The sequence below is a fragment of the Varanus komodoensis genome, unplaced genomic scaffold (genome assembly GCF_004798865.1).
Source record: "Varanus komodoensis strain SLA01 unplaced genomic scaffold, ASM479886v1 scaffold3, whole genome shotgun sequence".
Classification (NCBI taxonomy): Eukaryota; Metazoa; Chordata; class Lepidosauria; order Squamata; family Varanidae; genus Varanus; species Varanus komodoensis.
In genome coordinates, this window is record NW_025335761.1 from 10,687,701 (window position 1) to 10,759,456 (window position 71,756).

General features: G+C 42.3%; 3 protein-coding genes across 3 annotated transcripts in view; all 3 read left to right on the forward strand.

Moving 5' to 3' along the window:
• The first annotated feature begins 502 nt into the window (after positions 1-502).
• SLC35C1 (solute carrier family 35 member C1) lies at positions 503-5,732 on the forward strand. The gene is made up of 2 exons (XM_044436981.1): positions 503-1,521; positions 3,978-5,732. The coding sequence occupies exons 1-2, from the start codon at positions 960-962 to the stop codon at positions 4,535-4,537; spliced, it is 1,122 nt and encodes a 373-aa protein (XP_044292916.1). The 5' UTR covers positions 503-959; the 3' UTR covers positions 4,538-5,732.
• Positions 5,733-11,231: 5,499 nt separating this feature from the next.
• On the forward strand, positions 11,232-44,096 carry CRY2 (cryptochrome circadian regulator 2). The gene is made up of 12 exons (XM_044436112.1): positions 11,232-11,472; positions 15,591-15,699; positions 23,909-24,051; positions 28,897-29,081; positions 31,376-31,464; positions 32,285-32,425; positions 34,219-34,530; positions 35,336-35,487; positions 35,918-36,120; positions 37,356-37,445; positions 38,238-38,377; positions 42,022-44,096. Exons 1-12 carry the CDS (start codon positions 11,288-11,290, stop codon positions 42,037-42,039), a joined length of 1,767 nt encoding a protein of 588 aa, XP_044292047.1. The 5' UTR covers positions 11,232-11,287; the 3' UTR covers positions 42,040-44,096.
• Positions 44,097-68,605: 24,509 nt separating this feature from the next.
• Positions 68,606-71,756, forward strand: part of MAPK8IP1 (mitogen-activated protein kinase 8 interacting protein 1) — a 43,173-nt gene continuing 40,022 nt past the window's right edge. Inside the window, exons 1-2 of the mRNA XM_044435674.1 lie at positions 68,606-68,769; positions 69,240-69,345. Of these exons, the coding sequence (XP_044291609.1) occupies positions 68,606-68,769; positions 69,240-69,345 (270 nt within the window). The remainder of the gene's footprint in view (positions 68,770-69,239; positions 69,346-71,756) is intronic.

Sequence of the window (71,756 nt, forward strand, 5' to 3'; positions counted from 1 at the left end):
GCCTGCAGTGCCAGAGCACTGGTCCTGCTGCCTGGGGCTGCTGGGAGCAGCAATCCAAAAGAGCACCCGTCTGGGGATAAAGCTGTCTCCGGAGTGGTAGTGAGCAGCCAGGGGTGGGTCCCCTGGGAGGTAGCCACACTGGGCCCAGTCCCAACTCCCGTATTGCTCAGAGGGAGCGAGAGGAGGGCTGCCATGGCGGCCCTTCATGCAATCACGCGGCTTGTCAGACACCAGGGCAGCGAGGACGGCCCCTGCCAGCGGCCGCGCTTCCCCGGGCAGGGGAGGGGTGCTGGCACCCTCGGGCGCGCGCCCCGGTGTCAAGGTCGTCGCCCGCCCGACTCTCTCGCTCTGGGTGGCCCAGCACCACGCCTGAGAGCGGAGGAGCTTCCCGGAGAGGAATTGGGGGGCTGGGTGGGGTGAACCTCGAGGTTTGCTGCACCGCAAAACCCGGAAGCGGCAAATGAGAATTGCGAAAGGCGCCCACAGACAGCCTCCGGCGCTCAGATAGATCCGGAGCGTCCGGCCCCTTTAAGCCCGTAAGAGCACGCCTCGTCTCCTACGCAGGCGGAACCAAGCCTGGGGACTGGAGGGCTAAAGCAAGGAGGAAGTGAATGGCCGGCCTTCCTTTCCTCCCCTTCCCGAAAGAAGGGAATGGGAGTCAGCGTTGCCTTTCCTGACAAGGCCGGGGTCCTACCCTGGCTTTTCGTGTGCTCCCCGAAGAAACCACGTTTCCTCGGCTGCACGTCCCGACTGCGGAGTCGATGAAACCAACGGGTGCCTCCGCTCTGTCTCCGGCGCCGCTACCACCCGGCCGTAGTTCTGAAATTGCCCAGTGCTTTGCCGCCTGCTTTTAGCGTGGGGTTTTTATCCTGCATGCTGCTGAGCTGCCCCGTCTGGCTGCTTGACCCTCGGCGAGCAGCATTCCCACGTCCGGGAGCACTCCTCCATTCCTTTCCATCATGAACAGGGTGCAGCTGAAACGCTCGGCGATCCTGAAGATGGCCCTCACCGGGTCCTCGGAGCCCCTGCTCCAGCAGGAGAAGGAGGACGGGGAAGTGAACAGCGGCGGCAGGGAGCCGCCGTTCTTGTTCCGGGCTATACGGATCGCCGCGGTGGTCTCCCTCTATTGGTTCATCTCCATCACCATGGTCTTCCTCAACAAGTACCTGTTGGACAGCCCGTCGCTGCGCCTGGACGCGCCGCTCTTCGTCACTTTCTACCAGTGCCTGGTCACCGTCCTCATCTGCAAGCTCCTCAGCTTCCTGGCCTCCTACTGCCCGCCGGGTTACCTGGACTTCCCCTCCCTCCGCATGGACCTGAAGGTGTCCCGCAGCGTCCTTCCTCTCTCGGTGGTCTTCATCGGCATGATCACCTTCAACAACCTGTGCCTCAAGTACGTCGGCGTGGCCTTCTACAACGTGGGGCGCTCGCTCACCACGGTCTTCAACGTTCTGCTCTCGTACCTGCTGCTCAAGCAGACCACTTCCCTGTACGCTCTTTTGGCCTGCGGAGTGATCATCGGTGAGTGGAAGCATTCCAGCGGCCCGAGCAAGGACCCCTGGAGTGCATTGGCAGCTTTCCCCAACGTAGTGCCCTCCGGAGGTTTTGGCCTTCCACTCCCATCAGCCCCAGCCAGCATGGTCAGGAATGTTGGGAGTGGTAGTCCAAGCTGAGGAATGTTGGGAGCGGTACTCCACCAGGTTGAGGAAGGTTGTGTTATGGAAAGCCTATGCATTTTCTATTGATGAGAGTTTTCTGTTGTTTAGCGTTGACAACCCTGGCCAGTGCATTTTGACCCCGTGCTCATTTACTCTGAATGCATACTCCCAAGAAAGCATGTCTAGGTTTGTAGGAATGAGCAGAAGAACTTTAAATGATTTGCTGTAGGGCTTTTTACTTCAGTTGTTTAGCAACAGCCGCAACAGAAGTTCTGTCTTCCCACACCCTGTGCATACTCCCCAGTCCAAATTAGGCTTTTACAAATAGTGATCTGTATTAGTCTTACTATTATTATTATTTCTTCAACACTATTACTTTAATAAGAGACTCAAGGCAGCTTTCAGCAAAATTAAAGTGTGCAAAATTGAAAATTTAGTAGATTTTTATTCAGGTCACAAAGTAAGTTCTTGGTTCCCCTCCCTTCCCTATTTTGCATGACTGACTAGATCTTTCATGCTTGAAGTCAGGCTTTTCCTGCCCTAAGGATGGCTACTTAAGGTTATACATGTAGATTAATTTCCCCTTAATTTCCCCTTTATAACAATCCTGACATACTCATAGTGGCTAAAGATCTATTCACAGTGCAATACTATCCTCGTACATGTCCACTTAGATGGAAGCCCTACTGCATTCAGTGAATATCATTTGCAGGTAAGGGGGTATAGGATTTCAACCTAGAAGGTGGATATGCATGCATACTTCTAATCTGTACTGGCAACTGAGCGCAGAAGGGAGGGGATTGTACTAATTTATGCGGCTGTTTCAAAATGAAAAAACATGATTTCTGCTTCAAGTTTATAAAAGGACCACCTGAGAAACAAGTTGGATTTTTTTAATGTTCTGTCTTATGACAGGAAATAATACATGAGATAGAAGTGTTCTAACACTATATAGATTTTCTTGTTAATTTAGACATCTAGAGAATCTCTGCAGATTGGGGGAAAAACTAGCAGCTGAAAGGCAACTAAAATAATAGCATTGCTTTAGCTCCACCAGAACAGAAGTTGTGCAACTGAGATAAAGGGTTTTTTTCCTGCCTGTTTTTGCAGAATAGGGAAGCAAATCTAGTGGCTGCATGCAAAGAATAGTTAAAACAACCTGCTGCCTTCCAGAGCTGCTGGATTACAGCTTCCATGAGCTCTAAACAGCATGGCCAAACTTCAGGGATGAGGTGGGTTGCTGGCCAAAATGTCTGTAGGATAAATGCTACTGCCCTTCTGTAGAGAAATAGTAAGCTTTGAAAGTTGCTTAAGACTCCAGCTTTGACACTGAAATATTTGCTGATTAATTCCTCTCCCACCTTCCTTTTCAACTTTCCCCAAATAAGCTTAAAACATGTGAGGGGTTTTCCCTTTAGAGGTTTAAGCAAGGGTGGACAACGTGTGTCCCTCTAGGTGTTTTGGTCTACAGTTACCATGATCCCTTACCATAGGTTTTGCTGACTAAGAGTAATGGGAGTCAGAGGCCAGAACATCTGGACTAAGAGTCAAAAACTTACTTAAATTTAAAAGGGCCTCGGTCCTGACCAATCTCAGGTCTCCTTAATTTTAGCAATTTACTGCATCATGTGCCATAATACCATCATGTGGATGTTACTTCCAAGGAAGTGTGCATGGGATCAGAGGTTTGATCCTTGAGGGATTTTTTCAAAAGAAAATTGAGAATATTTATCAGGAACATACAGCTAACTCCTTGTAATCTGTGATCTGTGTTCCATTTCTCTAAGACTCCCAGCACAACAGGAAAGTATATCAGCAAATCTCCAAAGGGAAGCAACACTTAGAGCAGAAGCCTAACCGCCCCTCAGAGGCTGAGAAGGTGGTATCATTCAACTAGTGGTGAGCATGTGTGCCCTGATAGCACTGGAAAGCTCCACGGGCATAGATTTACCTCCAGTGATGGATCCAAGGTCCCTCTGCTATGCCAGCCTGGATCTGTTGGAGCAAATTCCCACCCATTGGTTTCAGTGAGCTGAAGGAATTCTAGAAAACAAAAGTTCACTAGGCTTGAAATCTCTCTGTCCTGCAACTCCTGCCATGGCCAGTGTAAATTAACCAGGTTTTGGAGGCAGCAGGTGATTGCCCACTCCTGCCATGCCAGTTGAAAAATCCTTGCTGTTCCCATTGCTCCTTGTACATACAAGTTTTCAGAGTCTGAAATTTAGGAATTTGTGAATTGTTTAAGTGGCTAATTTTAATGGAGGTCTCCTGCTTTTCCCACTTTTGGCTAGGATCTCAACCAATCCCTTTGCCTTGCAGGTGGCTTCTGGCTTGGTATAGATCAAGAGGAAGCGGAAGGCTCTCTGTCATGGGCCGGCATACTTTTTGGCATCCTGGCCAGCCTCTGTGTCTCACTCAACGCAATTTACACTAAAAAAGTACTGCCTGCCGTGGACAGCAGCATCTGGCGCCTGACGTTTTATAACAACATCAATGCCTGTGTCTTGTTCTTGCCACTGATGCTGCTCTCTCGTGAGTTCTCTGCGCTCTACCATTTTGATAAGTTGGGGAGCATGAACTTCTGGTGCATGATGAACCTGAGTGGGGTGTTTGGCTTTGCCATTGGTTATGTGACAGGGCTTCAAATCAAATTTACCAGCCCACTCACTCACAATGTATCAGGGACTGCAAAGGCATGTGCCCAGACAGTGATAGCTGTCTTTTACAATGAAGAAACCAAGAGCTTCTTGTGGTGGACTAGTAACATGATGGTTCTAGGTGGCTCTTTTGCCTACACGTGGGTGAAAGGGCTGGAGATGAAGCAGGTTCAGGCAGAACCTCTTCCCAGAACTAATGAGAAGAATGAGACTGGTGTCTAAACATTCCCATCCTGCTTCTCAGTGTGGGCATGGACTGCCTCCATGCATGTGTGCGTGGAGTGAAATTCAACTGGGAAGAGAGCCAGGGTTTGGAGCCCGCAAGGCAGGAAAATCTTGTGGCTGCAAATATGTGCAGATGGAAGGAAGAAGATGAACCAAGCTTCCCACATTTAGTGGTAGTTGCAGTATATTTATGGGAAAAGGAGAAATGTTTACAACTTATTTTCAATGAAGAAGGTGGAATGTGTTGGTGGTGGGATCAGATAAGGGTCCTTTTGAGCTCAGATAAGGGTCCTTTTGTTAATTAAGGCACGCTTGATAATGGATAGTGTGCACCCATTTTCCCCTTGATAAAAGATATGCATGCTGCTATGACAACAGCAAATATTATGTTTAATTCAGTCAAAAACAGGTGAATCATGGCTCTACTGACTATTGAGCAGAATACATTCTCTGTAAGTACACCTATTCTCTTGCTCACTATTCTTAGAAAACACACTTAGCAATCCAATATACTTGCTGAGGGGATGGCTAAGAACACTCAGCTGGAACCATCCAAGGTTGGTGTGCTGCCCCAATGGAGCAAATTTGAGCTAAAAAAATAAAATGTTACAAGCTTACAAGCTTTGACAACAAATTGAAATAAATTGGAGACACTGAAGCATACACATTTGTGCATTGTGTAGCATTTTGGCTGATGCCCTTTTTTTATTCACCAAGTTTATTTTTCAGGAGGTTATCATCCCTCTGGGCCACCTCACTAGAAAGGAGTTTAACATGAGAAAATACGAGAGAGATTTTGACAGTGCTGTTGTCTAGTTTCAAAATTTACTGAGAAATTCCAGCTCTTAACTGAACAGTTGTTTCGATACAATGTACCGTCCTTCTCCAATTGCTAATGAAGCAGGAGATGCCAATGGCTGGCTTGACCTACTTTTAGTAAACTCTGAAGACGCTGAAATGGCAGCATGCCCTTTTTTGAGTAAGAGGATTTTCCCCATTTAATACACTCTCTTCTTGAGTCTTCATGGGCTCCAGGAGCCCAAATCCCATTGGAATTTTTAATTCTCTTTTTTGCCTTTAGCTTTTGACTGTACCCCATTTTCCATTTCTTTAATTTTGTACTGAGAAATGAATCTTCCACTATTGATCTTTGATTGTTAAATTTAGTTTAATAAAAGTTTGGTTTGGTATTTCTGAAGTGTTTTTTGTGGGGGGTTTTTTGGATGTAGAAATGGTGGGAGCAGAGGTCCTAGTGGCTAAATTAGGAGGATGCTACAGGAAACTGGGAAAAGTGCTAAGCAGAAGGTTTGTTGTAAACTAACCCATAGTTTTAAAGTTTTTCTCACTGCTATACTTCACTGCTAGACTGCTGCTGTAGTTGCAGCTTGTAGAGGCTGCACGGAACAGGTGGTCCGACTATTTGATCTCTGAGCTCTCTTGAGTCAGCACACTAGATCATTGTTCTCCAAATTTATTTGGGCTGCTGCCCCCTTTTCTCTTGGGCAACAACCCTAGCACCCCCAGGCCTCTTTTTTTGTATTAGTCTATTGCTCTACTGCAAATTTAAAACAGCCAATCACGGCTTGCGGGGGGGGTAGTACCACCCACTTCAGAAATCACTGCACTGGATGTTTGCTTCAAGTTGATGGCATTTTGGAGCACCTACATCATACATGGTCTGAGGCCAGTTCCATCTACATGAAGAGTATATGAGAATTGGTGCACCTGAGGTGAGAATGTTTGCCCTTTCCACAATAGTGAAAGAATTTAGGCTTCCATATTTGTTTCTTCTGCATTAAAATGGCATATATTAGTTCAGAATGGTTGATTTAATGACGACTACAAAAGCAGTTACCCTTGATTTTCTTCAGCTTATGAAATTATGCAGTTTGACCCAGAATAAATGATAAACATAGAAGAACAGAAGGAGTACACAACTCTCACCAGAAAAAGTTAAATAGCTGAAGTACTAGGAAGATGACAAACATTGGAAATCAAAGTCTGCCTTTACTATGAAGAGCCTAGAGTTGCCTTACAGTATGCCAAATGTATGCAGACACCAGTACAACTATAGTTAAAGAACAGACTGCCAGATTTCTGTCACCTTGACTCCAAACCACATGTGGTAAACCAGCGTCACACCTAGTTCATGACTGGCACTTCTAGGCTATTAAAAACCAGGAGACAGGCTCCCTTAAACTATGGCCTACAACTCATGACAATTTGGCCTTTTATAGTGTAATCCATGTATATTCAGAAGTGAGCCTGTGTGTGTGTGTGTGTGTGTGTGTGTGTGTGAGGGAGGGAGGGAGGGAGGGAGCATGCACACATGTAGGGCTAGAGCCATGATAAAACAAAATCAGTATCAGAAACATTCACAGAAGTGTAATAAAGTGGCCAACATAGGCAGTCTCAAAAATGGGACATATGAGACAAAGCATTTTTATTCAGTGTTCAAAAAAATAGATTGACTTTACTTTTAAGCTGAATTGATTTGCCTCTAAACCATATTGTTTGGTTTTGCTGGTTGAAGAGTTATTACACCTTTTTAGCATACAATATTATGGTTTTTGTGTTTGTTTTTAGATGGACAGTTTCTACATTTTTAAAAATTATAGTCTCTACAGGAAAGAATTGTGTAAGCCAAGCTCTTTCATAAACTATGTCTTTGTACTTCTTTTGCATTTTTGGAGCTATGACTACAATAACTACTTTAGTGCGTCTTAGAGAGCCATCGTATGGTCTCTGGACCAGAGGATGGCTTAAGAACTATCCCACCCCTGAGATTAGAGACAGTGTGTGGAGGTTGGAAGAGTGATATGAAGATTTGATCACAAAACTTTCCTCCTCACAGTCAGAATGGAGGAAACCATGCCAAGTGCTTCTTTAAGGATGGAAAAGTGACCTTGGAGGAAGAAGAAGAAGAAAGGTGTTCTGCTGTATGGGAGGAAAGGAGACTGGAAAGGCCCAGATATGAGTTACCCTGGATCCCCTCCAGACTCTTTCCCTTCCCATCTGAAGATCCTTCACTAAACAGGCTGAAAAGTCAGTCTAGCAAAATCAGGAAAGGCAAAGGATGGGGAGGTGAAGATCACCTTTGCTGCTGATCCTGCCTTGCTGGCTTCAATCTAGCAGGTCATAGGAAATTTGGAAGCCTTTAAGTTACATGGTTTCTAAGCAGTGAGGGTGCAATCAATAGGATTGTGCTCTTATTCAACATTTTCCTTTTTAATGCTTACAATTTAATTACATTCATACAAAAACAGTATTTTACATAGGTTGCTTCCTAATAAAGGAACCCACCAAAATCACCTTAAATGTTGCTCTATGTTATCCATTAAATGGTCTATATTTGTGCATATTACTCTTTAATGGGCTAGAGCTGACCAGACAGCATACCTGTGTGCAACCAAGAATATCTTAGCTATATATTCTCCACGACTGAGTATTCAAATTGGCATGAGCAAAAACAGGTTTTGGAGATACCTTCTGTGTGTCCTGTTTACCTGGGGAAAATTGGTCAGCACCTTGGTTCAAAACAGAGTCCCACATGGGTGGAACTTATTGAGTCATTCCTGCTTTAGGGCTGCTGGTACCCTATGTGCTCTCTCTCAGACTGGGGTGATTGCTTTTACAGCATTGGACCCCAGCTTTCTGCTAGTGGTTGTCTACATCAGTTCCATTGGACCAGTTTAATTGCCCTCAATGATATAATAAGATGCTGTAATAGGATTCTACTTGCAAAGTTCAGATAGGCTTTTTTCAGCTCAAGGTATGAATGACACTGTTCTTGGATTCCCCAAAGGTAATGGCAGCAGCTACACTTTGTTACTGGCTCAGAGAGACTATTAAAAGGATGATTGCAGGAAGGGGAACATTATTGCTATTTACCTTGTTAGGAAAGAAATCTTATGTAAGATACTGCCTGGGCAAATGTACCCTTTATAGAAACTAGCAAATAAATAAGTGTGTAGTCCATATAAAGCAGGGGTTGGACCCTCCACATGTTGCTGCTCTATAAGCCTGTGGCTGATTTATTTATTACATGTTTATATCGCCCAGTACCTGAAGCTCTCTGGGCTGTTCACAACAAATTAATGGCTGATAAAGTTGTAGTGTAGCAACATGTGGCCCATGTATTCTTCACTACTGCATACAGCAGAAACCCTTTGAGAGCAGGCAGTGAGCAAGCATTGAGGGAGTATGGGGCCAATCAAAAAGGCAGCAATATGGTCAATGGAGGGTAGGGATGGCCATCTCAGGCACCTGAGCCAAGCAATGCCTGCTTGCCGGTGGCTGGGCAGTTACCCCTAGCGTGTTCTTACCAAGCAACACAGACAGTGTTACTAAGAAAAGCCTTTGACTGAACAAACAGGTACAGCAGGGATCTCCAAGCTGCCTGGGTTGCTGGCCATTTTGAGAGTGCTGTGGGTACTCTCTCAAAAATGGCTGCCATGGTGGGAGGCAACACTTGTCCATTAACAAAATGGTGGCTGTGCACTGCAGCAAGGACAGAGCTGTGTGTGCTCATTCCAGCCTGCTCGCCCAAGGTAGTTTGCTGCTGTACCTCAGGCATCATAGAAGGTGGCTGTCCTGCTGGCAATGTTGATGTGCGAGTCAAGTGCTGGTCCAGTTGGCTGCTTCTGCTTATGGGATGGGGGAGGTTGCCATCTTGTCCTTTGTCCTCAGGAAGCCAAATGCCTTGCTCTGGCCCTGGGTGCAGCCTGCAGTGCTTTGCATGCATCATCACATTTCTTGAGGTCTAGGGTCTAGGATGATAAAGCTGACATTCTTTTTCCTCCCATCTCCAGGAGGGCTCCTGTGCCTTTAAGTTTGCATTAGGACACAGACACTGAAGCTGCTAGATTTCTTTACCTTACAGGAATTAAATGTGCAGAGGCCTTCCCAGAACTGAAATAGACAACCCTAGGTTAGGAAGGGGTTGACAAGAGCAGCTTTCTTCAGCTTAGGTACTAAAGGCTGCCGCTTTGAATGTTGCTGCCTCACTGCACCTGCCAGTTGTAATGCTAAAAGGGAAACCTGTTTTTCCTGTTTTAAATTCACCAGCATTACCATAGGAACAGATTACAGGTTATCAAGCCAAAGGATTAGGTATTCCATAACTCTGCTAGCAACTCACAGAGCTAGAAAAGTGTAGAAAGCCACTGGGCCCAACTTGCTGTTTCCTATGTATCAGTCTTTGCAGAGACTAGTCCACATAACTCAGGGAACTTGTGCCATAAACAAAAAGCACTCCTGTAAACCATCAGGTTTTCAGTTTGGGAATGCTCCTGGATTCAGCAGAATAGCTGGAAATTCAAGTTTCCTCTGTGACCAGTAGAGTTAACACTATTACTAACATTTTTATTGTAATGGCAGCCCAGAGAGCGCGATGCTAACAGGCAGTTTTTATACAAACAAATAACATACTAATAGTGACAAGACTGAATAGATACAATTCACTTATACACAGCATAAATGCAATGATGTTGTAATTTGAAAACTGAAAGCTTCCCATGAAGCAGCTGCACACCCAATAAGTGTGCACAAGAAGGAAGTCCTAGTGTTGTCTTAAAAGTCTTCCATATTAATCTATTCAGAACTATTTTTATTGAGGATTGCTATGTCAGAGACAACTTGACAAGAACAACCACCCCATTGGTTTCAGTGAGTTCATTTCCAACATAGACGTGTGCCTACCTATTTTCTCATGCATGCCTTTCCTAAACATTGTTTTTATTGCACCCTCCTCTGTCTACATAAGGTACTGATGACAAGGAGCGCTACACTGGATGTTATGATGGCTATACCTAGTCTTTAAAAAGATTGCATAAATGTATCGTCGCAAGACCTGCTGTTGGTTATCAACCAGCATAATTTCTGGAACCATAAACTTCGTGCTTATGAACAGCATACCGCCGACAACCAGATGTTGGCGACAAACAACAGGAGAGTGCTTCCTCCACCCTTGCGTGTGCCCTTCTCAGTATCATGTATGCATCCAGGTATATGGGGAAGCGAACCCCTCCGGCTTCCGAGGACAGAAGCACACCTGAGGCTAGGCTTGTACTCGTTTCCACGCAGCACGGCAAACATGCACGCCTCTCAACGTCTGTCGAGGGAGGGAGAAGCTCCGTACAAATTAGCACTGGTTTCTAGACATACACTTCATGAGGCATTAGAGCTGACGGGGACACGTTTCAGCTAGAAGCCCCGCTGAAATAAGATGCCACCCGTTTTATTCTGTGTCAAGCCACATTCCCAGACAAAACGGCTCAAGTTCCAACCGCTGCCTGATGACGTAAATAAAAATACTTGGCGCGGTGCAGGAGCGTGCTATCAAACTGTTTAGTAACACTTTTTTAAAGCATTCCATACATAAGACGCCAGCCTTTGCACCGATTGGCACAAGCTGTGCCCTCGAAGCAGGGCCAGCCAATCACCAGCTCTTGGCAACTCGGCGCTCCACCCCCGCAATGGCGCGGCCTCTGCCCATCCCTCCGCCTCCTACAGATACACGCCACAAAAACGTGCAGCACCTCCTCCGCCCCCTCGGAATCTTGAGCTCGGGCGGGTTACGCCGCTCCGGCGGCCAATGGGCTTCAGAGGGTGGGGTCGCGGGCGGGCGCGCGCGCCGAGTGGAGGCGGGGACGGCGCTGAGAGTGGCGATTACGGACTTGGGAGGAGCAGAAGCGGACGGAGCGCCTGACGACGTGGTGGCGTGTGCGGTGTCTGGCTTGACCGACGATGGCTGCTCCTTCGGCTGGCCGCCCCTCGGGCTCCTGCTCCGTGCACTGGTTCCGGCGGGGTTTGCGGCTGCACGATAACCCTGCGTTGCAGGCGGCCATCCGAGATGGCGGTTCCGTGCGGTGCATCTACATCTTGGACCCCTGGTTCGCGGCATCCTCTGCTGTTGGCATCAACCGCTGGCGGTGAGTCGCGGGGAGGGAGGGAGGAGGCCTGTGTTTCTGCCTTGGTGGTGGAGGACCTCAGGAAGGTCGTATGGCCGCAGTTCCTCTGTGACTCGGGTCTATGCCCGCGGGCACACCCTTGTGACACGTATGATTAAATAGTGTTGCGGACGTGCGCAGTACGCACATTTTTGGGAGTGGGTGAAGTGTCCTCCAAAGGGAAATGTCATTGCACGGATCAGTTAAAATAAGTGGGCGCCAAATGGACCCAGAGGAGTCTGGGTGTTCCGGCCCTGTGGAGATCTGTGGGGGCAATTGATAGCTCAAGGGGAAAAGGGACATGGGGAAATCCAGCCTCTGAAGGCAAGAAGTCGAAACAGGACGGAGTGGAGGAGTCCAGTCCCAGTGGGGACGAGCCGTAAACCGGCGGTATAAGCATGACGGCACAAGTGCGTTGCGTTTTCCAACTAAGTCTGCATCCGCCCTACGTAGATCCTCTGGAATGAATCAGACTTAAGTTTATTGGATGTAACCTGTTTTTCTGGAGGTCATGAATTTTTCACTATCACACCAAGATTAGTATGGGATGCTTTGAACAATATCCAGGCATGATTTGTTTTCAGGGAAGCCATATGTCAGACTTAATAAGCAGGGAGAATTCATTACTGCTCTGGTATGTAGGCAGATATTAAATAAAAGGTCAACAATATGTGGGCAAAAAAACAGAAAATGATGGCACACTAGTTTACATAACAGGAGAGCTGCTGTGTGCCCGTTTCATGTACCTATTTGGGTTTTGTACAGGTGATATGGTAAGCGTCATATTTATTAGAAGTTGGTGCTATTGACTCTATTTTGGAGTCTCACAACAATTTTGGCCTAGGAACTTTGGGGTATGGGGGGTTTGAAGTTTAGTTAGAAGTACATCCAGTGGATTAGAGTGGAATATTTGTGTGTTCTCTGCATATTTAACAATTTGAACTCAGCTCTTAGCTCTGAATTTTTATGGCATTTGGAAAAAAGATAGAGAAGTGATAGAAGGGAGTAACTTTGTTGTTGCTAGCTGCTGGGAGTTGCATAGAGGCTGCACCTTCTCTAATGAGAGAGATTCTTGTCCTGCTAGTTCTGCCACATGCAGTGCACATTTAGCTTGTCTCTGCATATAGAATTCTAGGCAGGATCCTGGGAAAGCCCTTGGTTTAATCACTGGGCAAGAATTAGTCTGTATTTAAAGCCAGAGGCTTTATGTGTCCCTGTATGTCAGCTGGCAAGATTTAAAAGGTTAAGGACTGACTTGGACTGGAAAATATCTGTTGCAGCAGGTACAAGGTGATAATTTTTCAGATATATCATATCAAAAGTAGCTTAATGACGCTTCACACAGCAATTGCTATGAATGGGACTCACTGTTATTGTTTCTGAAAATCTATGGTATAATGCCAATTTAAAATAATTACTAATTCTCAGCTTCTCTAGTTTTTGGTTTACCATAATGTTTACAGGTACTAACATTTATCAGAACTGAATTATCATGGAGACTGCTGCATTCTGCTTTATGTAATATTTTATGATTTCACTTTAGCATGGGATTAGGTAATACAATCTACATTATGAATGTTGACAAGGAGGCTCGCTTCTTTTGTGACTTAATTGTATGGTCCAGGCAGGATGCAGTTCCCCTGAATTCTGTCTGATTTTCAGCCTTTCAAACATATATACATCCCTGTTCTCTGTGGCTTTAGAAAATTCTGCAGTTTTTAGGGAAAGCGAAGATTAAATAGTTTCATTTTTCCCCTGTGAGGCAGCCATGAAGGAATGTGCTCTCATTATGAGCCTGCAGCACTTTCTTGTATAGAGAACTGAAACATGTGTTCTAGCAAGCAGTTTTGGACTGCTACATTACATAATGCCAACATCTCATGAATATGTCAGATTCTATTCTCTGATAATCTGTTTAAGTGAAAACACATCTTCACAGTGATTCGTTGTCTGTGTACGTTCAGAAGAAGCAATTTTTATAAATGCACACTTTTCATATCTGTCTTCAGGATTATGGTACCTAGATACACAAAGTCACATAAGAGATGTCTCTTACCTGCCAAAGCAGCAAAGAACATATGAGAGGAAATTTAGGTAGCTTGAAATAAATTCTTGCATACTGCATTGTAAAGAAGTGAGAGTAATGATTAAGCAAATACACATTCTAACATTAGACTCTGAAGATGAAAAAACAGTTAAAAGGTATCAGCAAGCAATATATTAAGATAGATAAAGAAAGTGCATTTTAGTACTTATATAATTCTTAAATTGAACCCATTGGCAGATTTTAATTGTGTAGTTTGAGCCATAGGCCAGTATTTCTATAAGGCATTTACTTTTGTTTATATAAGACCTGAATCAACTGTAATAAGAAACACTGACTCATTAGCTCAGCTCTGGCCTCCCAATCCAGCATGTGAAGGCCTCTTATGAGGCCCCTCTTTGAAGTGCCCAGGGCAACCAGGGAGAGGGGACTAGAGAACAGCTGGATGGGCTGTGTCTCATTGTGGAGCTAGATGCATGCACATCTTTTCTGGCTAGAAGAAACCAAGGGGCAGTGAAGCCAGTCCAGTCCAAGAAATGCTGCTTGAGGCTGTGGCTCAGTCAGGAGTGAGCACCACTTCTCACCACAACCTTTCTCAACTGGAAGCTTTTGCAGATCTGCTGAGGAGAGGAGGGGTCCCAGTGTTCAACCCCATTGATGTGGACTGGATGTGGAGGTTTAAGCATCTCTTTCCATATACACCTGCTCAAACTAAAACCTTTCACTGAAGTCTTTCTTCAGGAGTTAGAACCTTCTAACCTCTCTGAAGGGGGTTAGAAGCTTGGCTACCCAGGAAAGGGCCTTTTCTGTGGTAGCACCCCAGCTTTGGAATCTGCTTCCCAGAGAGGTGTGCCTGGTGCTGACATGTTGTTCTTTTCGGCACCAGGCCAAAACCTTTTTCATTTACCCATTATTTTAAGGGTTGAAATAAGTTTATTGTATAGTTTATATATTATATTAATATTTTAATGCACTGCAGTGCCCTGGTTGTAAGCGATCTGGAGATCTGCTGGATAAAGACAGGATAGAAATGTTTTAAGTAATAAATAAATACTAATAGGGATGGAAATCATAATTTCCATCCTATTTCCATCATAATAGGGATGGAAATACCCCCTCTCTCTACATGAGCCACAGTGAGCTTACATGCTTACCCCTCTCACTACTTACAGATAGAACAAACTTACAGTTCCCTAGGGCTTGTTTAATGTTTCAACTATTGTTAGTTCAGGATTAAATCAGTATACCTCCTAGCTTATACAACTGTAGAATTTAAAGAAACCATATTTCCTGAGGTTTGATTTTCTTGGAGTGTTATGGTTAGTTTTAAAACTGGGCACAGATGCTTCTAATGTCCCTTTCCTGATATATGAAAGTGGAAGAAGCAGGGAAAAGTCAGCAAGCTTTAGGCAAGCCATGACTTATTCATGCAGCAGGAGACCATGGTTCCTGTTGTAGCTGCACTGCACATAAGTATTGATGTTCTAAATGTATTCAGAGCTCAGTGTAATCCATTGTATATGGCATGTATTGATTGACCAGGTTTTTAAAGATGGACTGAGGACTCACTAGTTTCTACTGAATACTTTGTAATCCTGCAGAATGATAACAACACACATGCACACAGACAAAAACAAATGTTTTACAGAATAGCTCTCAGAGCTTGCCAGTGTGATTCCACTCAAATATCCTGACTTTAAGACCGGAACAGGATGGCACAGCTCACCCAATTAAATCAGCAATTAGGCAGTTAACCATGAGATTATGTGTGTGCCAACCATTCTTTGTGTAATATTTAGATGTTAGCTTTCTAAGTCTACATAGAGTTGTAGTATTCTTTTTTCCCAGCATAACATTCAACTCCTAATGGTTAGAGTAGTCTTGATTATCATACAAGTCACTTTATGTCTTGTAATCTTTCCTTATTTGCTTTATTATCATTAACCCATCATTCCTAAGGAGGTATGCAAATGAGAATGGCTGCTGGCAAAGCACTAATGGTATTTTTAACTATGTCTAGCCCAGCATCTGCTCACTATGTTTCTATCTTGTCTAGGTTTTTGCTGCAGTCCCTGGAGGATTTGGATAACAGTTTAAGAAAGCTAAATTCTCGCTTATTTGTAGTCCGAGGCCAGCCAACAGATGTTTTTCCAAGGCTGTTTAAGGTAAGAATTCTACTGTGTGTGACAATCTTGTAAAGACAATTTGCTTGTAAAGTAAAACTTGATACCAAATTTCCCTGTTGCTGTTTTGCCATAGCTACTTGGTTACACATGAATGCCTTCAAGGATATCTAATAAGAGAATTCCTTTACAGGTGCCAACCTGTTCCATGTTCCACATTTTTATTCAATAACAGCATTATTTGTACCAATGAAATAGTGCATTTCCAAGTAGTGCATTTTGGGATGGATGCAAATAAATGCCTTAAAAAGAATGTATTTATGAAATTTCTTAAATAATATCTTCGTTAATATTAAATTTGAATTCAAACACATTAGTCCTATAGTTAAACATTACATGGTATCAGTGTTTTCTGCTAGGTATGCTGATTTAAGGAGTGTTCTATATAAATAATGAACAGATCAGATCTTCCATTTGCTGGACAGAGGAAAAGAAAAAGAAGGAATTCTAAATAGAAAGACAAAATTATCTAGTTTGTAGTCTCTTAAACTTCCATACTTGTCTTCTCAAATTGCCTTAGCTACTGGTTGAAAAGCCTTATATTTTAAAGACCTTGCCCTAACTTTGCTTCATGAAAATGAACCCATGTTAGCCTTAGGCTTACACACTTCCCTCTTCTCTAATGTGACTGTGAAGAGGTATTCAGAAACTTCCATTTCTGTTTTCCATCAACCACAGTTTGGCCTACCACCCAAGCCCTAGATTATGATATTTATTTATTTATTTATTTATTTATTTATTTATTTATTTAAACATTTCTATGGCGCCCCATTTGCCGAAGCCTCGGGGCGGCTCACAACATAAAATAAAATACAAAAATAAAAAATGGTTTGTTTAACTTCCTAGACCAGTGGGGTTGCTATAGACCCCAGCCGCTCTCTGAAATATTTGTAAAACTTACTTAGTGAGCCTGAACCACTTCATACTCTCAACAGTTGTGGGGTTGACATGCGGTGTTTTAGCTTTTCCCATCACTTTCCAATTAAAAAAAGAAATTTTGATCTATCAGGTCTTATTGAAATGAATGAAACTATTAATACTAAACTATTTTAGGTACGTTGTATCACCAGGAACTTATCAAAACAAGAAAAATAACTTTGTGTTTTGCCTGTATCATTAACTTTTCGGTGAACGTATTACTTCAAGGGTTCTAGTCTTTCAAGGATAGATTTTTTTCCTGTATGTTCCTGAGCATACAAAAATAATAATTACAGAGTTTTTCGGGGATCCATCCAAGTGTATGAATGGGCCATTTTGTGCAGTTCTGGGACCCAACTGCTTGCTGTATTCTCTATGCCAGTGCCTCATGCTGTGAAAACTATGAACAAGCCATAGTTGTCCATTCTAAGCCTCTGTGGTAGTTTAACCACTGAATTTCAGTGGCTAACTACAACTCTCCCCTTAAAAAGTGGGATTAAGGGAGGGGGTCACACAGCAGTGCAAACCACATGTGGGTGGTATGCTGCCTGTCTCTGCTCTCAGGTTTAATTCCACAGTTTATCTTGAGACAGGAGTTCACTCTGTCACTGCTAATTAGCAGTATCCATATCTTATTTTTAATGTCCATTTGAGAACAAAAATAATATATTAGATAAATTGGGTACTCTCCATTGTATGCCGTGAACTCTGTGTTTGCTGGGTATTTGTGGAGTGGTGGGGAGTTCTGTTTTACTTTCTCCATTCTCCTCCAGAGTTCCTTGAGAGTCTGAGGAAGAAATTAAGTTGATATTGTGAGCGTCCAGTGTAGCCCACTAGTTTGTTATTAAAAAAAGATTTTAAAGAAAAAGAGTTATGTAAACATATAGACTGTGTTTCCAAAATGTAATAATATTTTCAGTTTTTTTCTAAATGTTGAACTGGCATCATTTTGAAATCAGTCAACTTTATTTCCAATTAGGACTTTAAAGAAGTTGGCTGGGCCCCAGTAGCAGATTGCTACTTCCCCCCGCAAAGGTATCCAGTACAAAGGATTAGTTAGGCAAGCTTTGTAACTTCTTGTTTGATGTTCCCTTCTTGCCTTCATAAACAGTTGATGACATTAAGTGACTGTAAAACAGAAGCAAAACCTTTTGAACCCTTTGCAGCCATGGCAGAGGATGGGAAATGAAGAGAGCTTATATAAATGGAAGGGTTACCTAGGGTCATACTCTTAAATATTGTTGTATCATAATGTCTATTATAGGTTTAAAAAAAGAAGAGTAAAAGCAGCCAAGCCATGCAGTATATCCCCTGTGTGACAAAGTAATATCCGATTGTAAACATGAAATAGTGAAAATACAGTTGTGTTTAGTTGACATTAATATTGTTTTGTGATTTTACCATTATTTAGTAAATATATGAAGTTTTAGCAAATATATCATTGGAAAAGGTATATAAATTAATTTAGTTCTTTCTTTTTTACTGATTTACATAACCTCAAGAATTGACTATGCATGTTCCTGTATCTGATTTGTATCTGCTGATCTAGACAGATACTGATAACAGTATATCAGAGTGCAGAATACGGTAGAAAATGTGCAGTATTTTAGAATTTAGCAAATAAAGGAAAGATGAAAATAATTAAACTATCACTATTAAAACTGACTTTATTAATTTGATTTCAGCTTTGATCTTTTATTATCCAGAAATGTGTCCAATACTCTGAAATGCGTGTAAGTGATGATAAAGAACAAGCTGCTGTGCCTCGCATTCCTTTCTTGGCCCTATCACCTGAACAGCCCTGATACCTGCTGTAGTTAAGCTGCATTTGCCACATGATAAAGCAGTAGGGGTGAGGGAAACTTTGGAGGAACAGGGCACAGAAACTGCGTCCCCTTTTGTGATCTCAATATGATTAAAGGTATCAGCATCCTTGGGAAGCAGCATCCATCATAACTATTTCTGATCTCTGATTACAGTTGCTTTATTTTGTTTTTTTAAAGCACTTTGCTTTAGGGCTTGTTTGAACATATGTAAAAGTATCTGGGCTGCGTAACCAAGCTTGGACTGCATAATGCATTGTGGAACACAGTGTATCTTGCATGTGTGTTTCTTTTTTTCAAGGTGAGGTACAAAGTGCTTGGTAATTCTTTTATTTCAAGTAATAGGTGAAGCAGCCTTTAAATCTTTTCCTCAGCAAATATCTGTTTGATCTATTCTAAGCAACATCCATCTTTTAATTGTTTATATTGTTGGTACTGCTGTATTCCTCTCCAGCTGATAAGAGAAAATCAGCTCTCTTTGAGCAAGGATTGCATCCCAGTAATTTATTTGGGTTCAAATTTACCACAACCCTCTGTGACTGTATATATTCTTGCCAAAAATTGATTCTTCTTTGTAATCTCCATATATCACTTAATGGGTTCTGAAGCCTAGCTTTGTTTTTCTTTCCTGCTTGCTTGTTTTTTGTTAGTTTGTTTTTTGCTGCTGCTTTTGCATTTTTGTTTGGTTCATAGTCTCCACAATTGTCCTGAGGGTATTTTGCCCTTTGGGCTCCTCTTTCTTAGAGTGTGAACTCCCTCCAACAGATGGATATTTGCTCTTTCTCTTTAATTTAGGAGCGAGTCGTAAAATAAATACAAGTATTTTTGTCCAAGCCTTCACAAAGCAGGCAAGGCAGGCCTCAAGCCGTGTTCTGGAACCATCCATAGGGGAAGGGAGCCTATGGAAGTCAGGATAGCTACTAAACTGTACTAGGTGTCAGTGGACCTCCTCTTTAGGGCATTAGACACCCTTGCCCACTTAACTGTGGCTTCTTCAGTGGCTTCTTGATCAAAGCCCTCTTCATCTCTGCCCTTGCATACCAACCCACCAATAACAGACCAGCCATTGAAGACTGCTGTAGCCAAAAAGTTCTCTAAAAGTTCATAAGGCACAGTTAGAGCTGAAGAAGAAAACATTGTCTTTAGCTTAATCTTTGGCCCTCCTGGCTTCGCCAATGAGTTTGGTGCCAAATTCAGCAGTAACAAAACCAGTGCCTCTCCTGCTACTTAATGCACTGATTTTGGTATGGTATGCCTGCATGGTATGTCAGAATCAATGCCAGACATCAAGCCAATAGAAGACCCTATTAATTGTAGCCTCTACATTGGAAGGCAAATTCCAGGAAGGATGGCTCATCCTGATACCATGACAGAGATGTGAAGCAAGGTGAAATCTTATAGATGCTATTCACTCTCTCAACAGGGTTCACTTAATTTTGCTGTTTCAAGCTACTTCTACTCTGAACAAAAAAGATTGGGTTTTTAATGGCATGAGCAGCCCCATGATCAGTTGTGTTCACCATTTTCTGACTTGGATAGGTGGCACCAACCTGTTGAGATTCTTGATACTGATAGTGTGCCAGAAAGCCTCACCGAAGGCATGATGTGGATGTTGAGTGGGCTGTATATCAGTCATGCCACCATTATCCAGATGAGTATTCATCTAATTAGTACCACTGCATCCCATTGGTTATTGTTATTGAAGTTGTCACTAGCTCAGGCAACTTTCTTGGTCCCTTCATGAATACATACTGTACCACCAAAGTTTCCTCAATGCCAAATGTTCCCACTATACCACCAGTGCAGCCACCAAGTACAGTATTGACCACTGTTCCCATGATAACACCAATGGAACTGCAAAGCACACCACCTTCTATGACACTGCTAATTGCAGTAAAAATGGGCTATGTTCTACGTCCTGCTGGTTCATAACCTTCTCAGCAGCAAAAGAGTATGCCTCCATGGTTGATGCTGGAGGATTATGAGTCAGACGTAGTGACATGTTCCTTGTTGGTTTCTTCCAACTTGTCACAGGAAATTGTGGTGGTAAATCAAGATCCTCCGTTCCTCCTTGAAGATACTTTGCATAGTACAGTCTCTTGTACTGGAGACCCAGCTACTTGTGATGACAATTAAAGGCTTGGATTTTGATGCATTGCAATAAGAGAGTTATACACTGGTAGGAATTCCCTTGCTCCCAGCATTACTGCAAACCATCCAGCAGTCTTGGAAGGCTGCTTGTTCTGTTCTGCCTACTTGATGGATGGTATTAGGGTTGTCTCACCCCACAGTGGTTAAGACAACCATGGTTTGCTCTCCACTTCTGTTGGCACGTGAAGAGTCCCTCTGCTTTCTGTCAGTTTCAAAGCTTAGAACAGAGACAGATTTGCCATCCAGATCTGAACACATTCCACATGATGGCCGGGAAAATTCAGTGATTGCTCCACCTAGTTTTCAATGTGATATACTAGCCAGCTACAAAGAGGTCATCTGCTAGCAAATAGATGGCTTCTGGTACATTTGCAAACTTTCCTGAGTTTGGTGGAGTTAAGTGCACATGGTACCACATTCTACAATTTGTTTTATCTCTTCACAAAAAAGACTTATTGTTACTTCCTTAAGAAGGTATTTACAATTTATGCCTTTCATCAGCTGGTGGAGTACTGATCTTTTCACACCCTTTGGTCAAGCAGTTTCTGTGGGAAGCCTGTGATTTTGCCCCGCAGAACCAAACTCTAGTAGGATGTGAAGTATATCTGTTGTTCTGCCAACCTTGGCTACCAAACCATTTGAACAGCTAGTAACATTGACCTTTGTCAGCTTTCCCAGAACACTGTTTTCCTTGGTGCATAGGTCCAGTGAATGTTGTACTTCCCATATTAGTTGACATTACATTGTGACAAGATAATGCTCCTTCCTGAACTGACCTTTCTCTCTAAACTTGTCTTTAACATCTATCTAAATCAAAACTGTCCTTTTCTTTGTCCTCAACTGCTGTTGAATCTACTCTTCATGCCTTAGATATCCAGTGTGCCTGGATTTCTACAAATCCCAAACTTAGAACTTTTCCAAGTTATAGTATCTGTTCAACTCCTGTGGGAACTGTCACAGGATTGCCAGTGTCATCTTGCATTTTCTTCTGAGTAGTGTACATTCTTCCACCCATGTCCTATTTGAGGTTATTCTATTTGAGTAATGGCTAGTTACTAAAGGCTGGATGTCTTTGGTACAACTGTTTCTTTGAACATGCCATCTTATTGGCTGTTCTGCATGGACTCCACCTCCATTAAGTCATCTTGCTACTCACCAGATATGTGATGCACGTAGGCGGTTAAGAATTAAAATCAGCTACTTACTTGTAACTGTAGTTTTCCCATTCATGCAACCTACCTGCTGCCTCCATTTCCATGTCTTTGTTGATACCAAGGTCCCTCCCATTTCCAAAGGTACATTCATTGTCAAGGAACTGAGGACGTACATGGGAAACCACTATGATCATGCATGCTAATGCAGTGATTGAGAGGATTTCTGCCAAAAACCCCTCAAGTTAAACAGTTTTGCAATTGAGGCTCCAGGTAGGCGCATAGCCCATATGTGGGAGTGCACAGGTGACCACTGAAAGTTAAAACTCAGTAACTTTACTTTTTCTTGTGGTTTATCTTGGTTGTATCTGAATATTGGTTGTACTGAGTAGTGTTGACTGCATCCTACACAATTATTTAGCTGTGCCAAGTTTGGAAGGTAATTATGGCTCACTTTATAGCAGCCAGTAACATCTTGCAAACACACTTTGTCAGAGAAAATAGGTCAGTTTGTTGGAGAATGAGATGATGCTAAAAGCTCCAAGAAAAAAACTGAATATGCTCAAATTCTTTCTTGTAACCCCGTGGTTTCCTAGAGCATTGGCCATATTTCCTTTTACATATTTGTGATACCTAGCTATATTTAATATATATATGCAACAAACTGGTCTCATTATTAGGGGAAAATACTGTGCTTCTCTCTGAATTTGGCCACATTTGGACAATTTTGTTTTGGCTTCATAAGCCAATACTTGATCGAGCTGCTTACGTTGCACAAGCAAACAAACCAGGACATTTCCATTAACCATGGAAGTATGCTCAAGTACTTCTGAGCAAACCAAAGAATTTAGTAATATTCACAGTTTCTTTCCTGGAGCTCTTTGCAGCATCCCATTCTTCAGCTACAAACCGCTTTGGCTTGTTGTTGTTATTTTGGCTTGTTCTGAAGCCTTTAGCTATAGTTTTCCAGTTTTAAAAAACTTCTGAAAAAGCCAAGTTATATCTCACTACATTTGGTGAAATATGTATCTGCAGTTGATTCAATTAGCCCAGTGTTAGCAGGTTTTCTAACCTGCTACTTGATATTCATTTAACTGGAGGTGGTGTGAATTGAAAATGAGATCTTTCCCAATAGTCAGGGGTGATGGGTGTTGGAGTCCAACATTTGGAAGTGATGTGGTGCTCACCCTGGTAGTAGATGTCAATCCGTGCTAATTGGTTCAAGGAATTGCATTATTAGACGGGTTATAGGTTGAATTCACTATATACATAAAGTGTGGTTTTAGAGTTTGCTGCTTAATCCAGATTTATTATATGAACATAGATGTGAACTGGAACAAAGTGCTGCAGTGTAATCCTATCTCATAAAAGGAGTTTTCTGTTCTAGCCAGTTTAGAACAGCAACCTTATTGTGCTTATTTGGAGCTCACACAGAAGGGCACCATTTTTCTTTCTCACTGTGTTGTGTTAAAGTTTTCAAAAGCATTTGTCAGCTGTGGAGTGATGCGTGGTGAGATGTGTCATACAGATAATTTTGTCGGGCCTGTAGGCATATTTACAAAATTAAAAGCAAATTCATTTCAAAGGATGCTTCAAACTGCAGCAAGGCTGATGAAGGAGTATGAGAGGCTGCAGTGGTAAGAAGTAGAAGCAAAATACCACAAAGACCAGGGCTGCCTGACATCACAAATTTTGCTTCCTGAATACTACCCCCTAGTCCACTTGGTGTCATTTTAAAAACACATTGATGGCCCCACCTGCCTAAGTTGGAGACAATACTCTTTCAATCTGATGAAAATAAGGACCAGAGTAGAGATAAGACCCCAGTGGCCTTTGGTTGAGCTGAATGGTACCCTGAACATCCAAAGGCCATGAGTTAGATACTCTGTTCCTGTCTTTACTGCTGGCTTCTTTTGGATAATTCATATGTATGGAAATGATATAAGAGCTGAAGTTAGGGAATAAGAAAAACTCTTTTGTCTAAAAAATATGTTATTTAAGAGCGATGTGAGAGCAGCTACTGCAAGTGGGGGAATACTTGTTCATATGTATTTAGTATTCTTTAATTAGGATCTTCTTACTAATTCTCAGGCTTTGATGCTGATGCTCTGAGAAGGGTGTCTCATATTTGCAGTTGTTTTTTTGCAGGAATGGGGGGTGACCCGTCTCACCTTTGAATATGACTCGGAGCCCTTTGGAAAAGAGAGAGATGCGGCTATAGTGAAGTTAGCCAAGGAAGCTGGAGTAGAGGTGACAACAGAGAATTCGCATACCCTGTATGATCTGGACAGGTATGGTATAGATATACAGACATTATGCTATCTAAGGAAGAAACAGAACTGGTGAATAGAGTAGAGGGAGACTTTGGTGAAGGGTTTATTGACCCATGAGAAAAAAGTTGTCAGTTACCACACTGAACTCCCATGTTCTGCTGGGGTGGGAAAAAAGAATTAAATTCATAAACTGTGTTCGTAAACTGTGAACTAACATCATGATTGCTACTGCTGCAAGATGAAGATGCTTTATGGTAAGACTACTGTTGCAGGCACACAATCTACTAACAGGACACATTAAGAAAGGGGTTGAATCGACTTCATATATTAATTCCTTGACCATTAGAGGTAATACATGTAAAGAGGTATAGGGCTAAGGTACTGAGGAAATTATTCTCCCAAATCACTCTGATGTGTTTGTCTTTGAACATTTTCAGTCTTTCCCGATCAAAGTGTGTATGTGAAAAATAAATCAAGATTTTTTTCTTACACACACACACACACACACACACTTACACACACCTACTTGACTTGCAGGTAGATTTCTGTACACTGTGGTCAGTTTTGTAGCTTGTAGACATCTTGCATGCAGATAATGAACCTGAGTTGTATTGTTGAAGTGTACAAATGTGTTTACATGATGGTTGAAGTCATTTTAATGTTTAAAAATGTATATCTTAGGTGTGGCATATCTGTGTATGTATGTATTAATTTTTAGCCATTCTTTCAGATAGAGTCTGTCCGGGTTTTTGATGCTTGGGGTGGGGGGGCGTCTTATTTTGCAGATGGAACTTTGTGTAAGGTACCTTTTCTAATTCATCATATACAGTCAACATGTTGCATTGGCACCACCCTATTTTAATGTTCTAAAATCTTTCTTAGCCTATGCATTCCCTTGCACAACCCCAATACTCATCTACTCATAAAAGTTTTACAGCAGCAGTGCTCCTCCATATTAGTGCCATAACTTATTGTGCCTTTTAGAGGAGGTGGTCTTTTGAGACACACTTCAAGCCACTGTTAATTTCAGTAAACTATATTTCCTTCCGCTTTAATATATTGTCAGAAACATCATTTTGAATTGAACCCAGAAGTGAATTTAGAATGAAATTGGCATAGTATTGTGTTACATGGTCTGAATAACAAGCTTCTAGCCAAACTCTGGCCGTTGCATTTTGTACAAGGTTCCAAAGACAGACCCATTTAGAGTAGCAAACGATCCTTTGCCTACATGATCAAAAATTGTGTGCCATAAACCTTAAGAGGATGGAAGAAGCTAGGCGATACGGTAAAAATGTCCATAAGGTGATGTTAAGCACTATGCAAGCCACACGGTTGCTCGGTGTCTGCATAGAGCATCCCCTGCCAAAAACAACAAAATACATCCTGAAACACTTGAACAATAGCTAATTACCTAATTAGTGCACATTTTCTAGTTTTCTTTGGGATATTTTGCTGATTGGCTGTGTCTGGCCATAACTGTAAACTATGGTTGTAGTCTAGAGGAGACTTCGTCTCAGTTCCCCCTGCCCTCTGGTATGGCTGCAAGGAAGAGATGGAAACTTTGCTTCCATTTTTTATATTTTAACAGACCTCAGTTTAGCTGTATCCTTAGACCTGAACAGAAGGGTTTCATTCCCTTTAACTGTGAATTATGAAAATAAGTAGCATGTTTGGGATTCAGATGCAACACTAATCCTTGTGGCTAATTAAAAGTAGAAGCACAATATTCTAATTTTATGGCTGCACTAAAGAGGAGATTAGAAGGGGGAGTGTGTGATTCTAAGCAGCACTTAGGCTTTTTCTCACAAACCATGACATATCATTATGTCTGAACACAACCATTCTAGGTTGTTTTGCAGCAGTTAGATACCATGCCCCCATTGGCAGTGCCAGCCATTTGGTGTCCACTTTCAATCACCATTTTATATCTGTTAATTTTTGGTAATATGATGATGGGGGTGAAATGGTGACTAAGCATGGGCTAATATTTATCTTTTTCTTTTAAGAGGACTGTGTTGTAGTTGTGGTGGTTTTTCTGGTTTTGTTCTGTTTGCATCAAGTTTATAGCTTGAACTGTAATTGGAGAAAGACTGGATATCAACCGTATAAAAAGCTGGCCTTTACTTTGTGCTACATGTTCATTTACAGAGATATTCTTTTACAGTAGTCTCAGAATTTTGGTTTTTTAGAGATTTCTGAGTTGCATTCTAACTTATTACCTTTAGGGAAAGCCTTGTGTGGCTTTCCCATTTGAATATTGGGCTGTCCTTGATGTGTCCTGGACAAATTATACAATCTGGTATATTACTGAGAGGTGTCACACTTGTTAGTAATAAACATCACTTAGATACAATTGTGGAACTTCCTGTTATTAATAAAGATGAATGCTCCTACTTTCATAAATTGCTGAGAAGCTACTTAGAAAGCGTATGTGAGAGCTATAACAAAAAATCATTCCCTGTGTTTTATACATAAGGGCAGAAAGCTGTTGAGAGGAATTCCCTTTTCCCCAACTACACAAATCTTGTTTCATCACATTGAAAGAGGTTAAAGTGGATGTTACGAAGCCCTCCTTTACTGTCTCTGACATGCTGGAGAAGCCCTTCCCTCAAATCCTTCCCACAAAAAACAACTCTTACTTTTTAGCATTGTTACATTTTAAACTGCTGTGGTATCTAACAAAACTCATGAGATGCTTTATTCATATAATCATATTTATGGTGGAGCAGCTATGGTTGAGAGAGACTTGCCCAGACTCTTAAGGAGATTTGATGTTCTGTGTCCAAGACCAATGTCCCAAGAACTTTGTGCTGTTTCTCAGACCTGTTCAGTTTCCAGCCCACGCTGTGACTCTTCTTCACACTTGGCTTGGAAATTCTCTGTTGGAGAAGAGACTCCTCTGTTTAAGAACTGCCTTTACCTTCCTCAGCATAAGATGGGTTGGTTTGTGCCTTGGATTCAATACGCAGAAACAGAAGGAGCTGGCTTCTCCACAGTGGCTGCTTCACATTGTGGAAAAACTGGATCACAGAGCCAGGCATGTGAGCCCAGCTCTGCCAAAGCCTTGCTAACGTGGAGCTCCTCCTCTTTACACGTGCAGCCTGTGGGGGAAGGACAGGCACGTGGCTTGTGCTGAAAGACTGAACTGGAATTGCCCGACCCTTTTGCATAAGTTGTCACTGGGAGGACGTGGCTGCCTGCCAGCTGCTGTAACTACTATTGCTGGGCTGAGCAGGAAGCTGATTTGGCTGCTTCAGCTTTACATAAGCTGGCAGCTTGGCACTGGCTGCATCTTCTTTTAACTCTTTCCCTTCTGTTTTTGTGAGAGACAGTCCTTCTCTGTTCTGGAGGCTCTGTTTCATCATATGTGGTGTTTAAAGATCTTCTTAACTAGAGTTAAAGTCTTTAATACACAGGGTTTTCTTTAGAACAATGTCAAGAACAAAAAATAATGCAGATTGTTTGTATCTTTAAGCACAACCTTAGCTACTGTGATAGGCTCCAGGATCTAAGATTCTTTGTATGGTTTAAGAGTATGCTTTGTGTGTTGCATAATTTCCAGAAGTCTTTCTGCTTTGTTAGGCAACCTAAAGCTTCCTAATCTGCATAATACATTCTCTGGGGGCATCTAGGGGGCATCCTGAAGTTGTACTGGTGCCATGATTGCCAGTGAGAGCACAACTCATGTGGACTCCTAAACCACCTAGGAAATAATTTTAGTGACGTGATTTCCCCTAGCAAACCACATCAGCAAACATGTTTTTTCCAGCCAGTTCTGCTGCTATGGTTAAAACTTCCTGATATGAGGAACACTTCAAAGATTTACGTTCTTGGCAATAGCTGGGCCACTGGTTCAAACATGTTCTCAGTCTTTGTGAAAGCTGGATATTTTTAAATTATTAAAATTTTAAACTGAAAATCCTAGAATTCTAGTGGGAACCAAAACCATGCCACTCTTAGCAGATGGAGGATCCATGTGTAGTTCATTGCTGTTTGTCATCTTTGTTCATATTTTTTCAGTTCTGGTTTGGCACTATTATACAAGTTTTGTAAAGTGGTAGAATGTTTAACTTTACCCTGTTAGACTACAGGCAGGGAATTTCATCTTCAGTTGCATTTGGATACAATGTGAAAACTCCTTGCATGTAGAAAACTAGTGCATGGGGAGAGAAGTTTTAGCACACCTGTCAGTCCATTGCTAACATTGCATGGGCACTGCTTTTTATATGTTTGGGGGACTGTTCAAAAATAGTATTGCTGTTGTGCAGCATTGCAATTCAGAAATCTGCTACCTTAGCATAACCCTGCATTCTTCACATCTTATGGAACAGTTCAAAGAGAGAGCAGAAAGAATTAAGGAAGGGAGAACTTTAAATCCCAGATAAAAGCAAGCATGTGAAACATCTGCTCATGATTACTCTTGCTTCTGAAGGGTGATTTGTAATGCCAGAGAAGAAGGGTGTGGATGGAATCCTGGGAGGAGGTGGGGGGGGGGGGGGGAGCAGTTTCATACCTATCTTAATCCTAAATGTATATGCACTTACTAGTATGAAATGAAGTGTGAGTCTTCTTAATAAATGTTAGGCTATTGACCCTGGAATAAAGGAACAAGTTTTTTCTTTGGAGGGAAGTTTATAGGATAGGAAAACAGAGGTTCACATTGCGGATGATAGAGCTTGAATATTCTAGGAGCTGAGGAAGGAAATTAATGAGAGAATTTATTATTCATATTGTATATTTTGCATTCCCTTCTTCCCACCAAATAGCTGAAGAAGGGTTTGATCCTAAATGTACTGTTGAACAGGCTGTTTCCCCACACATCTCACAGAAATAAGGTTGTTCTTTAACTCTGTTCTGCAGGATAATTGAACTGAATGGGCACAAGCCTCCTCTCACCTACAAGCGTTTCCAGGCCATCATTAGTCGCATGGACCTACCCAAGAAGCCAGTGGCTACTGTAACAAATCAGCAAATGGAAAGATGCAAGACAGAGATACAAGACAATCATGATGAAACATATGGAGTTCCATCTTTGGAGGAGCTGGGTATGTTAGAGAACTACAGGATAACTATACTGGTTTTCTTTGGCCTTGGAACACTTCCAAAATAGGCTGTTCTACTCTTTTTCCCTGACCTGATCTCGCTGTAGCTTAGAAGCAGACTTCAGATTATCAGTGCATCTTGCTCCTAAGAATATTACCTGATTAGCTGTCTGTACTATACACTACATGAAGTCATCATAATTATTAATGGTTACAGTAACAAAGGGTTAATTACAGTAATCCTTGTAATAAGGGTAACTAATAAATTACACATTTTAAAAATTGAGTGCCTAGATTTGGTTTTATATGATTTAACGAAGTTTTTTTTATTATTTGTACTTTTTTAAACCTTGCTTTTCAAATAAATTCACTGGACAGCTTACAATAAGAGATCAAAATACAATAAAACAACAACACACCCAAATCAGCAATATATTAAAAAGCAACATTACCAGCAGAATTAAAGCCAACTAAACCAAAAATTCTGGGGAGATAAAAGGATGTTTTCCTAGTGCTAAAATGAAATCAAGTAGGTGCCTTGGGAAAGTATTCCAGAGTTGGGCCACTACCAGTGAGAAGGTTCTTTTTCTCCCATAAGCACCCACCCATACCTCGTACAGGAAACATTCCAAGAGAAGGCATGATATCATTGCAATGCTGAATTTCATTTAGTAATTTAGCAGCAGCTTCCAAGCAGTGTGTTTAATGGCTCTCTCAGCTATATTAAGAATTAGATAAATTCTTGTAATTTTAGTAATTGCTACGTTTGAATGAGAATTTTGTAATATTGCGTAGTTTTCAGGATAATACTGATGTCTAGCTTCCAGCACTTAGTTTCGGTAGTGAAATTTTATTTCCATTTCCATGAATGTTTGTTTGATATCTAGTGGATATGGATTTTACAAGAAAATTTTCTGTTTGCTCCTATTTTCTGTTTGCTATATCTCAAAAAAAGAAAAAAAATTCTAGAGCAAGAGTTAGGAACAGAAAAGGACAACCATAAAGAGTAACTCCTCTGTGAGGAAAAGTTGTGACACTTGGGCTTTTTCATTTTTTAGCTTAGCAAAATATTTTAGGAAAATGTTGAACAATGCCAGAGGTGTATAAAACAATGTAGACTATGAAGAAAATGGATAGGGAGATATTTTTTCCCTCTAAACTAGAACCTGGACTCATGGGAGATTCAGAACAGAAAGGAAGACTGCTTTATCTGGCACATAGTTAGCATATGACTTAACTTCTCCAAGGTGTAGTAATGACCACTAATTTAGCTATTAAAATGGTATTAGGTGAATTGAAAAAAGTATTTTTAATGTCTACCAGTCACAGTGACTGTATGCTGTCCACAGGATTGGGGCAAGCTTCTTCTGAATATTAGTTGCTGGGGAACAAAAGCAGACAAGCGCTGTTATCCTCCTGCTCTGTTTCTGGGCTTCACATAGGTGCTTGGTTGGCCAGTGTGGGAACTAGATAGGCTTTGCTTTGATCCAGAAGGGCTGCTCTTAGTGGCCTGTACCACTAATTTTGGAACCCTAAGCTACTACAAAACCAACCTAGGGAGTAAAGTTAGAAATGGGTGGGGTAAGGAGCCTCTTTGGCACAGTGAAAGGCAATTGCTTTAAATGTTTTTGGGTGCAATCCTACACAAGTTTAGACAGAAAAATGACTTGCAGCTCCAAGCATTCCCCAGTTAGCCTTGGTTGGGATGCTTTTTTTGTCTAAACGTGTGTAGGATGTTAGATGGTTACTGCATGTTTTCTGGCCTTGCTTTGGTTCTTGATTCTTCCCCGTTTCTCTAAAGACTCTTACTTTTGTCTTGTTGCTGACCTGTTATATCTGTCATTTCATTCCCAGTAAGCAGATAAAAGGTCAACGAATGGTTTACATGCTAGATTAGACTGAAGTCTGTCATTTAGTTAGTTGTTTCCATTTGCAAATGGGCAAATGAGAAGCATTACACAAGTTCTCTGGAAATAGACCCATAATGCTCCAAGCTGTATTGGTGCTGTCCCTTATTTTTCTCCCTCCAATTTGTAGGTTGGGCTTCAAAGCTCACAAGCTAATGATTTTGCAGAATAAGAACTGTTTCAGTTCTTTGTAGAATATACTGCAGGGGTGTGTGTCTTATGCAAGTCTTTATCCAAAGATGCCCTCTGCTGGTTACAAGTGGTCATTTCACATAGAATACTCCAGAACATGGATAGCAGACATGCAGTATAATACTCAGTTAAAGTTTCCCTAGTTAGATTTGTTGCCTGAGTTCCAGATTAATATTCCTCCCTTCCACTATTTCTCAGGCTTTGCCACCGAGGGTCTTGGCCCAGCTGTTTGGCAAGGAGGAGAAACTGAAGCCTTAACTCGCTTGGATAAGCATTTGGAAAGAAAGGTAATCCTCTATAATCCATATTGCAAAAAAACACAGTTCACAGGAAAAAAAGTGAGTCTCATAAATAGTAAAAAAAAAAAAAATCCTAGCCTGCTCTGGCTGCTAAGAGCTGTTGGAAGCCAAAATCTTTTTGTAGTTCTTTTACTCTGCTTAAACCTGCAAATCTTCTATTTCTTGTCCAGGCTGGATCTTTGTTTTAAGTAATGCTCATACCCTGTCTTTTTCCTACAGTTGTATATAGAAAAAAATAATTTGCTAGTATTGATTCTGCTGCATTATAAATGTTTGTCACCTCACAGAATTTACACTAAGTATTAATAGGATAAGAATATATATCAAATATTAATGGGTACCAAACAATAATAATGGTAAGATGAACTGTGATTAAAAAGATATATCAAAGTTATGTGGTTTGTGCTAATATTATGCTTTAGTTTCTGATAATCTGATGTATAAGGAACTAAACTTGCATTACTATTCCAGCATATCTGACCTATATCCCTTGTTTTATTTGGTAGCAGTTGATTGTGCTGGAAGAAAGCCTGTCCTAAAAGTCACTCCAACTGGTTAATTCACTGTAGTGACATAGAATATGCAGTCTAAGTTTCAAAGCTAGGAAAGCAAGAATCCAACATACAAGGCACTATCAAATTGTTGCCTATGCTTTGAGGAGCTAGGCACCTCCCTGCTACTCATATACCCTAAAGATTTTAAGATACCGCCAGTATTTCATCTTTAGTGTTTTGTGTAACACAACCTTGTTTTTCATGTCTACTTCTGTGTTTCTCTCTCTTCTCCCCAACATTCTTATCCCTTCAAGGCATGGGTTGCGAATTATGAAAGGCCAAGAATGAACGCCAATTCATTGCTGGCCAGCCCCACAGGGCTCAGCCCCTACCTTCGGTTTGGCTGCTTGTCCTGCCGCTTGTTCTATTATCAGCTTTGGGAACTATACAAAAAGGTAAGAAACCCAGAAAGAAGTGTCCGTGTTAACCAGAACATGCCAGCCAGGAATCAAGATCACTGTGGTCATCTGGTGCAGCCTTCCCCTACCTGGTACCCTGCAGATGTTCAGATTTAGACTGTAGTCGGCTTCAGCCAGCATGGATAGGAATGTTGGGAGCTGCAGTCCAAAACATTTGAAGGGTCATCAGGTTGGGGGAGGATGATTTGCTACATCATGCAGTATATATTCCTTTCAGTGTAACCATTCCTGTCTCAACCTGGGTAATGGGACTTTATAGAATGCATATTATGCCACCAGTCATATTCCCAGAGTCTTTTCCAAAGAAGTAAATAAAATGTGACTAAATTATAACAATAATAAAAAGCAAAGGCTATCATAAAACTATCTGTAGGATTAAAAATGCATGTAAAAAGCTCAGGGAAATGAAAAGGCAATTGCCTGGTGCTGACAGGACAATAAAGCAAATGCCAGGCAAGCTTCTCTGAGAAATGTGTTCCACAACTGGGGTGCCACCAGTGAAAAGGCCCTCTCTCTTGAATTGAAATGACGTGGATAAAAAAATCTTTCCCCACATGGTGGGGTCCATACAGGAGGTTGCCCACTGGAGATCTTAATGTGTGGGTAGCACACATGGTGACAGGTAGTCTTTCAAGAACTGTTCTTCTAAGCTGCAAAAGCTTTCAAGATCAAAACTAACACATTGAATTTGGCCTGGAACCAGACTGGTATCAGATGTACTTGGAATAACGCAGGTGTACAGTGATCATAGTGCCTCATCTCAGTTAATAATTTGGCAGTTGCAATCTGCATTAAATGAAGTTTCTGAATTGTCTTTAAATGCAGCCCCATTAGTAGTCTAACCAGGGGATAGCCATAATATGTATAATGAATGCCAGGCTATCCCGCACTTCCTACTGTGGCCATCATTTGATTTATGTGCGGAAAGGTTACAGAAAAGCAGCCTATTTATTAGTATCTCTGTACTGGGTTCATGAAGCTCTGTCTGCCTACTCCTTTCCAGGATATGGTCATTAAGACCATCCCTTAAAGCTCATGTTGTCTCCAGGAGAGGCATGAGGGAAATGACTCTTTGGGCCTATAATTTACAACAGTCAGCAGGATGTAACAGATAACAAACTAAGTCTTCGATTTCTGAAAAAGATATGAATGATTTGGGCTAAGATTCTTTTCTGAGGTTTTCCAAGTCATCACTTGGAAACAACTCAGATATCCTCTCCCCTCTGAAAACACATTGTTTGGTTGCTTCTGCAGTAAGACAGTGATGACAGATTTAAGCTGCTAGCACTGATTAGAGAAGCGGAGAAGAGAGCATGCACTCAATAACTGTTGTCAAATTACTTTTCTGAATTCTTCCAATTTTCTGTGTTTTAAGGAAAGTGCTGCTTTATGGTTGGGGCAGATAACAAAAGAATGAAATGCCTTTGGAGTCACAGAATGAACATCCATTATGTTCATACTAATTTTCAACACACCAGGTGTTTTAAATTACCTCATTTTGACTTTCTTGAATTGCACGGTTTCCTGTTGACTGCAAAGGTTTAAAGCAGACACCCTGACCCCAGTGTCCTGTATTTGATTGTTGCCTTGGTGCCAGAGTGGGTATTTCCTGAAGATAAGAGCAAGTTATTAACAGGTTTCTAAAGAGATGGGTTTGAATTTTCTCAGGTTCAAAGTTGAACTTAATTGGGGTGGAAAGTTCATCTGCTGTAAGTCAAAAAGACCTGATGCTATCTTCCTTGTATGCACTTTTTTCTTGTGCTCTCTAGGTGAAACGGAACAGCACTCCACCGCTTTCACTGTATGGACAGTTACTCTGGAGAGAATTCTTTTATACAGCTGCCACAAACAATCCCAAATTCGACCACATGGAAGGGAACCCAATCTGTATTCAGATTCCATGGGACAGGAATCCTGAAGCGTTGGCAAAGTGGGCAGAAGGCAAGACAGGATTCCCCTGGATTGATGCCATCATGACTCAATTGAGACAGGAGGGTTGGATACATCACTTGGCCCGGCATGCGGTAGCTTGCTTTCTTACCAGAGGTGACCTGTGGATTAGCTGGGAGTCAGGCGTGAGGGTAAGTCAGGCACCTCATCTTTAACCTCATTTTTAAGTAACTCCTTGAGCTAAGGAGTTCAAGTAGTCTCCTGTAAGAACATCCATTCTTGAGCTTTTTTGAGAGGTCACTGAAACTCCAGTGCCACATTAACCTGGCAGTGCCAGATCATCCTGTCCTGTAAATCAAAAATTCACTTTTTTTTTTGCTGTTGTCTCTTTTAGGTGTTTTATACTTTTTAATGTTTTTACTTATTATGTTTTTACTCTATTTTTAGTCTCTCTTTTTATTGACTGTTGTAAACTGCTAAGAGAGAGAGGGAGAAAGCGAGCAGGCGGGGCGGGGGGGGGAGATGACAATGATACTATGGCAGGCAAATTCCCAGAAACCAAGTTCTGTAACATCGCTTTCGTTGGATTACAGTTGCAATTTTATTTCACTTATTCAGACCATGGCAGTGGGCAACATCAGCTTGTGGGGGGAAGTACTTTTCCATTGGATCTAACATTATTTTTTAAATCTTATGTTGCCAGCTGGTTTTGCATCTTTGTATCATTTTTGCATCATTCTGTCTGGGTCACTGAATATTGTAAATTGAATAATGGGGTTGTTGGTTGTTTTAAGTATTTTTAATCAGCTTGTCATCAGAAAAGACATTTCAAGTGGCTTACATAAGAGCAATAACCAGAATGACAATTTAAAATTGTTTCCACCAAACCCATCAAAATTTGGATCAGTGCTTTAGCACTGTCTCTCACTCCTACCACTGAAGTATTCCTTGAAGTAATTTATTTCATTGTGCTCTGTTCTCTTTTCTTTGCTACAGGTATTTGATGAACTCCTCCTGGATGCAGATTTCAGTGTGAATTCAGGCAGCTGGATGTGGCTTTCATGCAGTGCTTTTTTCCAACAGTTCTTCCATTGCTATTGTCCTGTTGGCTTTGGCCGTCGTACAGATCCCAGCGGCGACTACATCAGGTGAACATATTAGCCATTTCTGTCACTGAATCATGCCAGTTCCATCAGGCTGTATCAGAGAGGGAGTGACAGAGAGAGAAAGATGGAAAGAGACCATTGTCTCTGCTGATAGACCAGCTGGTTTTGGCTCACCATCCATCCTCCTGAACAGTTTTTGGTCATTTTAAGGATTTCTGATGTAACGCTAGGAATCAGTGCCCGAGTTGGTTTTTCTTTTCCCTTTTTCTTGTGTTATATCTTTTAGATGGTAAGTCAGTGGTCAGAAGCTCTCTTGAACAAGCTTCTCTAAAAAATCTTGTTAACTGAAGGTCAGGGTAGAAATACTTCTAGTAAGAACATATGGCAACTTCTTGTATAATTGAGGCAATTCACTGTATACCTAAATTGTTTGCAATGTTAAAAAAGGGTTTCTCCCAATTTTGTTCTGTAGGCGATATCTGCCCAAATTGAAAGGCTTTCCTTCACGGTACATCTATGAGCCCTGGAATGCACCTGAGTCTGTGCAGAAAGCAGCGAAATGTGTCATCGGGATAGACTATCCCAGACCCATGGTGAACCATGCAGAGGCCAGCCGACTGAACATTGAGCGTATGAAACAGATATACCAGCAGCTCTCACGCTACAGAGGCCTTTGTGAGTATTAGCAGGTGCATCATGCATCTGAATTGTGCTGCACAAGCTAATCAATTCCAATGCTATTCCATTTTTATCAGTTAGAAATGGCTTCTATTAAGTTTAAGAGTCTGTGCTCCTACATCAAGATTAAAAGTCAACTGGGGACCAGTTATGTGTAACACGCACTGGCATGGAGAGGTAGCACTTTTATTGTTTATAACCATCACAATATAGTTTTCACAGGAAATAAAATATACAGAGGGCATACCATTGTGGTGACAGAATACAGATTTTTGCATAATCAGTCCCTGTAGAAGGGAAATAATTGCTCAGGGGCTATTCTGAACTGAGAGCATGGCCATGCTGAGTGAGGATGAGGAGTTGTAGTCCAGTACATCTGAAAGGTGCCAGGTTTGGAAAAACTAGTCTAAAACATAATCATCAATATATGGTCAAAAATGTCAGCAAAAAATTCTAGAGTTTTCATTAGATCAGTGCTCCTCTACTTTGTTCTCTTATTACTACCAATTTTGAAATAAAACTGCCCTCTAGCTGTATCCACATGTTCTTGCAGCTGTACCTTATTGGAGAATTAGACTGGAATTATGGTTTGGATGCCTTGGATAATAACATATTATCTGACCACTATTTCTTCCTGCTTAAAACATGATTTCTCAAATATAAAATCTTCACCATGCATAATTTGATTAACATCTTTGTTTGACTTCAGACTAGTCAAGTATGTTCAGCAGGTTTGTTTCATTGGTTAAACATGAACATGTAGTTTCAGCCCACAACTTGTAAGATCTAATATGACTTTTTGGAGAGCTAATCAGTCCGTTTAATAAAGGGAGTTTATTATTGTGCCAAGCAATCCTAATCTCTGAGACAATTGTCCAAGGAAGGTCAGGATGTGACAGAAGTGGCCTTCTAGGATGTGAACAAGTGGGCTTGTGGGCATATCTGCTGCAGAGGCCTCTTTATATCTGTGGAAAGCGCCATGAGTCTAAATTAGTCATTGGCAGTAGGCCTGAAACGGTTTCCGAGGCCTTGGTCAGGTTCCTCAGCTAAACCTGCAGTCGCTTTTCCTCCCCAAGCCCTAGTCCTAAGTTCTGAGGCAAGCTAATACCAAGTTTTGACCCAAGTAAACATATGTATCTGTTTCTAATGCAAAAACTTCTACATGCATATTTTAGGATGAAATTAAAAGATATGCGTGTTCTTTAACAGAGACATTATTGTGTCTTTTCCAGGTTTGTTGGCCTCTGTTCCTTCCTGCATGGAGGACCTCAGCAACCCAGTCACAGACCCTTCTGCAAACCAGGGAAGTTGCCCCAGTACAAGTGAGTAGGTATTGATTATGTAAGCCATTTAACAGGCTCTTAAAGGCCGCAGCAGACGAGGGTTAGCGCCACAAGAGATGGAGATACTAAATTTGCTTGCGGTGCAGTCATGTGGCCTCTGAACATTGTATGGGGGACCATAAGGTTATTTGGAGTCCCTTCCCTGCCCTTTTTGCAGCCAGCATGGAAAGAACTTCGCCACTGCCTCTCCAAAGTTGGAAATTAGCCTTGGAGAGGCGGGAAAGGGGCATGTTAAGAGAATGGGAGAAGGCTAAGGACAATGGCTTGTGCTATAGCCAAACAGCATCCCAGCTTCCTTCCATCTCTCTCCACAGTGCTTCATCTGATGGGTGAATACAGGTGTCTTGAAGACAGGCAGAGTTCAAGCTGCCGCAGCGGTGAAGATCATTGCCTCTGCATCTTTTGTCAGACACTTGTATTGGGGAAAGGGATGTGTGTTGGGTTGCACCTTAAGTGAGTCAGAGAATATAATGCCCACCCAAACATGAGGTAACTGGAGAGGATATTTAAAGAAGGAGGGTAGCATTAACTGTCAGAAGTCTTGCAATACTTGCTCAGGACTGAGCAGAAAAGATCTTTATGGCCCTCAGTGCTGAAATATGAAATTAAATTGTAAGAGGAGCCATTGTTCCTTGTTTACAAGGCAATTTTCCTCTCAACTAGTGGTGTGCCTTCTACCCAGTGTTGCAAGTACTTGCATATGTACATGTCAATATTTGTAGCTTTAGAGCCAGAGGAATGTTTTAGTGATTCTTCTGTACCTTTTTGTAGTGCTAAGACAGATCCAGTGTGGCCAGACTTCTCCAAAACGGAAGCATGATGTGGTAGAGGAACACAATGAAGAGATGTACAAACGGGCAAAGGTGATGGCTCTGCAGCTTCCAAACACCTCACAACAAGAATTTGTGCATGTGAGTAGCTAGCCTATACCTGGGACTAGAGCTCATGTGATCACTCAGTCAAGTATCTTAAGTTTCTTTTCCCTGACTCCTATCAGGCATCACTAAACCTGTAGAATAAGGGCCATTAGCAACATCTGGTATCCTCAAGCAGCTGCCAAGATCCCAGCAGAGCTCAGTACTAATGCCCGAGTTTCCCTTTACTTTTTTCCCCTGACTTGCACTCCCTGCCCATGCTCAAGGGAGGTGTAAACAGGAAGTGGTTGTGCAGTGCTGAGGACTCATACAGGCACACACAACCTGGGTAGGAGGACCTGAGAAGAAGTGATGTGAAAAGGCCCCAGCTGAATCTAAACTCTACAATAATTTTCCACAATGCTTTGATTTAGCATTCCTCTGGAGCATTATGGAAAATTAAAATGAATTCCTGCTTGGAATTCTGCTGATGCTTCTGCCTTCATGCTGGGAAGCTGATCACTAGGGGCAATTTTCCCAGTATCCTATCAAACCTAAAGCTGGCCCAGGATAAGTATTAAATATGTTTCATAGAAACAGCTAAATTCCAAGCAGAAGGGTATTCTTGTTTGTCACTGGAAAGTACCCCTTGCCCCAAGGATAAACTAGAATCTTTGGATCCTTTCCTGAGTGTCTTACTTGTGCAATCGGTGGCTGTGTTAAGACATCACAGCACCCAAAACTCAATCATCCCTACTTGGCTTTTCCTGGCAGTGGGAATGGCTTTACAAGCCAGGTTATTTCTGCCCCTGGCTTGATTAGTATTATGCTGAATTGAAAACTCTGGCTTGCTCTAACTCTAAATCAGTGTCTGTTGTTGGTGAGAACAAACCCTTTCAAGCTTAATTCTGCAGGTGCTCCTAGATTGTTGAAAGATGGTTCAGGGAAATAGGGAGTCACCCTGTGCTGGATGTGGTTATACCCTCCTGAGCTCTCAAGCCTGCCATCTGAGCATTGTTCTGGGCTTGGCCTTGAACCTAAGCATGCAGATCTCATTGGTGGCCAAGAGTGTGCTTGCACAGCTGAAGTTAGTGCATCTGGCTTACCTGTTCTTTGAGATGTTTGATCTGGCCATGATTACACATGCTGTGCTTACAACCCATTTGGGCTTCTGTGAAGCTGTCCCATGTCGAGCACCTTTAAAACTGTTCAACAACTTAAGTTGGTCCAGAATGCTGCAACCAGACTGTTAATCAGGGCTGGTTATAGAGGGGAGCATGACACCCTTGCTACAAGAGCTTCAATGGCTACCTATCAATCTCAGGACACAATTCAAACTGCTGCTTGTGATTTTTCCCTATATACATGGTTAGAGGCCAGGCTACCCGAAAGACACCTCCTTCCATATGGGTCTGTCTGGGTTATAGCATGTTTGGGCTAGGCCTTCTTTCAGCACTGCTGCTTTCAGAGGCACATTTGGTGACAGTGTAAGAGAGGAGCTTCTTCATGGTTGCTCTCAGGCTGTGGAACTCCCTGCAAGGGAAGCTACACTGGTTCTTTCTCCATAGTCCCCCTGCTACCAGCCAAACTTGGTTATGTTTGAACAGGCCTTTCAGGTTGTAAAATGGCCTATTAGTTTAGATGCTGTTTTATACAGTAATTTTTGTTGTGTTGTATGTGTTTTAAATTACTTTTGTCATTGTTTTTAACTATGTTTAAAAGTAATGATCTAGGGATATTTTTTTGGTGGGGAATAAATTACACTGAAAGTTGGAGAGCATGCTGTTAAAAATGTCATGGAAATGCCTCCATTAGCATTGTAAATGTTTTTGATGTATAGGATATTAAATTGCTAATACCCTCCAAAACAAGAAGCATCGCTGTGTGTTAGCTGGTTTGGCTAGTCTGAGTTAAAAATGGGTGAAGGAAGGGGCTTGCTTGCTCTCTAAGACCTGAGATATTTTAGCAGTCTCATTTTGAATTAGATAGGTTGCCAGCACTGAATGAACCTTATGGTAGTAATCCCAAAGTGTATGAATTTATGCTGTATTTTTAATTAATCACGCTTAAAAAGTGGATTATATATTATAACATATACCCGAATAAGCAAGAACCCCGTACAACCATTTGTGAACCTGGCTTATCCGCTCAATTAGAAATGTTTGCATAGATCTTGTCAAGCTAGAAATTGACTATCTTGTCAGCAGAGGGCAGCACAATATTCCAACTTTGGTTCTTTGAACTTCAAGAGTTAATGGGTATTTGAAGTCCTCCATTATCCAAGAAAAACCCATTACCTTGTTTTTACTTTTCATCACACTTTGAAACCAATGATCCTTCTCCTCTCTGTTACATTCTTTTGTTTTTAAAGGCTGAATTCTTTTTGGGGCACATTTAACCTTCTGGATATTTGTTTTTCTTCATATAATATAATAACTGTTCCCCCCATTCAATTGGAGTTCCTTAGTGATTTGTCTTTGGTTGGTGGTCTTTCTTTTTCTTGGTGACAGCACCTGGAAAGCCACTGGTACTACAGGTTTCCTCCTCTGCAGTCAGAAAAGGTCACAGAGAGGACAGAATGTGGAACTGATCCACAGGCTTCTCCTGGTCCAAGAAGATAAGCAAGCTAAATAGACTCAGAAGTCCCTTGAGCTGAAAATGCTGAAATGGAGGAATGGGTGACAGAATGCTTTCCTTATTCCTACCTGACACTTGCTAGCAGAACTTTGCATAGATGGAAGGCTCTGAGATTGGAATCCTTATATCTATTGACCAAGTAATCATTAGAATGTGGTCTTAGTCATAACATTACTTCTCTTAACATTTGTGTACCTCTTCTCTAAATAACTCCACACTCTGGTTTATCTGAAATGGTTACAGCAGGTGTTTCCAAAAAAAGTGTTTTTATCTCCATGTATCACAAAAATATGTTTTATTCCTCAGCTTTACTCTTAACTGTTCTCACTTACCTCTTTCTCACTTTACCTTCTCCTTTTTGGATTTTCTAAACTATGCTGCTCATTTGGCCCTTCATGGGTCTTGTTGTGCCCACATGTAGGGGAAAAGAAATTTACAAAAACAAATTTGGTTGGCTCCCTGAAAGCCTACCCTATCACATCATCCTTTTTTCTACTTTAACATAGATTGTTTGATTTTTAAGAGGAGCATTACTAAATAAGAGATGGACTTGCCCAGTATGTACATCACAGTGGCAGTTTTGGAGTTGTTTTACCCAGGAATTGTTGAGAAGAGGGGAACTCATTTTCAGTTGTTTCAAGACCTGTGCATCCAGAAATGCTGAGGTGTTGTTGGTTTAATAACTCTGAGTGAACCCAGCAACAAACTATGGGCAATTGTTTGGTTAACTTTGAGTTGTTTAATTCACAAACAACCCAGAATTCTGGATTTGCAGGTTGTTAATTGAAAGTGGAAATGATGAGTGTGTCCTGCTCATCTACACAATTCCTGGAATAAACTAATTAACACTTGCTATCAGGGTATACTGCCAGGTAAATATGATCGACTATTGCATACTGAGGTTAAATGTGGATCTTAGAACTGACAAGATTAAATATGAGTGGAGTAGAAGAATCCTAACTAGGAAGTGCTGTTCCACTGATAATACACAGCTTGTGTTTCTTGAGCAAACTACCCACTTTCTAGGGGATAAACTAATTGTTGGCTCTTTCATTTCTTTACAGCCAGAAATGGGTAATTGACAAGACAAAAATCATATAGTGGAATGGCCGCTGCAGTTACAAAGAAGAAATTCACAAGAACATTGACCAACAACTTTACCTGTTGAATGTGTAACAACAGAGAAGCTGCCACACAAGGATTCCTGTGCAGGATGCAGTGAGAAAGTTTTCTCAATAAACAGAAGCCTTAGAGAACAAGTCTCTAGCTCTTCTGAAAGACATTTGAAATTGGCTAAGAAAAGACTTGGGATACGACTTCTCATTCCTAAATTTATTCCAGGTACCTTCACCAAGGTACACTTGTTGCTCCATTTAGAGCATCTCTTAATTTCTCAACTTTGTTGGGTATCAGATCCTGAGAGATGAACCTTGCAAGACCATGATGCCCACCATAGTTCTGGGGATGCACCTATTAAACACTCCAAACAGTCTTTTGACATTCAAACAGAAGTAACATAATGCACCAGATGAGTCCACAAGTAACAGCAATGACAAATTTGCCCTGGGGGCTGTAACAAAAATATTTGGATGGTGAGAATGGCAGCAATGTTTCTGTAAACCTGAAAGTCCATTATGGCTCTTCCACCCTATCATATTCTTGTTCCATTCTGAAAAGAAGTATTCTAAATGCATGATTTTCCTGTGGGAAAGGCCATGTGTTGTGATTCTGAAGGAGCATAGGCTCTAGTACTGGCCAGAGAAATAAGCTTCCATAAAAAACCTCAGCTTTCATTTTTCTCCCTACATTTGCAAAGATGGGCTTGAAAGCAAAGCCAGATTCATTCCTCAGTAACATTTCTTGTGGGTAGAAGGCATCACTTTAATGTACTAAATAGTTTTTTGCCTCGCCCTATCACTTGCACAGGTGGAATAAATTAAGCAAGAGTTTGCCTATGTGCTTCATATGCATCGTTTACAGTTCACGAAACTGCTTTTCATGCAAAATTTGGGTTTCTTTAGCATTTTTTTCAATGCACAGAATTGCAGGTTTGTGAACATCTTTTTTGTAAATGGGTTTCTCAGAAGTGATGCTTAGTTTAGGAAGAGTTTTCCAACCTTATAACAGCCTGGATTTTCCTTCTTTACTGTAAGAAGTTTGTGGCATAAATTTGAACAATGTCCATTGTGGTGCTTTTGTGAAGTCAGCACCAAAGTTAAGCGAGACTGAAAGACCTTTGCTGTATGCATTTTTCCCACAATCCTCTTCTGAAGTGGTTAATCCTTCCCAGTTGTAGGTTGTGGTGCATTTAGACCTTCTTTTAGAAATATCCCCCGAATCCTGTACCCTGCATGTATTGCCTTCAATTTACTGAACTCTTGGAATTCTAGCTGGACGACATCACTCCTTCAGATTATTGATCGTGTTCCTTTGTTTTCAGCATAGCCTTGGCAGGGTTGTGGGTCCCCTCAAAGCAGTGGGAAATACCATGTTTGTGACCTTGAGAAGAGGTTGTTTCATGTAGCTGGTACCATGCAGTGGAGTAAGCTGTCTTGTATAGAGCACTTCCACACTTCGTTAGATACCAAGAAGATCATAACAGATAATATTACTTAACTTCATGAAGCTGTAAAATGCCCTGATCTGTTTCCTTATGGGATCGAGTTTGTAAAAATTGAGGACTTGTGTCACTGGACCACTGAAGACTGGAAATATGACTGGAGAAAAGAGTTGGTAAAACCTGAAGTGTGGAAGATTTGGGAAAGTTCTATCTTTCTAAGAGTCTCTTTCTCTGACCCTCCCTAAGATGCACATTCAGGGAAATCTTTGGGCGCATTTCTAAGGCAGATAAGCTTTTCAGGCCTCATATTGGTGTCCTTATTTCATAAGCCATCAAGTTCCTCCTCAGAGAAAAGTTGAGCATAATCCATATTATTTGGTATTCAGTTTCTTTCTGAATATTTAACAGCAGGAGGTAGCCCTGTTCCCTACCACAGAGTAGGAAAGAAATGCACTTTTTACACTTCAAATTCAAACTGTGACTTCTCTACCTTGAAATGTTTTCCTACTTTTACAGGTGTTGTGTTGTAACTATTAACTTGTTTTATTAAGTTGTTTTATAAATGTCTTTACCCCTCTATTTGTTGTCTTAGTTACTTTTAGGTAGTAATGGATCCAGCAAGTCCAGGAATTTTGCTTTGTTAACAAACTGTGTGTAAGAACATTTCTAAGTCTGAGATTAGAATACACAGTTCTGAAATAATGTACAATTCTGCTTCATATTTATTTTAATTCTAGGTTTTTTTTAAAAAAAAGTACAAAAACAAAGGGGCAGATACATTGTATCCAAAATTGTATGCTCTGCTTTTGCATAATCCACAACAAACTAAGTGCATGCAACAGAATAATTATGGTTTACTTGATGACATTAAAAAGATTTAAAAATTTTCAGCAATGGGGAAAAAACATACTAGATATATTAATTGTGGTGGCATCCATATCTGTCTACTGTCCATATACATTTTGTTTTTACAGGGTGTCAGAGGACATACCTGTCCTAAAGAGTTTGCATTCTAAATTTGACACTAGAAACAAAGGAGGTAGAGGCAGGGTAAATGGAAATTATCTGTCCATTTAATACATCCTTAGGGTTGATTATACCGCTGGTTGTATGTCCATATGCCCATTTGCTCTGTTCATTTACAAAAATCCTTTTGCAAGAGGGAGTTTGAAAACAAGCAAATTACTCTGTTTCAGCCTAAGCCCCATAATTTCTGCTTCTTTGCCAGTTTCACTATCCAGTATTTCCATTCTTTGCAGCAGTACATTTTATAAGAAGACAAAATTGTGAAAATTAAGTCTGAAAAGCCATTTCTTCTGTGCTTCCCCCTGCACCATCTATATCTTTGTTGCATATTTACTTTTTCTCTAAGATTTTCTCTTCGATCTATGCTGTAGGGACATTTTTTCCCAATTACTAAGTCCTGTGCCCTTAACCCCTGCAAATATGGAAGGTCATGGGTCAACTAAGCAGATATGGGGGTCCTGCTGTAGAGCAATGTCTTCTATTTTTATGGGATGGAGCCCAAATAGGTTTATGGGTTCCCCAAATTACAAATAAACAGGGATGGACCTACATGATTAACAGCTCTTCTAGCTTGTTCTTAAATAATGAGCTAGATTGTTTGGTTTCCAGCATGTCTAGATTACTGTAGATTATTGATTGGTTTCCAGCATGGAACTGCTGTGGCTGAGATACCTTGACATGGTTATTAAGGATTTGAATGATTTTCCAAACTTTTCTTTTGCTGTTCCAAGACATCTAAGAAATATAAGATTACTTGTGTAACTTAAACAGAGCATTCAAAATTAAAACTGCATGCTGCAGTATGGGGACAAAAACTAGTTAAAAGGCAAAGTGTTTATTAAATATTTGTGGCATGCCCAAAACTAGAGAAGTGCCTAAAGAAGAGTCTGGGCTTTCTTCCTCTTCCTCTTTTGCCCAAGCTTAATCTAAAACAGAGACTGTAGAACTAAGATCTAAAGAGCAACCCATTGTATCTTAGGTAGTGTTTTGGGGCCCACAAGAAACTTCGGATTCTTAGCTCCAAGGTCCGAAATGGAGCTCCAACTATCAAGCTGGGAATTTGTGCTCAGCCCCCTTAGAGAAAGGGGAAAGAACCATGTCAACTGTGTCTCTGAGCATGAAGGGGGTAAAGGAAGAAGGAAGAAGATCATGGAGGCCAAGCTATGATGCACTCTGTGTCCTCTGCAGCAGCTTCCCACCATCCCCAGCTGGATGATCAAAACCAGCTGTCTAGATTACTGTAGAGCAGGAAGATAGAGATTGCGCCTACCACTTCTCCAGCTCTGCATAGGATGCTCAAGCCTCCAGGTTTGGAGGCCCACAAACAATGAAAGTACAACCCTTATCTTAGGCAGTTGGATATTTAAACCTATATGCAGGGGAGGGTTAGGAGAAACTTTGGTTAATCATTAGAAAAACCTTTATGAATATGACCAGCTGGGTAGGAAGACTTGACCTCCTCCTGAAAAAGTGTACAAAATCATTTGTCAGTTGTCATTGTTCTGGATCCTATTGTTGCTTTACAACCCTGGAGTTCCTTCCTGAACTAGCCACACTGGGGCCAGCTGCCCCAGAAGTGTTTCAATATGTAGAGCACTGGTTTCTTGTTCCAGTGTGCAGCCACTTTTCAGTTCCCTGTGGCTTTTTTATGCTTTAATCTTTGTAAATTTTTTAGAGCAGGATGTCTGGCTTGATAGCCAGCTGCCCTGCTCCCTGTTTGGGCATCTACCAGCTCCCAAGTGCCTCAGCAGCACCTCAGAGAGCCTGCCAGGACTGCTGACTACTGTAAAAAAATCATTTGCCCAGAAATCTGTGCACAAGCATTACTTTAACTCCCATTAGCACAAACATGCTCCACTTGCAGGAGTGCTAATGAGAGTGTTTTGGGGGTGTTATTGGGTCCCTGCCTAGTGCTGAACAGAGACTTGAAAACCTTCCCTCACTCCAGGATTTTTTTTTTTTTTTTTGATAAGTCAGAGGAGCAGACTGATAAAGAGAAACCGAGGCCATGTTTTCAGCAGTTCCCCCCTCCTCAGGAAGATCCTCAACTTCTATCCCCTTCTTCTTTCATGATATTGGGTGAGGCACCCTCACATTCTTCTCTGAGGTATCAAGTGTTTCAACACCCCCCATGCACACGCACGTGCGCGCGCGCGCGCACACACACACACACACACACTCTCTCTCTCTTTTAAAGGAAAACTTAAGTTGACAGCTAACTAGCAACCGGCTGCCAAACTCTGCATCCCTTCAAAATTTGGGGAAGGGTTGGGTGGGGTTTAGGAGGATTTGTACTAAGACATACTGCAGAGTAAGTCCAGTTGCTGTCCTCAACTTGCCCCTATAGATCTATTTTAAAGGAATCCAGAATATGACAGCTACCTGTGCCACTCATTTTCCCTTTTAACAAATAGCTTAATGGTAATTTTGATGTTTTATTCCTGTGGCCAGCATGGCTACATTTGTTTTTTGTTCTCCTATCAGATGCTGCGCAATGGGAATGTCCCTGAGATTAGGCCTCCAATTTTGGATAATAAGAGACTGAATAAAGGGGTGGGGGGAGAGAGAGAATATTGAGATGGAGCTATGCATTCAGTCCTGATGTCTGCAGTCTGTGGAACAACACTAACACTTTCTGTCTTCAGCTGTATATTAAAGCTTTTTGATGCAAAGAATCTCTGGGATAGGAGGACAATTCTGGTTCCATCAAAATCCTAGTCACAGGCAAATTACCAACTCTTTTAACTAGTATAATGTACCAAAGTTAGAATCAATACCTAGACTATGGAATGGGGCAGGGGGAGACATATAGTCACATTCCAGATTGCAAAACTAGAAAGACTCTAGCTGGTGAAGTTGCCTTGGAAGCTCTTATATTTCTCCTATATTCTTTATAAATTGTAGCCCGAAAAAAACGGTAACTGTAACTGAGATTCCCTTTAGGCTTTTCAGGTTAAAAATGTTACTATGGAGCTTTATTCTCCTCAATATGGCTTCTGATATCAGAAATAGCTGTAAAAATAATTGTGAAAACTATAAGTCCCTGAAATTACAGCCAGACACACAGAGTCACCACAGCCCAACTCAAGAGCACTTCTCAAAAATGTGAAACACCATGACTATCACTTACCTAATCTGAAATTAATATTGATTAATGTATATTCTTCACCCAAACCATGGTAAACATCACACTAGCATCTTGAGGACAAACCAAACTAAGGGATAACTGCTCTTTCAAAAGAAAAAAAAATCAAGTGGCAGAAAAGCAGAGGTGAGCCCAAAACAGTCTGTGATCACTGTGGGAGAGAGGAAGCTTCTACAAGCCATTCTCAAGTGCTTCTTGGGCACACTTGGGGCAGCTGGCAAAGGCAGGCATCTGGAGGAACCTTCAAAAAATTGCAAGGATTTTTTGCACTTTTGCCAAGTGGCTATGAAGCAGCTTGGATTCCCCCACAAACGAGTGTGTCATTTGGGCTTGGATGACACAACCACCCATCGTGGGTCAAACAAGCCCTACAAGATTGTCAGAGTGACTTATAAACCAAACATAAGGCACACTGACAAAGCCATCACAGGTTTGGACAGTATGACAACCCACCATTGCTTACAAGCCATAGTGCTTTACCATGTTGTGCAAACCTAGTCAGAGTCTTGGCAGCAGTTCCCCACCTGTAAGCAATGCTCATGTTGTTGTTAGGCACAGTTGCCTTGGGTAGTTTGATCTTGGCTGTCATGCAGGGGAAGCAAATGATTATTGTTGTATTTTTACTACAGGGTTGGTGACGGAATGGATTACTAATGGGAATTTCTTCATTGGGCATCAGAATTATTTGGCTGATCTTGTCTCTTATGATGGCACACAGTGTCATTTGCTGCTGTACATCATGCAGGAAGAGCTCTTTGCCTGAACTTCATGCTATTGACAGCCTACCTACCAAGTATATTTGAGCACACCAGATCCCACGAGAGCTTTTCTGACTTGAATTTGTGGACACTGTAGCTCCAGATTTTGTAAGAAACAAATCCTGCTGGATGTAATGATATCCTCTGGAGTAAGCATGGATAGGATTGGTGATAAGGTAGCTACAACACTGGACAACTTTGCAATATCTTCACAAGCTAAGTGTGCTGCTAAACAGGGCATTTACTGACTGTATGCACACATAATGACAAGTCATAGCAGGAATGGCTTGTTGCTATACGTGACTACCTGAAACATAGTGAAACATGGCATGCTTAGGTACCATGAATCACCACAGAGAATCAATGGTTTGTTCCAAGTTTTTCACGCTTCAGCATTGCTTTTTGTTGCATGTGAAGCTGGTGACAATGTTTTCCTGTGGTTTCCATTTCTGCCAGTCAGCTAGGAGGCAAGAGCCAGCTCCAGCTACCATTTTTCACTGCCCTGTTTGCCTAGCAACAGTTGAGTTTCAAGCGGGCAAAGTGTTGATTGACTGTCCCCTTGACCTCCCAACACATGCTCCCCAATTCCCAGCCAGATGGCTGAGATGTCCATCTTGTCCACCTGGCACCACCATGTTGCCATGCCCCCACCTGGTGCAACCTCTCATGGGAACACATGATGTCCCCTCCCATGTGAACGCCTGCCATCTGATGGGATGCATGCAGTTATTTGGAGGAAAGGTGAAGGCATGCCAAGATTACTCATGACTATTTACTTCACTGATGTGTGAACACAAGCACAAGAAAGGTAACTACATAATAATCATTTGCACTAAGTGTGAACAGCCCCACTGTAGAATTACCTTGCCTAGTTCAGATTTTTACACTGAGTCCAAACAAAGTCATCATCGACTTGTGACATTTTCCCACCACCACTTCCGTTGTTTTTCAAAAGGGGAAAATCTGTTAAGAAAGAAGAGATGGAATAGCTGTGCTATCTCACAGTGCTAGGATACATCTGTGTGGAAATCTAATAAATACCTTGTGGTTTCAGCTTTTGGAAGACAGAATCCACTTGAGTGCATGAAGCAGACTACCTACACACAAGGAGAATGAGGAAATACAGTCAAATTATTATCTTTCCCTGCTTGCTTTCTCCTGCCATTTATGTCTCAAAATTGCAGAAGAATACATCAGAGCTACATTATTGGCAAACTTACCAGACAGGCAGAAGGATGTAGTGCAACAAGCACCGCAAAATACTTCACAATCCATATACAGTTATATAAGTTATTTTATTTATTTAATTGTTTATTTTAAAGCTTTTATATGCCATCCAATACTAAAAAGTGTCTGAACGGCTTACAATTTTTTTTAAAAAAAACCCCAAAGCAACCATATCCAACAAACAACACACAATGCACTGCATCTGATAAATGATGATAAAATCAAAGATAAAACCAATTAACTGTTAAAATATTGGGAAAATAAAAAGGTTGCTGTGACCATTTTTAATATACAGCTACATGTTCTCAAGCAGAGACCTGACTTTTATCTTGCTTTCATTTCTGTTACCTGTTCTGGGCTTTTGAAATGGGGTGAAGGGCTCTCATTTCATGCTAGGGAAAGTTGAAGGCAGAAGAAGGAAAGGAATTCCAAATATGAGATGCATAGATTTCATTAGGGAAGCTACAGACTTGAATTTGGAAGAGCTGAGCAGGGCTTTCATATATAGGATGTTTTGGAGGGCTTTCATTTCTTAGGGTTGCCATAATTCGGAGACAACTCAGCAGCACATAACAAGCCTGTACATTAAATAATTATCCTAACACTTAAGACCAGTGGCTAGTTAGACCTTCATCAAGTCTTTGATGAACCTTTGGAAGTTAGTATGAATTCTATAGCCTTAACTTTATAGCTCCAAGGCCTTGCTCTGCCCCACAATTTTGCTCTGTTTTCTTCCAAATGAGCACCCTCAGTTGCACAAAGTTCTCCTACGGCTTCTCTCTTGCTGCCGCTTGTTTTCTTGCAGAATGGCTCCATCAGCTTTCCCCAACATGGTGCCCTCCAGATCAGATGGAACAGAAAATGCAAATTCACATGGCCGCTCTGCCATGAAGCTTCCAGGTGTCCTTCCACCTGCCTCTCTCTCAGTCTATAAAGTACAAAACAGGTAAAATAGGGTGGAAGGCGTCCACGTATGCTGCTGACTGGAGTTCCTTAATGGAAAAGCAGGGTTTAAATATAATAAAATAGACCCAGTGCTCAGTGAAGGCTTTGGCTTAATCAAACAGCGCTTCTCCTCCACAGCAACACCCGGCCTTTAGCCCCACTGATTTTTTCTGGCCGCCGCCACCACTTTCTTCTCTTGCGTTCTTGCGTGCAAGCTCCATGGGGGCAGAGACCTGCCCTGGCGTTTTGCTTCTGCCTTCCGCTTCTGGCACTGTCAGGCCAGACCTAAGCAGGGCCCCTTGCTGCACATGCCCGCTCCGCTCGCGCGCCAGCAGGCCTGCCGAGGGCTTGCCAGCAGGGCAGCAGCCTGTCCTCCCACCTGCTCCCCGCTCCCCTCCCGGCTGCCGCCCTTGGCGGGCTCCTCCCCTTTCCCCCGCCCCATGCAAGCCCCACCCGGGCGCCTCTCCCGGGCTCGCCTTGGCGCTCCCCCTTCCCGCGCCGCTTCTGCTGTGTCCTCGCAGGGGCCACCTGCCAGGGCAGCTCCCGGGGGCCGCCCGGCTCTCCTCCTGCGGCTGCCCGCCCCCCGCTCCCCAGCCAGCCAGAGGAGGACGGGCGGGCTGCCACGGCACCCTGGGGGCGGGGGCGACACCTGCCCGCCTGCCTTGCAGCTGCTGCCACCGCGGAGGGGAGGGGTCCTGCTGCGGGGGAGGCGGCAGCGCCTCTCCGCGCGCCCCCTCTCCCCGCCAGCCCGCCAGCCAGCCACGCACTTGCTCCTTCGTTGCCCGTTCCCCATCGCCGCTGCCAGCCCCCAGCGCTCGCTCCGGTAAATAATCGCTGTCTGGCCGCCCTGCCGAACCCTCCCTTCGCTTCGCCTGCCTGCCTGCCTGCCAGCATCAGCAGCCTCCCGCTCCCGCCCGCCCGCCTGCCTGCATGGAGAGGGAGAATGGCGGAGAGAGAGAAAGGAGCCACGTCCCCGACCGGATCCTCCCCGTTCTTGGGACTACACCTCGCCTCGCCCCCCAATTTCAGGTACCAGCGCTTCCCCCTCTCTTCCCCTCGGCGTCGGGGAGAGATGCTTTAGCCGCAGGAGTGGGGCGGGGGGGGGAGCAGCCGCCGCCTCCACCTTGTCACCCTTTGCCCAACCCTCCTCATCATTCCCCTCCCTCCCAAAATATTTCCCCCTGCATCCTGTGTGGGTGGTTGTCTAGAGAACCAGGCTCCCACTATCCCCAGTTTTATATCAGCCTGCTGTTTATTGCAAGGACTCCAGTAAATGATGCCCTTTCTCTCCCACCCCTATCCCCAACCCCACGAGATAAAAGGGGGTTGTAGAGAGGGGGAAGCTGCCCTCCTCATCCATTCCACTTCATGCAGGGAGGTAGGGGATTGGGGGTGTGGGGCCGGAGGAGGTGCGGCCATTCAGTTAGATCATCCCCTTTATTTCTCAGCCCTTAAGGCTTGTGGTATTGCAGAGCATCAACAGCAGGTGGGTACCAATAGCAGATTGCCCCTCTTCCTTCTGGAACAGGTGGGGGACCTGATCATGGCCAAGGCACGACTCTCCGAGGAAGCAAAGGGAGCCACGCTGCCTTTGGAACAACAGCAATTTGGACAGAATGCTGGAAGAGGAGAAGGTGTTTCTCCTGCTGGAGGAGAGAGACAAACAGGAAAGCTGTTCCTTCATTCCCTGAATGAGATTGATATTTAAGCTGCTCAGCACACATCCCTACTTCTGTATACCACTGACCACACCATACCTTCCCAATACTGTCTCCATCCCACAGACACGTTCCCATCAATATACATGCAACCTTACCTAAATCTGGGCTTCTCACATGGTTTCTGACCTTTCTTTTGCATGCATTTCCCTGAAGCGATTCCCCATAAAGCTTTCCCACTCCTTCATGGTTGACCTTTCCTTCCCAGAGACAAATCTTCTATCTTGTCCTCATGGCAGATCTTTTGCCATGAAATATGGGTACCTATGAAACTCTCCTTCATATTTTCCCCTTCCAACTGAAACTGGAAACCAAACCAGAAGGCTTGGGACAGATTTATAGCTGGTTGATAGGCATATTTGAGACCGCCGTGGATCTGAAATGTCAGGAAAAAACCTGCTTATTAGATGTAACTGCTTATGAGATGTATACAGCAGTAGTGGCAGAAACATGGGCAGTCAGGCCTTAAGCCACCTGTCTTAATATTACATCAATGGATGCCTCTGTGCGATCTATATAGCTGCTCTTAAAGTACATATTGTATTTGCATAAATAGTCAGCACCTTGGCCACCTCCATCTTTGCTCATGTAACTGCTTGCCTCTGGCTTTTTCTTATTTTCTTGTTGTTTTTAACTGAATTTGAGGGGCTGATGTTGCTTCTTTATGAGAAAACAAGCATGCGAACTACTGTATTTTAATTGTTAGAGATGTTTCATGATTGGTATGCATTGCAGAGTAATAGGCTTTGTGGGATTGAAGGGAAGCCAAGATCTGTGTCAGATACTTCATGTTGTATGGGTTTAGAGTGCCTTGAACTTGAACAGTTGGTCAAATCTTATAGTCTCAGGAGAGCCTTTGGACTATTATTGGGCAGTATAAAAATGTAATAAATAAATAAAGCATTCTCATGACTAATGAAAATTCCACAAAAATGTACAAGTTTTCAAGTTCTGCAGAACTCTTTGTAAGAAATAACCTGATGAAGAGCTCTGGAGAACTCAAAAGCTTGTACATTTTTGTGGAATTTTGAGCTATCCTAAGAAAGATAATACTCAACTGTAGAATTTTTTTCCTCATAAACAGGCTTTTGTTATTTTTGTTTTGCTTTTTTAAAAAAAGAACTTACATTGAATTAATTTCAAGAAAATGCTTTCAGGAAGTCCAGGAGAGAGAGAAGCATTCTCTGGTGGTAAATGATGGCTTTGATATTATCAAGGTTGGATTCTCAGTTATTGACAGATCCTGTCTTGGTTCAAATTATTTTCTGGTTGTGTCTGTGTGTTTTGATTGGAATGTTAGTAGCAGAAAGTCCCAATCCTATGCATGTTTAGAAAGAAAAAAGTCCTACAACTCCCAGCATTTCCCATCCAACTGGAGAGTGCTGGGAGTTGTAGGACTTTTTTCTATCCAAACATGTAAATATTGCAACCTTTGAGCTTGTTTCTCTCTATATAAACCAGCCCCATTCTCAGTTAATCCAGACTGTGGCTTGTCACAGGCAGCATTAGCTAAATAAGGTGCTTGCAAATAAAGCCATGCCCCTATAATGCTAGTAGATGATGTGCATAACAGTAGAGAGCTTTAGTATCTCCTGTTGATTTCTTTTCTTTGATCTTTCAGAAGCTTAGTATGTAAGATACTCTAAGTGTTTATAAAATTTGCTTTTTGGCCTTTTCAAAGGACAGAAAGAAAACAGCATTCAGATCTAATGCTAGTCCAGATCCAGTACTAGTAGTGGAAGGGCAAAGAACCTTTTTCAGCTCAAGGACCAAATTCCACTTTGGAGAAGCTCATGGTGGGCCACGTTCTTGTGGTGGATGTGGCCAGATGCAAAGAGGCAGGGTCCAAAACACCAGTGTGTTATTGCTTAAAGCTCTTATTCTAGAAACTAAGCCTTGGGAAAAAGATATTTTATCCTTTTAAAATAGGGAAAGACTTCCCAAACGCCTGTCCCCATGAAAGAGTCTTGCTGCCAGAATATTCTATGCTGTGCCATGTTGGTATGTTTCTCAATTCAAAAGAAAAAAAGTGGTGGCAGCTGTGGAATCCAAATTTGGAGGGAGTTCAGAACAAATTTTAGAGAAGTAAGGTGGAGAGAAAGCTTCCCAAATAGCAGGTCATTGCTACCAGTACTCAAGTGATACATTTTGAAGTGCAGGCACTCATCCTGTCATTCCTCACCATCATGCCCCTAAGAACAATCCAAGAGTGCAGGCAGTTGTGTTGATTCATTTCAGCTATTTTAATGTATCCCAGAAGCAGATCTTTTGTCAAGTGAATGAATCTTAGTTGCCCATTCAAGAACAGATTATTCTCAAATACTTTGCATTAAGCAATGGATAGCTCACAAGAGTACATTACTGCTATGGAAATCCCTTTCTCCCAGAGCCCTTGTAGCAAGTGAGATGAACCTTACCTGGAGTAAGGAAACCACTAGACCTGGTGGGGAGGCAGATGGCACCTTTATTACCCCTAAAGTCCCGGGTCTTTGACCAAGCCTTCATACTATACCATTGATTTGTTACAGGAGTGGGACCTGATTCTCCATAAAATGAACTAATCCCCTATTAAAGCCACTCACACATTTTGGTAAGGAGACAGCCATCACTAGGAGACCCTCTGCTTCAGAAGACCATATCTGCTAGAAGAGACCAGTGGTCCCTCTATTCCAGTTTCATGTTGCCAGCAGTGACCAGCCAGGTGCTTCTGATTGCCCCCAGGCAGGGCATGTAGACAACAGCTCTGAAGTGTTCCCTCTGCATCTATTATTTTATTACCATTTTTATTGATCACATTTATTGAACATCTTTCTTCCACTGCTTCATACGTGTCTTGTGCTGCTCCCACTTTTACCCTTCCGACAACCTATGAAGCAGGGGTGGCAGGCTTGCTCAACGGAAGAGTCACATACAGTGAATACCAGATGTTTGAGAGCTGCCATTGAGTGGCCAGTGGCAGTGGCAGTGGCAATGGCTGGTGAGAAGGGCAGCAATGGTGGGGGTGGGTGGCCAGAGGCATGTGGGCACCCACAGCAGTGAGCAGCAAGCCACAAAATAAACTCAGAGAGCCTCACGCGGCTCCCAAGCCTTGCTCTGGCCACCCCTGCTAGAAAGCACTGTTGGCTGAGAGACAGTCTATGGTCCTCCTGCAACCTTCATGGCTGAGGAGAGATTTGAACCCATGTCTCCCTGCTTGTAACGTGATATTGTAACCCAGAGTACCTAACTGTGTAGGGTCCAGAGGCTGATCTCCATACTCTCGCCAGTCAATATGGAGAAGCATATAAAACTTGTGACTACATCTAGTGACCATTCCCTTGTCTAGTAGCAGTTAATTCCGTAAGTTAAATGGAATTCCTTAAGTTAAATGGAAGTATTTTCCTTTGCTTGTATGACTCTACACTCAATTAACTTCACTGGAATAATATGATAATGTCAGAAAAAATATCTTCCCATATTGTACATATTGTTATAAACCTCTATTGTTATTTCTATAAGACCTTTTTCTAGGTTAGACTGAAACATGGAATTTCATTTTCTCAGTACCCATATTTTGCCATCTGTGTGCCACAGAATTGCTGCCTTTAAGTAAAAACACTTTTATGGCCTGTAACAACTGTTGGCCATTCATACATCATATTACAGAGAGTTCCAAGGATCAGCATTACATGTTAATATTATTTATTTTAAAAACTGTTAAAATTAATTTTATTAATTTGATTAGCTATCTTATAAATCTTGCCTAAACCAAGATAAAATAATTATCCTGTAAATACCTTTAATGTGTTTGTATGGACATGACTGGACTTTAATGTCATGGGGAAACCTTTACCTTTATGCTTCATTATATTCTGTATAGTCTGGTGGGTCTCTCTGATTTGGTCATCACTCTGAGAGAACTGGAAAACACACGGTAGAACAGACAGATTTTAGCCCCTTCTAAGGTGGTTCTCGGAACTGGAGCTTAAATTGGCATAGTTTTAAAATTGCTCTTTAATGTGACTGTAAAACCTTCATTGGCTGGCATATAAACTCCTAGTACATCATTGTTACTTTTTGCTGCAATGAATAAAGAGACTGATTCTGTGATTTTGTAACATTTCTCTTTACAATATGACTGGTTAGATTCTGCAAAGACAATTGAGTGGGGCCCAGGTGTCATTATTCCCATTGGATTTTCTATTCTTTTGTCCTTACATTTAATCCTTGAAGAATGCTATATGTTTCACAATATCAGTATTAGGAGCCATCCCAAATACACTGTAAACATGGTTTTATTATACCCTCTGTTGTAGGCCTAAACAACTTGTAAGCCACTGGGTGAAACTGCATCTATGGATGCCCATTGAGAGCTCAATTGTCCTTTTATCTGTGTTGCCTGGGACTCCAGACAGGAGGGTTGTATTTAGCTTGGAGGATCACAGAGAGTGCAAACCTGTACTGCTATTTCAAAAGCTGTCTCTGATGCCTCTTGAAAAGACTGGCGCTATACTAGCTATCTACCATGGGCAGCAAAGTGCCAGTAGACACCTCTTCCATGTCCACCAGGATCCCTGCCACTTAAATTTTCAGGGCAGTTTCTACATGTTGTTAAATGCATTGTTATTCTTGTTACATTTTCAACATCATCCTTGCCCACAGTATTTGCATTTACCTTCAGTGTTTTCAGCATAGTGATGCTGCACACTTGTGTTTTTGCATTTGGCATTATGACTTAACTAAAAGTAAGCACAAGTACTAGATGGCTGACAAATTGTATACAAATACTTCTAACTTCACCAGCGCAAGAGTGAGGGACTTCCCTGAGGAAAGTGAAACTGTGTAATCGCAAGTTTTAATTTTGGTTTCCCTTTACTTTGTAAAAGAATGTTATCAGAAGAGGGCAAGACAGACATATATAAATCTGGTCCGGACCCAATCTGGAACCAATTGCATTGTTCATAGGAGTTGTCATGCCTTACCTTTTAAGTTTCTCCATGGACAACTGAGCACCAGGGTTAGTCAATGGTTGCCTTGGAAAAATAACTTATAAAAACTCATATCTTATATTATCTCCTCTGACATGATTGATAGCAGTACCACAGCCCAGACACTTCTGGACAAACACAGACATACATGGTGTGGAAAACCTTCTGATAAAAATACAGCATCAGAACAAATTCCACTCCACATCATTGGCTTTTTCTGCAGCAGGTTTAATTTCCCTTCAGTTTTTAGAGTTGCAGATCTGAAATGCCTGAAGACTGTGTCACTGAAAGATGTGTGCTTACAGTTGCCCTAGGAACAGCTCTTGCCAAGGGCTCAAGCCCATTGGCCAACAGCCTTTCTATATACCCAGCTGTGCTTCAACAAGAAAGGAAGACTGCCTTCTTTCCTGGGCTTCCATAGCTTTAGCCTGAAGATGACTAGTAATTCCTGTTGCTGCTTTGTATCATGACCTATTTTCAGTTCACTCTGTGCTGTTTTAAGGTAATCGAAACAACTGTGTTTCAGTGTTAACTTCCACCTAAGTGGAAGTGACAGATATATAGTATAGAAAGCCAGATATATAGTATAGAAAGCCCCATCTGACATGGAATTAAAGAACAAAAACTTCTTAGGATACAGTATGATTTTACTGCTTCTCTTAATGGGTGGAATTTCCTTCATTGCTTTCCATTTGCATCCCATGCACAGACCTGAGAGTATAACCTTTTCCTAGAGTGTTTCATAAGCCTGTTGATGAGAAGCACAGTGGATTTTACTTGGCATCCCATTCCTTGGTCTCTGAGCTGAGAGTGGAGGCAGCAGACACCTCGGGAAGTATTTAAATTCACGTATCCAGAGTGTTTGAGTTTGTGCACACATGCTTACCACTGGATGGCTGCTGAAGCATCGAGTGTTCACTTGCTTGTGCAAGTGAACCATCCAAAATCTAAGATCACAGAGTGTGAATATCGACTAGCCTTGCCCCAAGCACAACATGTTCAGTAGAGACAGTTTACCTCTGAGTCATCTGTGTAATAAAGTTATTGCATAATGAGATGCCAAGTGCTTATAAAGCCTCTCTTCTGCTATATTATTAACATAGGAAGATACATTGAGGAACCATTTTAATTTAATGCAGAATGTATGAACTACTTTTTAAAGCATAGATATAATTGGAAGGAGAAATAGTTCAAGGAAAAAATAGTACAGTAATAAATAGCCAGAAGTAGTATCAACAGATTCAGCTTCTAATCAGGGGGAAAATGATTTCTAACTGATTGACGGTATCAAATTATGGAATACATCCTGTACAAGTGTGAAATTCAGAGCAGAGCTAGTCAAGTTTAGTCAAAAAAGACTCTAACTGCAGGGTGGAACACAAATCCATCTGGTTAAAAGCCACAGTGAAGCCAGACAGGGACTTTTGCTTAATATTAGCAAAATGTAGTCCACACAAATGTGCATTTTCTTTCCCTCTGACCCTGCCTTCAAAAATGTGGTAGTGAATTTAGTGGAATTTGATGGAAAGAAATGGGGGCAGGGGAAAGAATCATCCTTAAAGCCCCTTATGCTCCACATGACTTCTGACAGCACCATCCTGGGGAGCAAGACCTACTGTGGTCAAGGTGTTTCTGGCAATTTAATAAATTGATTAAATGAGATGCCTTAATTAGCTCTCCAGTTATGGTCTGTTTTGGTATAGGATTCAACAAATGGTTGCCGTGCTGAGCATCATGTGTCTGTGAAGTAGTGAAATATCTGCCCTGCCATTTCAATCCTTTTTAACCTACTGGCTTGGAGACTTGAGGTTTTGGGATGCTGGATATATTGAATGTTGTCACCTTGGTAGTGAAGCTGGTTTTGTCTGCAGCATGGTGCTTGATTCTGGGAGCTGCTGCCAATGGACATCCACTTGGGAACAAGCCTGTGAGGAAATGAGCTGATTTCTCCAAGCCACAGAAGCCTATGAATTTGCAGCAAGGGGTCTCACTGTCTGCTTGTGCTAATACAGTATGCAGGCTTCTGCTACAGGAAGAGGCCTGTGTCCCCCAAGAGACATTTAATAGCTTTTCCTAAGCTAGTCTGAATCCCCACAGGAATTAAAAGAACGAAGGAGACCTGGAAAGGGAGGGGGTTCAGTCAGTAAGCAGTACCATGGACAGAGGTTTGGTTTAGAAAATACTGAGCAGAGCACGACTGAGAATTAGCATGTTAATCTGCTTGTGGCAAAATTAATTTTAGATAAAGTCTGTTTCTGAAGTCAATCATTAAGCCCAAATGAACACCAAACTGTGGACTTTTAACTGCCAACAAACATCACTTGGATGGAAGCAGGAAGGAAGGAAATCTCTTCAATATAATAAACAGCAATATGTGCAGAGCACGATCTTGGTGAGGATGCAGCTGACAGTCCCTGCAAACCCATTGTCACAATCAATGAATACAGAGCTAAACTGAGGAAGCAGAGGAAAGAGAGGCAGGCTGCAGTAAGTGCTCCCGTGTGCCATCAGCGGGTTTCTGTGAGAGTGCTCAGGCGATGCAGATGCAGTGGCAGGAAAGGAAAGGAGGGGTGGGCTCTATCCCAAGCAAGAGGGTTCTCCTGGTCTGTGGTTGATCAGAACCACACAATGGAGTTCAAGTATGTGTTCCTGCTACAGGCAATTGCAAGTCCATGGCTATTGTAACCATATTCATGCAATTTCTACTGATGTTGGTTTCTGCCCACAACCCTCTAATGTACCTGTTCCCCAAGGGCCAGCAAACTTCCTTGTATAATGGCAATATCAAATTATTGGCAGAATGCATATTTAGCAAGAGGGAGAAGCCATTAATGTTTTATCCAGTGCCCAGTAAATTCACTTTTCAGATAATGGCCAAAACAGGGATATTTAAAGCCATGATTGGACAAGTAGGCTTGGGCAGTCTACATTGCCAAATGTAATCCAGCGTCAGGAGCAGTGACAAGGCCCTCCAATTACATTTCCAGTCTGCCCAGTAACTAATGTTCTCCAGGCAGGTTACGAGCAGTTAAAAACACTAAAATAGCATACAGTCATTAAAATATAAAACAAAGTAATTATTTCTGATTCCCAATAATTGAACAATAATGAATGAATGTTGGTATTTTAAAAGATAGATAGGTAGATGATAGAGAGAGAGAGATAATAGAATAACTGATATCTTGACAATTGTTTATCACTCGGCCTTCATATACTTGCATAGCAAACTGGAGTATTAATTGTTCTCCATGCAGCTCTGCTGGCCAATTTTAGAGACTTACTCTAGAATGTCTGATCTGTAGCAACGTTAATGCAGATTTTTTCTTAGGCTAGTTGTGTCAGTGTGTGACTCATGGCATGAAGGAGGTAAAGTGTCAAAAAAGAGTGGACAAAAGTTGAATAAATCCTCCGTCTGCTCCTTCTCCTTTTTTGTTGTGCAGAGCTCAGGTAATTAAAATGATGTTATTGTCAACAAACACAATGTTGTCAAAGGCAATGATTATTGAAACTCTTGTTCCCCTCCCATGTAAAATTATGGAGGTTGTGTTTTGCCAACAGAGCAACACAATTCATGCTTCTGCCAGTTGGTAGGGTCCCTTCCCCAGTTTGACATCATTTGAGGGAGCAGTGTTCTACCCCACTTCTTCTTCTTCTTGTGTTAAGATAGTGCTAGTGCCGAGCACCCAGTGTGTTCTCGCTGCCCCTGGAGCTTATTGTGGTGGTGTGTTAAAGCAAAATGTTCTCTGCAGTCAGCTCCTCAAAGTGCTGCTCAGTCAGAAGTTCCATTGAAGTGAATGAGGCATGTCTCTTTATACCACTGCAAAGAGCAGACTGTCCTCTGGGCCGGCTCTTTAATGGGGCATCTCCAGCTGGCTCCTGTGGTATAAATGAAGCTCCAGCCAGAGTACTTTAATGAACATACAGCTGTTGCCATTGACCTAACTCAGTGCAAACATTCTTAAAAGCTTTAAATCTACCTAGTTTTTGGAATCTTCCCAGGTAGATAATTCCTGGGTGACTCGCTTAGTCTGAATGTGCCTGAGAGCTGCTTTGGATGTTGCCGAGAGAACAGTAGGTTCCATTGATTTGACTCTGCATAAGCTTTTATTTCTCCATATTATCTGAAATAGATTTGTGCATCTCTCTGTTTCCCCCTGGCCACGATTAAGGGCGATGCATACGTTTCCAATAGGATTTGGCTTGTTCATTCTTCTCTCCCCACCCCCCACATGGTCCTCTGGATCTTTTGGTGTCCCCTGGGTATGCTGCCTAGGATTGATGGGAGTGGTACAAAACATATGGAGGCACAGCCCGATAAACAGGAACAGCGTGTCTGAGATCCACACACTTCCCCATGTAACACCTCCCTTCTGTCTCATCAGACAGTGCCTTCCCATAGGGCTAGTGATGTTTCATTGCCCTTGAGAGCTATGGTGAATAAACAGTCTCCTAAAGATTGGGAGTCACTTCAAATGGTGATAAAAGACACTTCCCATGAGAAAACTTCCACAAGGGGCCCATTTGAAATTGAATCTGTGTAGAAGCTGCTCTACAGAGCTAGCCATATGGAGACTGTGGCTCGCCACATGGATTTACTGCCACTTAGATGCCCTTTCAAGTAGCTTCTGGGAGATGGGTAGTGTGTGAAAAGTAGCTAATTATTTTGAAGGGACGGCCACATACACGAGTGCTGCTTTCCTGTTTCTGCAATCTCATCAAATCTTTTGGGGTAAGATGAAAGTCAGGTCAATCTGAAAAGGGAAGGATAATGAATGATTTTCTAGCACATGAGACAAGCCATTAATAATACACAATAGGCTTGTTGTCTCTTGTAGGAGGACTGACTGTCCCACTGAGGTCCTGTGAATGATCAAAGACAGTCAAGAAGGGGATAGAGCTGATAAATCCTGAAATTCCTTCAGTTGGGTAGAACGAGGCTGCCAGTTTGGGTAAACCTTGAAATAATGGTCTGTGAACCTTGAGGGCAGAAACAAGACCTCTGTGTTGTGCCACCATACTGCATTTCCTGTGTAATGATATTCTACTGGCTGGCTTGTCCCTTGGCACTCAGGGATGTGGACATAGGCAGCCCTGTTGGGGCAGAGGCACTGCAAGGTCAAAGATGGGATGGCTTTGCCAGGCTTGGTGCCACCAGTGTAGTAACCTGAGTCTGCTTTCCCCCTTGACTGCAGCTGATAGGGAGGGGAGAAGGCAGATGCTGCTACCAGCCGAGAGCCTGCCTGGCTGAGGAAAGCAGTGGACCAGGCAGAGTGCAGGCCTTGGCACCATCTCAGCCCAGAGGGTTATTTTCCCCCCACCCAGACAGCTGATTCCATTTATTTTTAATGAGCTCCCTTAGATTGCGCAGTGAGAAGCAGAGAGCAGCACAGACAGCCGTTTCTTCTGAGCTGGGACAGGCAGAGGAGCGGCATCTCCGTGGCTTTGCCTCGCTCTCCTTTTTCAAGGAGGTCTCCCGTAAACTTCAGGCCTTACTCCTCTCCCCCACACCCCAAGAAGGGGCTCTTCTTAAATGAAGCTTGAACTTAAAATGCAGTCGAGCACAGAGGAGGAGAGCTGGCTGGAGGATCAGTGGGAGAAATGGTAGGCAATTGTTTGGCTGTTGGAGGGGACCTATGGGAGGGGGGTCAGGAGATGTCTTGTACTTGTGCAGCACTCTACAAACAGTTTTCCTCTGATGTGGGGAACTGATGTATTTACTCGTCCCATGTAGGAAGGTCCAGTAAAATCCTCTCCCTCTAAAGAAGCAAGGTACCTGCATAGCAGCAGTGGACCTGTGTGTGCCAATTTGCTTGCAAACTTTATCTGCCGTGAATGAGACAGCTACCAATGCTGCTGCCCAGACACAGCAGGCGGACCGGATCATCCAGAATTCTGCGGGCCTCCCTTTGCTGTGGCTGGCTTGGATCCCAAAGGGGACTTCTCAGTTGCCCAGGGAAAAGAATTATCTGTAAAAAGAGTCTTCTCTCCCTGTGCCAGGAAGCAAAGTGAATTGTCAGGTATGAAGGATGCAACATTGTGGTGGAGGACATGGAACTGTGAACAACGTGGTGAATAAGAGGGTGGGTGGAAGGGGAGATACAAAATAACCACAAAATGCTCTCTAATTGCCTCTTGCTCTTCTTGCTCGTGGGACTTTTGGGAGCCCAGGGCTAAACATGTGGGGTGTACTGTGGGAAACAGCGTCTGCCTATGGAACTGGCCCTTGATTCAGTTCCACACTGGAGGAGAGGATGTGTCAGTCCTTGTGTCAGGCAGAAACAAAATCTAATGCTGCTTTCCATTGGAAGTGATCAAATAAGCTTTGAAACTCTCTTCTGGGAGGTTATGGGCTTTTAAAAAATGTTCTGTCAGATTTGGGGGTCATTGTCCATTTTTTTAGCATCATAGTGACACAGAGAGATATTTGCATGCAAAAGAATAATACTAACAGAAGTGATTTCCTGACTCCCATAACCTCTCTGGAGAAGGAGAGGGAATCAATTAATGCTTTGGTAGCCAATTGTGTATTGACTCTGAATTATACCCCACCTTATCTCCTCCTCTTTGCTTTCTTCCTGTGTGTAACCCTTTTGAGTCACACAAGTTGCATGTCTGAAGTCACTCCCCCTTGCTTTATCCACAAATGTGCCATTTTTTATAATTACAAGCCTATTGCCCTTCAGCTCTGGTAATCTCATTTTCTGGCACCGGTATGATAATGCAACGAGTTGTGAATTGTGTGTGGGGCATGAGGTGTGTAGAGAAAGCCAGCAGGCATTGGTTTTCTTGCCTGACATCTTTTGCCTATGAAAGGCGGCTTTCCATTTTTCCCAGAAAATCACAAATTAGAATGGCAACACCTTCTCAGTGTAACTTGTCACAGAGAGAGGAAACCTCCCACACCCCATGAACAATGGCCAAAGGAAAGATTTAGCTGAGATCTGCTCTGAGTGTGACAGCTTCTTTGCAGGATTCTGCTCTAAGCAGCCAGCTTCACTTGGAGCAGTGAAAAATTTCTCTGTGCAACGACTTGCCCTTGGCAAAATGTCCCTAAATGTTCCCCATTGTTCTTCTGCAAATTGATATAGCAAAAGCCATAAGTTGCATATTGGCTGAAGAAAGCACTTTGGTGGAGGTTTAAGAGGAATTAGAATCAATATTGATAAGATGCATGGAGTTAATCTATGAATGATTTAGTCTTCCTTCCTTGCTGTCACCCTTACTGCTTTTTTTTATTTCCATGGGGACAGGTCAGCATGTCTGTTTTGGTTCTTAATGCCAAATCCGGTCAATAATCTTACGGATCTTGCTAGCGGTGCAGAAGGACATTTCTCTCCTAGGGGAGGAAGGACACAGGAATCTAAAAGCTCTTTTAAAATATATGTTTGCTAGATTCCTGAGCACATAGAAGCAACTGAAACCTAACATAAGCCTCAAAGGATATGGTGTTAAAGAAGGGAAAGTCGTTTTCTTGCGAAGTATTATTCTTGGTAGCTTTTCTTTCTCTCCATCTGTATGTGGGTCTGTGTGGTAGCAGTTATCTGGCCACCTCACATTACTACTGTTGTTCCCTGCTTCTTTCAACTCAGTAATTGAATCTTGCAGCGGCTTGTGAGTCTTACTTGAATCTTCTTTAGCCAAAACCTGTTTCTCCACACTTTGTACTTACATCTAGATTCATCTACTTCATCTGCAATGGTGTTATGTTTCTCCTTGAATGGTGGTGTTTTTGTGATACAAAATACATGAAACAGAAACAGAATAGGGTACTGGTTATACATTTATTGAATTTGCAGGTTATTAGGAAAGAGTTAGGCCAGAGTATTAGGGTTAAATTATCTGGCCAGGGCGACTTATTTTATGTTGTTAATTTGTTTTATATTTTTAATGTATTATATTTTAATTTATGTTGTGAGCCGCCCCGAGGCTTCGGCAAATGGGGCGGCATAGAAATGTTTTAAATAAATAAATTCTGAAAATTGTCTTTTCTTAACATTATACTCCACATTCAGGAGAGAGAGAGAGAGAGAGAGAGAGAGAGAGAGAGATGGCAGAGTGCTAGAAATCTAATAGATGGTTCTGTCAGACTTTGTTGTAGAGCACAGTATCAATTTTATGTTGAAGTGTTTCACATTTTCATTATCAAAATGCTTTTGGAACATGTAGCCTCTTTCTCCCCATGTTCACGATATGTATTTGTAAAGACATAACATTCCATGTAGGTAAGAAAGAGATGTGAAACACTCTTGCCATGGAGGAGGTCTGGTGAGTGTGGTGGGAGTGGGGGTTCTAGTAGGCAGGACTGTCAGCTGAGAGAGCAATTGTCCCATAAGTGGAATTGAGGCACACTTAACTATGGCTATTTTCTGATACAGAAATGATCTGTGTTTATGGGGGAAACAGGATATGTGTATATTTCTGCCTTCTGTGACACACTGTACTTCTCAGCCCATATATATTGTGGCAGAATAGATACTTATACATCATTTCACAAGAGATTGCCTTCATCTCTAGAGGAAAAACTACCATGTGTGAAACAGGGAAAGGGAAACCATGGATAGTATCTAATGGTGTCCATCTCCCAGCAGATGAAATGCCACTAGTGGAACGGATTTTCCTCCTGCCTGCACAGTGTCCCATTCCACTTAGACCCAGATCTGTTCTGGAAGGTTGGGAAGCCCTCCGAAGCGGATCTGAGGTTTCTGCAGTTGGGAGGATGAGATGGGAACATCTCACTGCATGAGTAAATCTCAGTTCACGTAATATCAGATACAGCCCAATATTTCACATGTCCACATATTGCAGCACAGGATAATACTTCATATTCAGGAGGGTGCATTGCCAGACAATACTGAACTGCCTCATATATTTGCATAGTTGATATTTGATCCTTAAGCTCAAAATAGTCTGTGTGAAAAAGATCTCTTTAAATGCATTTAAGGCATAATGGCAGGATCAGTTAATGGAAACTACTGCCAGTTCTGGCCACAAAGGAAAATGACATCTTTCCTTCCAGTGTAGCATGGAGGCTAAAATACTGGGGACAGAGGCCCCAGGAGATCTGGGTTCTAGGCCCCATTTGGCCATGAAAGCCACTGGGTGACTCTGGAACTGTCACCTTCAGCTGAACCTACCTCACAGGGTTGTTGTTGTGAGGGTGAAACAAAAGCTATGTAAGCAGCTTTGGGTTCCTCACAAGAGGAAAACGATGGGATATAAATGCAGTGTAATAATACTAATGATGCTGATGCTGAAGTGTATTATAGGGAGGAATTATCTGTGACAATAGGACACCATAGAGGCAAGCTGGACCACTTTGGGAGATAAGAGTTGGGATACTGGCTCTTCTCTTTAGCATTCAAGCCTGACTTATGCAACATTGAACAACACTATTCTCAGTAGTCTGAATTCTACCCTGAGATGAGACAATAAAGACACAATCCTATGCAAGTTCAGACAAAAAAAAGGCCTAGAATTCCCAGAATGTTTCAGCTCATAGGCCCTTTTTTCTGTCTAGACTTGCATAGGGTGCACCCTCGAGGAGGCAAATCCTCTATAAAATTGAAAAGAGCACCTATCTAATGAGGAATAAAAGACGTTTGCTAATTTGGTTAAACTCTTTGCAACTGATGCTTGAAACTTAGAAGAAAATTGGAATAAATTATGCCAGTGGAGGCTTAGCATTACAGCTTTCCCTTATCAAATGAGAAGGGAGGGATACAATTAGATATAACTGAATCACTTTGTTCATTCTCCAAACTCACCTTCAACTTCACTCTAAGAAATAAAGGTGAGGTGATCGGGAATGCTGGAGAATGAAAACGATTCCACATAGTTCCAAACAGTAGGGGGCAACAGAGAGGCTGTTGCATCAACAGCCCCTTGTCCTGCGGACTGGCTCCTTTTTCTTACGCCTTCCTCCTTTGTCGTTGCAATGGGCTCCGTGTGCTCTCCCCCAGGTGGAAGGAAGCAGCCCTATTTCTAGCATTTGCTTACCTGCACTTTTGCACTCAGCTTCAGGGGACTCTTGAGTTCCACAGTAGTAGACAGTGGCACCATGTATAAAAGCACTAATAAAGTTAGTGGATTTGAAATTCTAAACTGATTTTAGCCTGCATTTATTTCCTCTAATACTAAAAGCTGCGTTAAGTCACACCAGAGTTTCCAAATGTGGGAGGGAAGCTGAGGTGCAGCTTCCTCTAATCAGGTGCCCTCCACATGTGCTGGACTACAGTTCCCATTGTTCGTTTTGGCTGGGAAGAATGGCAGCAGTAATTCGACATACTTGGACCACACTAGTTTGAGGAAAGGTGCTCTAGACTCATGATTGCTCTGACTGCCTCATCACTCTTCAGAATGTCATCAGGCAAATTCCATCCACATGTGAGGACTGCGCCCTTGCAGCCCAAGCTTTGCAGTGAAAATCCTGATAGCTCACTGCCCTCTTTCTTCCTTTTCCTCCCTACCTAGTAAAGGCAGACAAAATTAATTGTCAGGATGAAAGAAAACAGTCCATGATCTCTATGAGAGGAGGGACTTAAAAGGCATTGATTGTGGAGCTATTCTGTCTTCTCCTTAATGATTTTTTGTGGAAGGAAGAAAGATGGAAGAAACTGAGAAAACCCAGGAAAGCTACAACTGGAAGATGTCATCATCTGGAACTCTCCCCCACCCTGCTATGTCTGTTGATCTGGTTCCGCTGCCCTGTATTATATAGTTAATCACTCACGAACCGCGTACACACACACACACACACACACACACACACACACACACACACACATAAATGATACTATGTTTCAGGTCATTTATTATTTTAATGGTGCTTTGGAGGAGTGGGGGTATTAGGTTATACTGACTTTCACTTTTATCTGTATATGTGTTGGGGGTTTCAGTATAACTTGAACTTATTTCTAGAAAATGGTATAAGAATCTGAGTTTGGGAGCGCCACACAATAAGCCTAGTTCTGACGATTCCGGTGGTGGCAAGCAAGACCTTTACAACTTGTCTTTTATTGTCAGCTGTTCACATGGGTGTGTTTGAGGAAAGGTTAGCCAGTGAATTACTGCAATGAAATGTTTGGTGTTTCAGGCTGTTTTAGAAGTTGCACTAACTGACAGAAAAGAGAGGGAGAACCAAAGGAAGCAAGCTAAAAAAAAGGGCTAAGACAAAGTTTCAAAACCAGCTTTTTAAAAGTTATACAATATTTTATGCTTGATTTTTTTTGGGGGGGAGGGGTTGGCTTTGTTTGGAGCAGAAAGATCTCTCAGCTCTTTAAGTGAACTCCAACATTATGTCGAAATGGATCTTTTTGCCCCTAAAGAAGGCAACACACCAGAATATGTTGGATCAGGTATGAGGCATTATACTGGACACTGGACATTAGAAGGGGTGTCCCCTGAAAAAAATGTTGTCCTGCACGCCTTACTCTCCTGCACCCACATGTTTCCGGCGATGGACCTCAGGTATAAATGAACTCTGCTCTCTCCTTCCCCTTCACCACATCTGGCTTTTGGAGCACAGCATCCAACAATATCTGGAGGGCCACAGGTATAGAAAACTGTTTTTTAAACCCAACATTTGACATATGAAAATATACAAAATGGTTCCCTCAGAAAGTGGTCAGTTGTTTTCCTGTTTCAAGACATGGGGTCATCCTTTGTGATCCAAGCTACAGAAAACATTAAAGGATCATAATGTCAAGGAGAGAAAATCAGGAAAGCACTTGGGTAATTGTTGCGGCAGGAAATATGATTTGTTTTGATCGCTTCCTCTGTACTATTATTTCCGATAATTGATAATGTAACTCTGTATGCAACTTCCTCTTCTCTGCCTTGGTTCCAGCCTTGAGGATTACTCCAAGCAACGGTGTGTGGTGTTTTCCTGCTGGTTTGTTTTCTTTAATGGATAACCACATTGTCTTTGCCTTGACTAGGCTCACGCATGACATCAGCCTTGAAGAGTTTGAAGATGAAGACCTCTCGGAAATCACTGATGAGTGTGGAATCAGCCTGCACTGTAAGGATAGCTTGGCTTCACGGGTAAGAGCTCTAGTGCTTCTCTAATTAACATGAGTGAAGAAATCCTTTCCTTGCGAAAGGCAGAGACAGGATTCCATAAACCAGCTTTTACCAGTCCGATGCTATTAAGATGTCTTGGACTGCGTTTCCACCATCACCAGCCAGCATTGCTACTGGCAAAGTCTGACAGCATAAATGTTGCTCCTTGAGAAATCAGGCCCCAGATGTATTCTTTCCTACAAGACTTAGATCACACACCCCTTCCATTACATTCCTTTCTGTGTGCTTGGAATTTGGAGAATGATCTCCAGGAGCTCTCTTATTTCAAGACCCAAGGCCTAGCTTAGAAGGGACTGGTTTGGTTCTGATAGCAGAGGAATCTCTGCAAGAAATTCCTCATTTCCCACTTTGAGTTCTGTCTCCTCTGCAGATTAATTTATTTTGGTATCACCAAATGACGAGACAATAACTGTAGCCTGGAGACACTTGCCTGCCTGTGCAAGAGTGATGACTTATAGGGATTGCAGTCCAACACAGCTGAAGGGAACAAGCTGGGGAAGGCTCAAGAGCCAAGCAGCCCTCCTCATGCTGCACTCTGGGTGTGGGTCACCCTGCAGCGGTGTTCTTGCAGTGCTCTCTGCCTGGTTTGCACCTGGGGAGCAGGCAGTAACAGGCACCTTCGGAGCGTGCAAATGCAGGTGCTGTTGTGGTTGGGTTTGCTTATTCAGCAAAGCATTATGTTCGAGCCTCTAGACTGGGACGTTCCCAGCTACAGATGAAGGGCTTGGCCTTGATTTGTGATGTACTCAGTGTTTTCAACATGGGGTATACTTTCTTTAGTTACTATCAAATCCAGGGGTGCTTAAACTAAGGGTGCTTTGTACAGAGGGAGGACAAGGGAGTTTTGCCAAGCAAAGTGGAATCAGCATTATCTTTAAATATCTAACATTAACTGCAACTTTCCTCCATTTGACAAAGCCTATGCTATATATGATGTTCAAAACGTTCCCAGGCCCTTCATGTTATAAGGCTCTTTTGTTTTTCTGGAGCATCACTAACTCATAAGTTCTTTATAGCCGTGGCACATAATGGATAGTTCTTACTTCCCATGGATAACCTCTCTCAGGAAAACAGCTCAGGTTCAAGGCTATTGGACAACCAAATCCTTTAATTTGGAATCCCTTTTTCTAATCACAAATGTGTACAAAGGGGTTACTTTAATCAGTGGTTAGAAAAGGCACTCTGTGCTTGCTCAGGGACATTCTATTTTATTTCATTTATTGAAATCAGGGACGATAGCTGTTGTCTGAAAGGGCTTTGCAGGCACCAAAACCAAATAAATAGCTGTTGTCTGGAAAGGTTTTGTGATTCTATCCAAAAGTTGCCCTTTCAGATGTGGCATTTCCTTGTAGCTCAGCTGGTTTTTGCATGAAAACACTTCCTCATGTGAAACCTGAGGTGATAATGGCCACATGAAAATTGTTACCCTGTACCATGGGGGCAGGACCTATTTTACCTCCTGGGGCCTGTACCCACCTGTTGTGTGTGTGCATGCTCTGGTGAGATTCCCAGGCATGCACGAGAAGCTGACAATTTTGGTGGAACTGATAACTCAGAGTCGGAGGATGATGGGGAGGGAACGCCTAGCTCATGACACCACCAATGCACCTCACTTTAGTTTCAAGGATCCTTGGGAAGAAAAGAAACACCTGTGTCAAAGATGACATACATATAATTGAATATTGAAATATGGATGAAGAATATAAACAAGTGAAAGAAAGTGTATGCACTGCTTACTTGTGGTAGTATTGTAAGTGTTAAATAAATAAATCCTGGTTTTTTGAATAGGCCACAGAATGCACCATGGGCTTTAAAGCTGCCTGGGTGAGCAGGTGCATCAATACCTCTCCCCAAGCAGAGAACAGAAGACAAAGTTTCCTGCCATGTATTTTAGTGGTTCTTTCCATGCGATGCTTCAGGAGTTGTCAGAACACACAGCCTCTAACCCCATACCCCTCCCTGGGAGACAGCTCTTTCAGTAAAGCAAGCAGTCTCATTCTGACAGCAAAAGTAGCCCTTCTCTATGGAATAACTGGGGAAGAAAGTTCCAGGGCAATTATCTGTGATGTTCTTCCTAACAAGCTGACAGTCCATAAGGACTTGGGCTGGCTTCAAGAAACTTGGTTTTTGGACACTGAGAAGTTCAGTACACAACCTGTTAAACCTTGATACCCTCCTGAGCATTCTTCTGGCAGAGCCCATACACTTTAAATGGCCCATGGGGGTGACTTGTTAGAGGCTCTAAGGACAGTATAAACAATGCCTCCTAACACTGTGGTGCTAACAAGAAACAACTAAATAAAACCATTGAAAATGAGCATTGTACCATCTACTGTTATATTGTAAATGAGCTATGTTGTAACTTGGGGGAT

Bases quoted from the DNA above. Each gene is read 5' to 3' on its own strand.
- SLC35C1 (XM_044436981.1), top strand. From the start codon at position 960: ATGAACAGGGTGCAGCTGAAACGCTCGGCGATCCTGAAGATGGCCCTC. The intron at 1,522-3,977 runs GTGAGTGGAAGC...TTTGCCTTGCAG, and splicing joins GGCCTGCGGAGTGATCATCG to GTGGCTTCTGGCTTGGTATA.
- CRY2 (XM_044436112.1), top strand. From the start codon at position 11,288: ATGGCTGCTCCTTCGGCTGGCCGCCCCTCGGGCTCCTGCTCCGTGCAC. The intron at 15,700-23,908 runs GTAAGAATTCTA...GTTTTTTTGCAG, and splicing joins TTTTTCCAAGGCTGTTTAAG to GAATGGGGGGTGACCCGTCT. The intron at 37,446-38,237 runs GTGAGTAGGTAT...ACCTTTTTGTAG, and splicing joins GGGAAGTTGCCCCAGTACAA to TGCTAAGACAGATCCAGTGT.